The following is a 72089-nucleotide window of genomic DNA, read 5'->3' as shown; positions in this document are numbered from 1 at the left end:
CGATAACAAACCCTCACCACTAATGACAGCTTTTCAATAGACAAATTCATTCTGGAAGAGTTAGTTATTATCGACAATTCGTTACGTGCTAACATAACAATTGACCTTACCGTTAACACACGACTTTCTGTATGCCACATGTCCAGTGTGAGATATAGCCACATCTCCGCAAGGATAAAAATGGCAAAGTGACGTTGCGGGGTCATAAACTGCCATTGTGCACTCAGTTTGTGATGCACACATAGCGTCACAATCGATAGAAAATAGAGCAGTAGTTGAATTCGAAACACTACAACTAGGTCCTGCACTGCAGTTTGAACAAACCGATGTGAAAAGCCTGCCACAGTCTGCAAGTAGAGATATATAACATAAGCGATATTATTTAAATATCAAATCTCCAACTATAGTGACCTTTGTCTTATTTATTGGACGTTTATGCCGATTTGATTCTGTTGAATCATATTAAATTTCAATATTGAAACTAATTCAAAATACCTTTATATTAAGTTTAACCAGTAATAAATAAATAATGTATTAATAAATATATGGCAGTAAGAAATTACGCAAGGTTGTTTTAAAGATTATATTGTATAAACATAACATTAAGAGGAACGATATCGACAGTAGTTTATACTTCATCAAGGTTAAGTACACATAATATACCTTGTTTGCAACTCCGAATGATCACACTTTCGCTAGTTGTTACTGGAGATGAAACATTCAAGCTTGTGCAATTGTAATACGCACAACTTTTTAAGGCGCTAGAACTATCATATTTTACAGCTCTGCACCCGAATAAATCAGCACAACGAGAAATACAGATATCCAATGTCTGGAGACCTTCACCAAAACCATATGGCTCACAATTCATGTTGTTGGAACTTGTTTGGAGCTCGAACAACAAGCAGTCTACAATTTCAAAAACAAAGAAAAGAAAATTGTTATATTTTTGAATGCTTATTTTAGTATTGTATTACTTAAATTTACTTAAATGTTTGTATTTTACCCCAATTCATAACAGGTAGAAAATGTATGTTGTTTTCCGCAACTGCAGACAGTTTCCTTGTCACGGTATTATTCATTATTCAGCACATTATGTCTATATTACGGAAAATGCCATTGCTTATGTATTTACCGTCTGCACAGGACTTTCTGTGGGTAACAAAACGCGCTGTTTCCAAGGTTAATATTGAGCATTGGTACACAGAACACATAATATTTCCACCGGTTATGTCAAAAACATTAAGATCACATTGTGTATGCTGATCGCAGTATTGTTCACATTCGTGTGGGTATTGAACAATTGTGCTGTTGATTGCGGTACAACTAGGCCCAGCTTTGCAATTTGTACATTCCACACTAAATGTTGCGTTGCAGACTAAAAAAAAACAACATAAGTTATGTTACAACTATGAGAATATGACATAATAAACGACTACATAGGTTAATGTGTGCTATATTGAAAAATATGTTTTGCTATGTATTTAAATAGTCTATTAGTGTATCGCATTATATGAAATACGAACCGAACGAGACATACTTTGGATGGAAGAACGAAATACAATCATAGAATGACAACTGCAGTTTTGTTGGTTTTCAATTGCAAACATTTGTTAGTTACCAGCATAATTTTAGTATTACAACCCTTAGACTTCTTAATCTAATTTCGTTTGTTTGTCTTCTATGGGCTAAATTCATTTCTTTATGACACACTTATTAAAATCTGGTTATATTTTAAGCCACCTGCACGTTGATGAGCGCAAACGAGACTTGCAACCTTTTCACCGCTCACGACATTCGATGCAGTATTGGAGTCGGTGCAATTGTAGTATTGACAACGACTGAAGTACACATTGCTATAATGTTTAACTGCCTTGCATCCCATTGTGTCAAAACATTGTCCTAGGCAGTATTGGAAGGATTGACTTCCATCTTCAGAATGAAAAGGTGCGCAGTTCATGTTGAAAGTTAACATTTCAACAGACAACTCTTGGCAGTCTGAAAAACAGATATAGATACTAGCCAGGTTTTGACGATCAGAGGTGTGATTTCTGAGAATTTAAGAATTCGAAATCAGAAACTCAAAGTATACGTTAACAGGACAAAGGCAGATGAAAGGGGGTATGAATTACGTTTATAAACAGCTAAGCTGAAAAATTGAAACCAATCTACCAGTAACACATTTAACATCTGCCTTACCAAGAATTAAATACCCTGAAATTTAAAGCGAAACTTAATAGTTTTATAATTTTCTTTCCGGTGATGTTTAAAGATTTATCAGTGAAATGAAACTGCTTTGTTGTTGTTTTGATATTTTAGTCCTTTCGTTATTCTAAATCAGACGTCATTGCGCAGAGGGCTCGAACAAAAATTAAACGAAGTCATTTCGGAAATGGCGCTACGTTCGCATACAATTTGGCGCACTTTAAAAACTACAATTTAATTTCATGATCATTTTATATCTTTTTAGGCAAATATGAAAAAATGTTACTTTCAGTGTGAAATCGCAATATAATCCAGTCTTTTAACATTTAGAGTAAATATGACACTCTCGAGACTGGTGAAATATTGCTTTTTGGTGCTTAGTCGTCGAAATAAATTACAATCTTATATTGAAACAAGCAATTATCCTCTTAACACTTTATAATATATGTTTTAAATAATCCCAGAATATAGTTTGACTCGCCAAAGACATTTAAACCCAACGACGAACATAAATAATGACCATTGTTGCACACGATAACCTAGTAGTAGTATATCTACCTCCTGAGCATGATTTTCTGACAGCCGTATAGTTGTCGTTTATAACATCAATGTCAGTGCGGTTGTAACAGGAACATAGCATACTGGTTGACGTAAACACTGATGTATAATTGTTTGGAAACTGTGAGCAATGCGTGTCACACTCTTGAGACGTCGATACTATGGTTTCATGAATAACAGGGCACGCTGGACCCACTCCGCAGTTCGAACATGTAGTTGTGAACAAACGATCACAATCTAAAGTCAATATGAAAGGCAGATACTATATGTACTAAGTACGGGTTAATGTTTTTAACACGAATTAGTGTATTCATAAAATGTCAATTGTGTATCAATACGGATAAAACTATATGAACAGTTCAATTATAATACAAGTATTCAAAGATATTGCATTTCGACGCCGAATCTGCATTTCTATATAAGCATTATTTCCATGTACAATACACGAACCACATTGTCTCTGAAGACATGTAAGGGAGAAATCGCACATAATCTGTGAGGAACGTAAAGGGATAACACAACGCTTTTACCAAATATAAATGCTACTTACACATCATTATTTTATAAGATTGGTTATAATGTACCTTTCTGGCACAATCTTCTCACAAAGGTAACACCGTATTGAGTGAATGAAGCGGTAGTATAATCTACGCAAGGGTAAAAGCTACATCGACCTGTTACGCTGTTAGAATTGTACTTTACTGATCGGCAACCCAGTGTATCAATACACCACCCAATGCAGTTTTCAATAGAAAATTCACCGTCCAAACTAAGGGTTGCTGAACATGCCAAACTGTTTGTTTCGATGACTTCCAAAGAAAAATGCAAGCAATCTAAAGCAGAAACAAATGTATAGAAAAATCCTAATAGATCAAAAATAGCATTTTGTTTTTATAAAAATATGAATCATCATTCAGGCTTTTAAAATTTTTGCTCATCATATTGTAAAACAATACTCTCAGACTTCTTTACCATGGCACCAGAGTGTCTTTAGTAAGCTTTTCTCAATATCATAAAATTTAAAATTTAAACTTAATATTCTGATTACATCACCTATTTAGTTTACAGGATATTAAATATTTACGTTACCATCAGCGCATGATTGCCTATGCGTTGTGTACGTATCTGATGATATCTGCACATCAGAACATTCATACAGACGACAACTTGCATTGAAATCATCAGTTGCATTAAATACAACCATGTTACACCAGGTTTCCTGTTCACAAATTGCATCGCATTGGTAAGGCGATTGCTTAATATAGTTATTCACAGCACGACAAGTTGGACCAGCATTGCAGTTAGTGCAGACGGCACTCGAGTTTTTCGTGCACTCTGAAAGTTTAGTTAAATGAGTATTAGGTTTCGTAAACGTATTTAGTATTCGTAAAAACATTATATTTCATTAATAAGTTACTTGTTTGATTCCATATAAGTCGAAGGTTCTCATGCAATCACTGTTATACATTGATACTCATGGGGTAAAGAGAGTTTGTCACAAATCATATAATATTACCTGAATTACAATTTCTTTTTACATATGTCATATCTACAGGATCAATCCCTGGTCCTGTAATTGTATCCGTGCAATTGTGGTAGTGACAGCCTTCAATAGAGTCTGAGTACAATACAGCTCTGCACCCAACCATATTGAGGCAACGGTCTATGCAAAAGTCAAGATCAACGCCCCCTTCGTCCGTGCCCATGCTGTTACAAGCAGGGGCCAAGGTATTTGATTTCTCCAATGAGAACACGGGGCAATCTGGAGGTAAACGATAAATTGTGTATTGAAATATGTTAAGGCTAATAACAAAAAAAGGTGTATTGAATTACTTCAAGGCTTTCGCAAAAATGCCCCTTTCCCCCAAAACAAAGTCATGGCGAAATGCCAATGTCTTAAACAAAACCCCAATATGTTACATAAAGTTGTAACATCAACAGAGAAAATCCCAGTTTAGTCGATGATCTTATTAAATGGAACACAGATAAAGCGGAAACACGTACAAGCAAACATCATTTCGAACATTAGAATCAGTGTACTGCATCATTATCAGTCATATTGGTAAGGATAATACGAGAAAAAATCAAGAGAAAGTAATAAAGATAATAATTTGATTCAAATTTATATTCAGATGCATTAGTTTGAAATAAACGATTTAATGTACTTGTCTAAAATACAAACTATTGTTGTTCATCGACACATCTCTTAATTTGCATATTATAAGTATTGTTTTATCATCTTAATTCTTCCCATGACCTACCGCTGTGACAGGCTTTTCTAAATGTAGTTGTTCCAAGATTGTATGTTACTTGAGAGCAGCCATAGAAATCACAAGTCTGCAAGTCCGGATTAAACACAGCAGCTTGACTTTCAGCGTACATCACCGTTGATGCATTGAGACACATTTCTGAGTGAAGGTCATTGGCGTTCGTCCTGCAAGTTATTTGGGAAATGTGGTCATCTTCTAAATGAAATACTTAATAATTGATAATCCATTTTGTCGTTACATTTTATCGTATCGAATGAGAGTAATTCGTATTTTACGGTGGCAATATACAATTATACGAGGTATCCTGTGACCGTTTGCTTTTGATATAGCCTTCCAATGTGGAATATTCTTTTCGATCATATTGCTGTCAATCATTTTATTGATAAAGCAAACTGACTGTATCCATACATAATTCCATTTACCATTTATCTCGATAATGCGTTCAGGTACTTACCTATAGCATATACAAACAATGAATTTAAACATTTTCATCGAAGCAATAATTCAAAAAGCGAAAATTTAGAAATTAACAAAATACAGACGTAAAGGTTTCAGTTTGCGACATCAAATATGTAATTGACGTTAAATGTTACAAAAATGGACGATGGTCTTACATTTTTTACATTTCCACACAGAGAAAGATTTCTTCTTTTTAAATATATATAAATTTTAGATTAAACTAACTTAGATTTTACAAACACCGACTAGTTAAGCAATGTTACTACTCGCCGTTTTTCCCAAATGCTGATCTAAACGGTCACGTAATTTACGCGTATGACGATGGTAGTGTACTTGTTCATCATTTCCGGACGCGCTTATTGATATTTGGTGAAAACGAAAGTACACATCCTGCCCTTGAAAACGGTATTTGAACGGAATTTGAATTTTCACGCATGAGGGTGCTCTCGTAAAAACAAGAAAACAGATGTTGTTTTGACTGGTAAATGTTTTGTTTTTCTTGTTTGTTCACTCGATTTTGAAAATTTCTAAATTTATTCTGTCTAGAAACATGAGTCTGAAATAAATTGAAGCTAACAGTTAATTCGGAATTAATGTCTTTTAGGTACATGAGGAATCTTAATTTGACGTTCAATTGAGTAGTATTTCGGACGTTAACAGCCTATCCGAATACTTTACACTGTTGTGTTGGAGATAATATTAATCAATTCATAGATAATAGTGTTTGTAAGTTTAAACGCAATTTCATTCAAATTATTATTTTAATATTTGTCTATTCTAATAATTAGTTGTTTTTTTTGTTTTGTTTTTTAACTCAAACAATAAAAAATATATTTTTTTAACAAGTCCAAATGTAATCTGATTGTAAGTGTTATGACGTTTTGAAAGACGTTAGTTTAACAATATCTGACGTCATGTGTACTAAGTTAAAATCACTTGAACCCCCTAACAGAAGTAAATACATTTAACATTATGTTATTCGAGTAAAAAGCGTAACACTCATGATCTAATTGTATAAAGGAATATATTTCAAATATTTTAGAATTTTATTGAGTAACATTTTTGTATACAAACTTCATGCTTGCTCGACTACAATTTGACACTGGTATTGTACATGTGGATTAGTTGCAGCTTAAGGCATGTTTTATTTATGATTTTTTATATCCTCGCTATTTCGAGAAAAGGAGAATAAAAATTATATAATAAGAACAAACGAGTTAATTAGTATTTATCGAGCTTGTTATAATATGATATTTGGAATTAACTTTTTTTTAATTTAAGCACGTGACGATGGATTATATTTTCGCAATTCCTTTGAGGTTAGGTTTTTAAGTTATTTGCATAAAATATAAATTTTGCTATACTTTTTTTTGACTTTCTTGACGTAGTTTTCATAAAGTTATCATTTTTTGTAGATTCGGTCAGTGAAAATAATATGGGCTCAAGTATTTTCGTCTTATATCAATATTTTAAGGGCACACTAGAAGAAAATGGAACACTTTCAAATATATTATATGATGGTAACCTTACACTGCGTTCAGCAGCCATGGGACTAAAATCGTTACACTTTTGGTCCAGGATCTAATATTAATTAGAATACAACCTACATTTTCAGCCAATAAGATTTCAGACAGGCAATCAGTTAATTACTAGGCTTTATCATTAAAAATTTCAACTTTCGAGGTTGTTTAAAGGTCCTCTTTCTGCAAATTTTCCGATACACACTCCCTGCGTCAGAGTTTGCATTGACAATCTGTAAGCCAATGAGGTAATATTCTAAGACAATTAGATAACCTGAAGTAACACTTGAATGATTAAGAATGGGTGGATTGAGCGATGTAACTTCATGTCATCTAACTATTCCTTACTTGCATGTTTATCATTAGAAAGATTATTACTATGAATACACATTATCTTAATATTACATATATGGAGCTTGACATGTTGTTGACATCCCACAGTTTATGCAAGTCTGTGTTGTATCACGGATGCACTCTGAAATAATCAATGTTAAATGTTTAATTTCCTCCCATGAAAATTACTTATTTAGATCACAAAGTATAAAGTATCAATGGCATTTAGAGAGACATAGAACCTCCAGGTTAATGGACATATTGTGCTTGACAAAAGTGTTTTAAGGCGTTCTATACATCTAACTATGACCGATGATTAATTAAGTTTCATCACACGTCTTCGTCAGCGTTATTACAAGTTATGATATGTTATTTGAATGTACTTGTGCATGTGCATAATTTAAACTTAATGTGTTATGGGGAAATATTAATACCATCAATACATAGACGTCGGTACAATACGGTCCCAGTGCTGTCAGCATACTCCTCACATTGATGCAAGTAACACAGTCCATCTGTATAGTGGTATGTAGCCGTACGACACCCTGTAACCTCTAGACACTGTTCCAGACAAGCGTGTTCATTTGAAGCTTGCGTATATAACACTTCCCCACAGCCCGAGCAATATCCAGTCTTGTCATACAACTTTAAAATTGCATATTTTGGACAGTCTGTAAGATGAAGGTAAGATTCTTAGAAAAATATAAAATGATATACTACCGAAAAAACAACAACATTCTTTAAAATATATAATATTTGGTAAGCTAAAACCATCCAAAACATATAAGACAGGACAAAATATATTTTTGGCATCCTGAGCATAACTTTCAGAGAGATTGTACATAGTTTTTCGGAAATATAAAAACGGACATCATTTTAAGACCGTTGGCCCTGGCCGTTTATGAACCTACATACCACATCTTCTTCGAAGTGGGCATGAATTTTTATTCCCCCCTGAAATTCAAAAATCCAGTCACAACGTGATACTAACAATAAAAATAGATGAAAAGTGTTCTCTTAGTTAAAACTGGGATTTAAGTTGTTTTGTGAAACCAGGCCGAGTAAAAAAGGATCATGTTTCTTTGAACAGACTATATGAACATGACTTAAATCAGTGTAAAAAAGAGTATTCGATTCCAAGTAGTAAATGTTGCTTATTCAGCTAAAATGTATGGCGCAATATCCCCTTTTTTAATGAGTACCTCTATTGCATGAGTTCCTGTACGAAACGTGCCCTAGATCAAAATCTAATTGGGAACATTGGTTTGTATAGCAACGACTCCCACTCCTTGAATAGCATCCTGTCCAGCAGTTTGGGTCTCCCTGACAATTCTGTTGGCAGGCTTCAGGCGTGCCTATCCCATCGGTAAAGGTAGGGTTCGTAGGACAATCTGGCCCCATCTTGCAATTCACACATGTCTGGAATTCCGGGTTGATGCAAGCTAGAGTAGTATTTAAATCAAAAAAGTAAGTCAATTGACTGGATTGTTCTTTATATATTATACTTAATTCTTTTTATTCCCTAAACAATATATAGTAAACGGTGGAAAACACTTTTCAATGATACCCTTAACTGTTAACCGTTAGCAAACTAGTATTCGCTGACGTCATAGTACGAAGCGATGCGGAGTTTACCTTCTACTGTTTCGTCTATGTCGGTAAGGCGTTTTGTTTATAATTTGGTATCGGACGGCAATGGCAAGGTAACTTTACAATACCGTTCGGTAAAATAAAATTAATTTTGCCGTTCCTAATCCCTTAAGGGAACAGGGCATCTTGTCACTCCTCACCAAACACTGTCGAAAAAGGCCTCGGTAGACATTGTAACCTTGGGATGACAAGATGCACTGTTCATCTCAAGGGGGTCCGATTTTATTGACCGCATAATGTTGTAATTGCGCTAGGATATTTTTCTCTCAACAGTTTATGCGCTGGGCTTAGTATTTAAGAAGATATAAAAAAATCATCGCTGCCTCACATTTTCATATTGTTTATTTTGAATCATTCGAATAGTATTCGATACGTGGTATTTTTTTTTTCATAGATTCAAGATCTGAAAATAATATAATATAAGCGCAGTTTGGAAAAATAAAATCAATCTAAAATAAAGCACTTCATTTACTACTCACTCGTAATATTGTTCATGCTAAATAAGAATTTTTAATACCCACGAGAGGAGTACTGTAATAAGTATTTGCACTACCAATATCGACTTTAGTGCTATACGTATATACAATAGATCTAACTCTAATTCCTGAAGCTTAAACTGCTCATTGATTGATTTTCTGTACTATTAGCAGATCACGGAATGCGACTGGAAGATTAAAGTCACCTCTTAACCATGTGGTTAATTTTTTGTATTTATTACAAATCAATGATTCAGCTAAGTATAATTTGACCCTAATGAACCAGGAAACGCGTTAACCAGGGTATAAAAATTACCCCTATTCTTCGTTAGTATTTGTTTGTCTGATTATGAACGTTTCTGTGTTAATACATTTTATTGGCTGTAATAAAATATCACATATCATCGAATATGCTATCTCGTATAAGGATAAGGATCCCTTTATAACGGTCTTTTTATTATCTGGGTATAATTCTAGATTGATTGCAACATCATAAATGAGTCACACTAACAAGAGTCAAGAAAGTAAGAAAAATAATTATTGGAGTTTGTATTTTCAGTCTGGCCTTTGATTGGTGCGAAGTTTTTGTTTTCCTTCCTTTTTGGGTCTTGGGCATGACGATATGCTGTTATGAATATCACCATCAGTTGAAGAGCTTTCCGTTTGGACATGGTTGATATGTTCGATATTTTGCAGTCATAGATGCTCCTTTGTTTAGAAATAAAACTTTTAAAGATAGAGTTGTGACTGCTCTGAGGGATGGTAGTGTTTGAGGATTCCGGATGGCTGTAGACGGGTTCGATCAGACTGAGACCGACTGTTGTATCCCATAATTATAACAGTGTAATTATTTGCTGGTTTGGTTCAGGGGACATGATCATTTATCTGTATATACTTCATGTGGTACTTCTCTTCACAGGAAACACAACCGGATCTAGTGATATCCCTTTCACATATGTCACATGGAAACGTTACCATGCGGTGAGCAGTTCCTAGATTTACTTTGGTATAGGAAACTTTACGCAGTAGGCGTATTTTCCAATAACATAGGTCCTTTTGATTACAATCAATGCGTAAAATTGGCTGCAACTAGTGAGTAGATACCAGATTGTAATTGTGTTTTAGCATACGGGCATAGCTTGTCATCATCAGCTAGTTTGTACGAGCACTTGTTATTTACATGGTTGATGTCTTCAATTCCAGTTGTCACACATGTTGCAATGAGGGCAGTTATTACATCGAAATCGGTGCTACTTAATTACCATGTCACAGAGAAAACAATTTTTGAAATGGTAAATAACAACATTTAAACTTCTTAAATCTATACGTTACAAATCGACGTGGCGTGTTTGCGAAGATTACGGTTAAGAAAGGCGTTTTGAAATTGGTGCCGATGCTTCGGTCAAAGTTTCTAATGCAAAAGATGTGGATTGGAAAATTCAACCCAAGCTGTATATTCCCGCTCGAGATGGATTGAAACTGCTGGTGGTAATGTGATCGATACATGAAGGGATGGGTGTTAATTGTATTAAGCCACATATAAGAGCTTACTGTATTATTGAACAGGGTAACTACATAGTTGAACGAGTTAGTTTAAAAAAGGATACTAAATAGTTAAACAAGAATACTTGAAAAAGGGTTGTTTTAAGTTTATCAAGGAAACTAACAAATTTATCGAGAGTTAATATCAGTTGAACAACGACGATTCTTAAAAGTTTTAAAAGACAATGACATTTGCTATTTGAATAAGTATAACCATGACGAACAAGGATATTTACTATTTAAACAAGGACGCCTATTAGATGAACTAGGATCCGTATTAGCATGTTCAATTGTTTTTGAAGATTGATGGCTAAGATTGCAATGGAGTTGTACGTTATGTTCTTGCTCAAAAAGGATACTTAATAGTTAAACATGATATTTACCAATTGGACAAAATACTTACTATTTGAACAAGGATAGCCATGGAGTCGAATCGCATCAATCTGAACCCATACATTAGTTCCAAAAGCTGCACAGTTTACTCTAATAATGATCTCCTTGGAGTAAACAGACGCATTCTAAAATATATCATGGTTTAAATGTTAAAAATATCCATTGGTAACCTTTTGCATACTGAATAAATAACATAAACTCGTTTTGTCTGGGAGGTATTAATAGTAGCATCCAAGTATATTTTGAAATAATGTTACATATACACAAATTTATAACCATTGCATTCAAACATTACAATACGTTACGTAATATTTAACGTTTTTCTTTTTCTTTTTATGCTGTATTTTACCTGTAAATTGGGACGAAAGACTCTGGCGGTCTCTATGATGGTTGCAGTGCTAGAGCCATACAAAACAATCCAGCCACTGGTGACTATATCAAAGGCCTCTATACCAATAACCCCACCAGCGTGTTGATTTTCGTAGACATCTATACCAGTTACGTAGACTGGTTTGGCAAATGTGACCTGAGTGTTTTATACTATATATGTTGCAATTTGTAATTTATCAACCATAATGGTACAGTCCGCTGTACACGATTATAATTCTTATATGTGGCATAAATCTACATGAACCATAAATGAGACTGGGAAATAGATTATACAAATTGTGTAGTAAGTATTGAAGTATGGTGTGGAGACTGGAAATTTATAAAGCTTCGTGACATAGATAAACTGAGCTCCTTTCCAATTAATATATGAATGTATGCTCAGCTATTGCAAACATGCCCAACAGAACACACACACGCACGCACGCACGCACGCACGCACGCACGCACACACGCACACACACACACACACACACATGTATATATATAATATATATAATATATATTTGAGGAGTTGCGGGGCGTGACTCGTCACTCGAGGTTTTATTGGCAACAGAACACGGTTATGTCCCTTCCACCCGCCTAGCGATTACTATTACGTTTTTATTTTTAGGTCTAGAGATTAATATCAGTTGAGAGTATTACGCGAAAACGAGTTTTACGGTACAGACGGAAACGGAGATGAATTAACATGAAAAAACAAGACGCAACTGATGTTGCAGAACGAAGGCGATTCACAGATTCAAATATTTGTCATACTATGTGAAAATTTATGCCAATAACAATGTTTATGTGAAAAACTAAAGAAATAAGCTCTTTAGTCACAAGCCTTATTTCTAGTTTTGTCGTGCTGTGTTATACTGGTGTCTTAAACATTTTTTATTTGTAAATTATTGTTTTACTCACGATGCAAAGTGAGTAAATAAGTTAATTGATAAGTAGTAATTCGTGCATAAATGTTGACTTAATTTGGGCTCACTTTGACATAAGCAAAGACTTATCCAGTTTATACATTTCATAAAGTCCTATTTTTCAAATTTAATGTTTTTGTTCTTTGATTTAACAATATTATTATTTATTGAAGTTTAATTATTATTCTAATTTATAGTCTGCATAAATATTCTTATTTATACGTATACGTATTTACAATAGAAGCATCCTACTTGAATATACTGTGTGTTACTGCAAAGGCTCTTATCCTGAGTCCAGGCCCCAAAGATGTCACCATAGTTTGGATACACGTCGTTTGGGCCAATAACTTGTGTTGCGTACCATCTGAAAAGGTAGATAATATTTCTAGAAGTACATGAAATGTGTGTTTTTTTCTGACTATAGTAAGGGCAGAATTTATGCAGCCTGATGCATACAAACTATACATAGTACAGAACTCACACGGACTATCCTAAGTGCAGATCTTATGTAGCTCAATGCATACGGACTGTAGTAAGGGTAGAACTTACGTAGCTCAACGCATATGGAATTTCGTAAGGTCAGAAATTATGTAGCTCAATGCATATAGGCTCCAGTAAGGTCAGAACTTATGGAGGTTATTACATACAGACTCTAGTAAGAGCAGAACTTAGTAGTACAATGCTTACGGACTAAAGAAAGGGTAGAAATTATGTAGCTCAGTGCATATGGACTCTAGTAAGGTCAGAAATTATGTAGCCTAATGCGTACGGACTAAAGTGAGGGCAGAACTTATGTAGCCCAATGCATACGGACTATAGTGAGAGCAGAACTTATGTAGCTCAATGCATAGGAACTTTAAACAATAAGGGAAGGACTAATGTAGCTCAATGCATGCGGAATACAGTAAGGGCAGAAGTTATGTAACTGAATGCTTACGGACTACGGAAATGGCAGAACGTATATAGCTGAATGCATAGGATTTCTAGTAAGGTCAGAAATTATGTAGATCAATGAATAGCGACTATGCCAAGGTCAGAATTTATGTAGCCTTAACGCATGTCGAAACCCATAGTATTTTTTCTATATTTGGAGAAATCATCTACGAACTACTTACTGAATTGTGATCACGTGTGCTGTTGGATTCTTATTTTTTAATTCGCTTTCAAAACATTTACAGCAAACGACACTTTTTGGTTGTTGCATTTGAAAGAAACCGACACAGTGTTAGAGTTAAATAATACTACGCATTGCATTTAGTTGAAGCATACACTTATTAGTGTTACTACACTTTGTATAAAGTGTGAACATATGTTGTATCCTGTTATGCACTCAGACCAAAACTGCACGAACAATAAATGAGTTTTGTGTAAATGTGTTGGTAAATAATTATATCGTTAATAAAGTAACGCATACATTCTTCTCGAGGTGTCATTGTTATGAAAACAAGTAGTTTAGTAGCAGTTTTGATAAAGTCAACTTAAGAAAGAGTCGCTGAAGCTTTAGTGTTCATGAAACAGTTTTAAAAAAGGATTTTGTGAACACTTTGGGCTCTTAACAAACTAACACAGCCTTAATATAATACAATATGTTACCATATCAGTTAAACTTTGGACTAGCTCAAGCAAATAACTAAACTATTATATAGGTCATTCGTAAGATGGCCATTTGCTATTACATGTACGTTTAAGTCATTAACTAACACATGATCTAACGGCCACATATGTGTATTGATGTTAACGTATGTTTAAGATTTAAAATTAATATGTATCTCCATGTAAATAATATGTTTATCAGTTTATCAAACGGGACGAAAAAGACTAGGCGAACATTGTGGTCACAAACGGGCGAACAAATTTATAATTGAGATGGTGCTTTTGAAAAGTATTAAAGTAAGAGGTGATCTGCTTTTGCTATAAGATAAAAACAAGAACATGTCGTTCAGTTTGAAGTCTACATTAAAGCTCGTTTGTTTTCGTTGGCATTGTATCAAATTTACATCGGCAACAAATAAATTACCATTCTTGATATCGAAATCAAACATTTGTTGCCAGTAGCAATGTTCATTTTTGCAACAAAACCCATAACTCTAGCTGCATTGTGTCTTGCACTTGCTCCACCTTTTCGACGAGGGCTAGCGCATGTTTTTGTTTGTTTTAAATGATGGTGATATCTTTAAGACCGTTATCCAGTGCAGCAATGTTGCGTCTGCTAGTATTTGGAACATTTCTTTCTGACAACTAACCAGGAGAGCTCCAATGATATTGGACAACATATATATTTACTATCTTGTATATTTCCTATTTTCTTCTGTTTTATCTCATTTTCGTTCATTTCCGCTCATTTTGAGACTGTATGAACAAAAAGTGTTTGAACAATGGCCTATACATATAACAAACTAGATTACCCTCCGTTAGGATTTCCATCTTGAGATGAGAAGTCAACGACACCATCAACCCATTGCGAGATTATGGGGCAGGTCTGATCTACAAGTATAGAACATTTACACGTTTAACAAAAATGATCATATTGGTTTGGAACATTAGCGCAATATTATCCACGCTCCCTAAAACCAGCTTAATTGTTGTTTTTTTTAAATTATTTGTTAGCCACCCATTAACCTATATACAGTGGTTTATACCTTTGCCATCTAGTTTATTCTAACAATAGTCCGTATACTATTTAACGTATCCTTATCGTGGAAACAGAGCTTTACTATTAATTGGTTCCAGATTACGTTTTAAGGATTAAACAAACCTAAAGCCGAGTTTCCGGTTCCTGTCGAACATGAGTAGCCTTGCAGCTGTATTGCATCTATTTCTACCATGTCACCGAAGCCTTTTGCTGTGCAGTCAATTTGCACTCTGATTTCATTGGTCAATACATTTGCAACCTTTTGGTAATATATAAATATATATCCGTAAAAATGTGAATATGTAATACAAAAGACATGAGATCATAACCCTCTTATTTCATAACGCCATTATTTCAAGGTAACTACTTTGTATTTAAGAAAGACACTGTGTTTGCATCCCAAAGACTAATATCTATTCCGGGTGTATGTCAATGATACCGAGACAATAGTTTTTATTAAATCTACCGTACAAGTGTATTCGAGCAGCTCTCGTTTGCAAAAAAAAACCCATAGCAAATTCAGTTAAATAAAGCACGCTCAAGTTGCAATTGTTCACTTACGACGAGGTCATATTATACCGCCCTTACTATTGTCCTTTCCGATAACTCGATTATCTTTCCCTGAATACTCTTCAAGTGGGCATGCGCAAAAAGCGGAAATTTACTTCCGGGGACTACACAAACCAGGAAGTAAACAGCAACAAGTGAAAATGGAAAGTAAAGATTCAAAACTAATAAAGAAAACGGGCAGGAAAACCCCTAAGTACTGTTGTATTTGTAAAGGAATTTACAGAGGAAAGGTTATTGATGGGAGAAAAGTGTCATTGCACCGTTTTCCTCAGAACAAACGTTTAAAACGTGTGTGGGTGCAGCGATGTAAAACGGTCATGAGATCGTTCCAGTGGAATGAACACAGACGATTGTGTAGTGAGCATTTTGTTGGCTTCAGAGGACCTTCATTCCAGCATACACTTCCATCTATGTTTCCAACTGAGACTGGTGCTACCAAAACCTTCCAGCCAACGGTATTTTTTATTTCTTATATTAGTTTAAGTTCTTCCTTACATGAACCTCAAAATGAATTATGTTATATCAACGGTGCTTAAAAACAATGTCACAGCACTTATTTGTAAATTTTGTAATTTAAGAAATGATTAAAGAATTGTTTTCAAATACAGCCTGGAAAAATGTGTACCATATAGCCTGGCAGATTTTGTACTAAAACATTTATCTTATACAGTTTCATTTGCAATTTCAGCTCCTTGATGAAGACGTAGGTGATGATGATGATGGTGATACGGTCAATGACGATTTAGACCTAGAACTGTCAAATGATGATAGTATACAGCCACAACTGTCATTTGTATCCCCTTCCGGGCATGCCATTGATACCTCTGTCCACCTGCATGATTACTGCATGGGACCAGTACTACAGCCACAGAATCAGTCCTTTAGGTATTGTTCAATATATATATATATTGCTTCTTGTGCTATGAAATCGATCTGATAAGTTAATTACTTCTGATCATTTTTCTTCATTCTTTAACAAAAATAGGAAAATTTAAGTGTTTGTAAATGTTTAAGGCCAAAAAAACAAACATTTGGTTAGGGTTACCAGACTGTACATGTAAGATGTGGTAAATGGGTACATGATCAATTTGTATATGTTTCAGATGTTGTGACACACAGACTGAGAACAACTGTGCAGTGATGGAAGTACAAACTGAAGAAAGTTTCCTGGGAAAAACAGCAGACTTCAGTTCACAAACAGAACATTCTACTAGAGACTTTGGTGTACAATGTCAGCTACCTATGCTCACATATGATGACGTAAAATACAATGACGATTTGGTCAGTTTTTACACCGGAATCCCTAATCGAGTTGTGTTTGAAGCTTTGTTTGATGAAATCAAGGATGAAGCTGAAGTGCGGACATCAAGGCGGAAACTTAACTATAAAGATTCAGATGGAGGACGGCCAAGAACTCTAAGTGTTCTGGATGAATTTTTCATGGTGCTGATGCGCCTACGTCTAGGTCTGTTATTTGAAGATCTAGGTACTAGGTTTTGCATATCCACTTCACAATGTAGTGACATTGTTGAAAGATGGATCAACTATTTACATGTACAATTATCCTTTCTTGTTCAATGGCCATCTCGTGAGGTAGTGAAAAATAACATGCCTGAACAATTTAAAGAGAAATATTCTAACACTAGAATTATTATCGACTGCACTGAAATTTACAGTGAAACATCCAGTTCTCTTTCTTTGAAAAGTTTAATGTACAGTGATTACAAGTCTCACATGACTCATAAGATTTTGGTGGGTATAAGCCCAAATGGTGTTGTAACTTTTGTTTCTGACTGTTGGGTGGGCTGTACCAGTGACAAGAAACTCACAGAAAAATGTGGACTCTTGGACTTGCTTGAAGAAGGAGACGCCATAATGGTTGATAAGGGTTTCACTATTACAGACCTTACTACTCCAAGAGGCATTCATCTCATTATTCCACCATTTAAACAGAAAGGAAAACAATTCTCTAAACGTGAGGTTCTCCTTACAAAAGATATTGCAAGTTTACGAATACATGTTGAAAGGCAAATGGAGAGAATCAAGAACTTTCGAATATTGCATGGCAATATTCCTATAACACAGTCAAGGAGAATTTCTAAAGTGTTCAAAATATGCACATATTTGACAAATCTATGGCCACCACTTGTTCAATAATAACTCATGTGTCAATGAAAGCGTTTGTATATATCAAGCATTAGATTTAGGGATAAAAACTTGTATACTTCTAACTAGAACAATGAAATTACAATTTTGTTTTAAAATCATTTTTTCGAGCAAGTTATATGATAACATATGAGATTACACATTTGATTCAGGTTTGACAAAAATGGATAAGGAAATATGCTCATGTGAATGGATTTCAAGATTTGATTTGAAACATGTATGCATTAACTGATCAATTTATTGATATAATTTTTTGTTTGTGAAACATCTGCTTTGTATTTTGTGGTTTTATTATTTGTAACATTTCTAAGAATAAAAGTCAAAGATCACTTATTAAGTTTGGCTCTGAAATGAGTTTTTTTTTATTTGCCATGTGTAATTGATCTACCACGTACTTCAAATCATTAGTATTGAATTGCTTAAAGGATTTTTCAGTATGAACCATTTTCATATCAGTTTCATAATTGAACTAAGTGGAAATAAGAATAGGCAAGAGTGCCATAGATCAAACTGAAATGCCCGACAAATGTTAACTTTAAGATACATTAGATTAAAAAAACTAGCCCCATGCTAAATATGTCCCAATGTTTAAAGGGACTGTACACCAGATTGGCACCAATAAAGTTTTTTTCTGTAACAAATCTCAGGACAAATTATTTAATAAAATGTTTTACTCTTCTGATATGATAATGGTAAAGAAATACCAAAATGTAAAAGAAAATTGAGCTATGGATTGAACTAGTGTCACCAAAATAGCTGTCCAGTGTTGTATCCACTTTGCTACGAAGGCTTATCCGAAACCATATGAATGCTTAAGCTAATATACCTTACTTGGTTATATCCCATGATATCATCAACTAGCAAATCACGCATAAGAATGAATTCTACTAGGTATACATACCCAGTAAAAAAAAATTAATGGAGAAATATGGAAAAAATAATGCGAAAATAAATTAATTGTATACTACGGTATGTGGTACTTCAGTTAGTTAGTTTCAATGCATTGTACACATTGATACCAAGTTTATGTCAGTTTTTGACAAGTTTCTTTTTTTTTTCGATATTTCATCACACGGTGTATAGCCCCTTTAAGTTTTGCACCCTGCAAACATAAGAAAGTAACACTCATTTGTTGTTTTTAATTAGCAAGTCAGAAAAGGAGAACAACTCGACAGTCTTGAGTTATGGGCCGTGCAGTAGCTACATGCAAACCAATATTCAATTGAACATCTTCAATTGTTTTAGAGTAAAACTCAGCTACTTCTTTAAACAATGGCAATATAAACGCTATCACTATCCTGCACACAAAATGCAATAATAACACACTTGAAAGGTTAAACATATGTCCATTTATTAAGCTCAGAAATACATCCCTGAAAACTAGATAAATGGAAAGGAAAAGTAGAAAAGGTCAAACATAAAACAAGGAAATAATTAAAGTAGATTTACAGCATCGCATAATCACAATATGTTGACAAAAGTACACATACTTTCAAAATACTGCCCAAAATTTAGATTTACAACTTTTTTATTCATGGTTTCAAATTATAGTAACAATACAGTCATTTTGGAGTTTCATTTTGAATATAGTTATGAAAATAACTGAAAGCAAACAAGATATTCACATAAATTGCCATTATTGATCATTCAAATGTACATGTATAAACAACACATAACTAGACGATGTACAAATCAATTGAACAGACTCATTCCCCTTTTAACACGTTGTGCGTACAGTTCAGGAATGTATGATTCAAGGCAAAATCTGTCAAGTTGACACAACATTTTCAGCCAAAATGATTCACAAAATGCAATTCTCTGTATAGAAAGACCTACACATGTCCAAACTACAAAATCACACCATTTCCTCCCGGTGATTCCCATCTGCCCTTGGACCTGGTAGTAATATTTGTGTGTTTCCTTGAGTAACACCTTGCCATTCTCTAACTGACAAAAAAAATCATTGTCTTCACAGCATTCCTCAGGCGTTTGCATCCTCCATTTCTTAGAGGCAGGACACTTAATCTCAACCAGACCAACACTTTCTGTACAATGTGAACAGAACACAAGCCCATCTGGACTGGCACCAAGGTAGGGTCTGTCGGCACATACAACTAGACCACTGTCTTTAACTGCTAGTCCTTTGTGGTCAGTTTGCATTGCTTTCGCATACATTCTCTTTGCAGCCTTCTCATGTTTAATTCCATATTCTGTGTACTTGCTTGTGAAATTGGAATACAACATCTGCCGCAGGAGTCCGTCAGGTTCAGTTGATTCTTTCCTACGACAGATGCTGCCAAAGTTTGAAGCTGTTAGGCGTTCTTTTCTGGCCTCTTGCCATTTCCCACTTTTTTGGCCCCTTGTTAAGATTTCAGTTAATTGAATTTCTTCAGCGCTTTGCTTCAAAGAGTCAAAATGATCCAAAAACACTGTCTTACTAGAACTGTCCCTCAAGTTTACACTATCATGGTAGTTGAATGGCACAGAATGTAACACAGGGAGATCTGGTTCATTTTCAGTTGTTTCAATTTCAAAGTTTTTTAACCAGCCTACATTCAACTTCGAACCAACCAGTTTCTGCCTAAATCTGTCAATGTTAACAGTGCATCCATTGATAGAGTTCAGTTCATGGTTTTTGTTTACAGAAACTTTACGTACTGACACGTTGTACAGTTTCTTCTTTGAGAACATAAGATCTTCAGATTTCCTAGGCGACAGCTTACGTTTCCGTGGTGCAGACAGCATGCTGAAGTTGTTCCAGGCACAGGGTTTGGATGTTGGAGCAAGGGTTTTTTTACGCGTCAGGTCTTCAAGTCCATACAGCAGGGCACCAATATGGTTGCAGCATTCACCTTCACTAGATGAAAATAAAAAAATTCATTTACATGTGTGCCTTTTTACTTGTTATACTTACATGTATATTCCAAAACATTAAAGTTTGAAAATGGAGGTGAATACACAGTATTTTACACTTAGTATTTCCTGGTAGGCCATGAACATACAAAACACAAACAGTGCCATAAGTAAACACCAACACGGTGAAGGGAGTTCATTGAATCAATACATAAGCTCGCCTGTTCTTTCATTCAGAAAAAAATAGCAAAACTCAGCTAACCATGAAAGCCAAAATTATGACAGTTATAACATGTGCTTTTTTGTCTCTTGTAACAAGTGTACCAAGTTTGATAAGAAGATATGAAATAGTTTGAAGAATGCCCCAAGTTTAAGTATTTGATAATACTGACAAAATAGCCTAGCGTGTGTGGGTTTGACACCTTTCATCAATGCAGATCAGAGACTTTGATTTATCACAAATTAATTCAACTTACCCAGCTGGACAGTTGCAGAACGCGGAGTGTATGCAGCCAGTCACTTTCGACAGAAGGATCCAGGGTTGGTACTCTGGTGACTTTCTTTTGTCTGCAGTTGGAAATGATGGCAGCACGGAAGCTTGAACATAACAGTGGCTGCACTCTTCGCTTATGAGATGGACCTGAAGAATAAATTATAAATAATATTTTAATTTAAATGACAATAAATAAACAACATACATCATAGAACATATGAAAATTGTACAAAATACATTATTTTTTTTAAAATTAAGATAAGTATATAGTCAGTGTGGTTCGACACATACATGTGCTTGCATCCACCACACCCCCCTTAATTGTGGCTAGCCCCGCCTACATAAAAATGTTGAGTACATTTTTCACACCAAATTATTTTTATGTCCAAGTCAAAATAGTCCCCTTGAGCTAATTATATAACTAGATGAAGTAAACATGGCAGAAAAAACAGCCTCAGACTTATTATAAACTCACTATTTGACATACCTCAACTTTCTGTACATGTCCGTCCACATAATAAGTCCTCGCCTTCAATTGACGTTTCGAGTCTCTTTTCAGTACAATGTAGTTGTATATATCCTTTTCCTCTACAGCAGGAAACAGATCAATAGTGGACTTCCATGCCTTCAGTGTTGATGGCGGTGGAAGACCCTCGCCACATGGGATGATAAAGCGTTCGGTTGCTCTTCTCTCTCTTTCTTCCCGATCTCTCTCCTCCAGCACGCGTTTGTCAGTTATAGAAAGTCTATATGCGCCTTTTATCCTCTCAATCAATTCGCATTTAAGACCTGATACATTCAATTTCCGGTTCGCAAGGTATCTTTTCAAATCGACGACCTTAAATGGTGTCAACTCATTGTTATTCATACACGCCCCAGTGATCTCATTGTCTACGTCGGCCATCTTGCAAAATGTATTCCCCGGAAGTAGGAAATGGAGTAGCCTCCCTTAGAAATCAGGGGAAGTAACCAAGTTATCGGAAAGGACAATACCATTGACATTCACTTTTTTGGATGATAGATTCAGCGCAGTCTAACCGTTTAAAGCAGTTTTGTCACGTGATACTTTAACATCCTTCTGGTGTCTTTTGGGTGTCCGGATTGGGCCGAAGTTAACATCGCTACTATTCAATGCTTCAAAACCAGAATCAACAGTAATGTTTGTTTTATTTTTTTGATATATAAATATTAACAAAAATGCTAGAATGCATACACACCGTCAAATCTGGTGTAAAGATTCTGGACACCCCATGTAGCTCAGGCGCATCCCTTGACCAAAGTGCGATCCACTTGCATCCATCAAAGGCGCTGATTTTAACCACTCCACCAGTATTGTATGTCTCGTAAACAGCAATCCCAGTCACGTGTACGGATGTGCTGTACACAATCTAAAATATAAAATGTCAATTGAGTTTTATATCTCTATATTTCTATATTCGGTCTTTATTTTTTATATTAAGTTTCGTTTTTTATTTCATTTTTAATCTATATTCAAATGTTTTCATTTTTAAAATCTATCATTCATTAGTTTTTATATTTAATATCTGTCACAGCTGCTATACTACCAATCTATTCGATTGTATAAACAGTTATATAATTCACAGCTGCAATAAGCTCACTGCACCAGACACCTACGAAGTGATCTCCCTCTACTAGCTTTTTAACGCAGTCAAGTGATATGCTTGACGACAGTGGTTATTATACCGCGCAGAAAGGTAACCGCTTAGTGGAGTTTGATCACCTGAATGTACTGGTTCTCATCTTTGACTGACTGTGCCCAGGCCTCGCTTAAGTCACCGTAGGATGGATGCACATTTGGAGCTCCTATCACCTTGGTGGCCGCCCAGTCTCTGTGGTATATATCAATTTGTAGATGTTAAAACTATTCATCAAACTATTCCATATCTGCAAATGTTCCACAACAATCCAGCATGTTAATATAATGTTGTCTTGGTGTTTAAAGACACTATACAAATATCCATTACAGCACGTAAGCATTATTAGGCTCTGACACGTTTGAAAAATATACAACATTGTTCTATGATTTAAAATATTTCCACATAGTGTTTGGGTGAATGCTGTTTAATGATAGGTATATTTAGGACTTTGCTGATTGTTGTTGACAGTGGGGTTGATGATAAAAATGTTTAATACGTATGTAATATAAGTATATCAGGCAATTCACTTACACATTTGAAACTTCAGACGAGAAATCTGCAACAGACTGAACCCACTGTGCCAGCAGCTCACACGTTTGTTCTAAAATATATTTGCATGCGATATCTACTGACAATGCCAATATTAATATAAATTAAAGTCTTAACATGTATATTGTTTTGTTACTTGTAAGCTTTAGTATTTATGCTGTATTAAACATTCAACCATAAATCATAAATAAATTATTCTGCATTTAACAATAAACGGTTATTTAGTAATGAACATTAAATCATTACGGTCAAGTTTATGCGAATGAAATGTACAGTCTATATATCCAAGATAATAAAAATAAACAAGTAGCTAAATTCTACTTTGGTTTTCGTGTGAACTAATATAATTAAATATTTACATTCCGTGTGTATATTGAAGTTCAAATTGTAAGAGCCGCAAGAGGTTATGACCTCATTATTAATATCAGTATTTTTTATTCGATTAATGCAAAGTCATTTAACAAAGTGTATATATACGATATTACAACTATTTATCATAATGCAACTTTTATTTTATACAGATGTATATTGTCGAAAGTCAAAAGTCGAAAACATTTTCTAACAATAAATAAAAATAATATTTAATTGCTTTTGAATCGTGATGAATAAGTATTTAAAATGTAAATATAAGGATTGATCACACGTCGGGTCTGCATTGTGTGTGTTGTCATGCTGTAGCGTTCTAGCGCTTCTAGTGAAATGCAAAAGCCTGCGATCAATGCTTAATTGAACGGTTTCAGGTCACATTTACTCCCTTATGGTTTCTGAAATGCACTTTTTCTTTGATGTACAATAAGAAAGACTAGAAGATATTTATAGAACTCCATGAAGTATTACCTAGATGATTAGATCTCAGTCTATTGTTAAGTGTACAACGCCAGAGAAGTGATGGAGCTACAAAGAGAACGAGCTTATGTATCGGCCTGATTTTTAAAAATTATTTTGCAGCAATTAGCATCTTGCTGAAAGAATGTCGTCATCCACAAAAGTAATTTGAATAATATATACTGATGAATACATCAATCTCGGTTTGGGTCAATGCATCTTACACTGTGAGCGACGTGAAGTACAACAGAAAGAAACACTTAACTATACTGTAAACGAAGTGAAGAAGACTAAAAAATAACACGTAATTACACAGTCAGTTAAGTGAGAAAAACCCCCAAAGTCACAGTCAATTAAACTGTGAACTTAGTAAAGTACAATCGAAAAAATAACAAGATAATTTTAATGTGAACATAGTGAATACACAATTACAATGTAAACAAAGTAATAAACGTTATGAAGAAGTAGGCGTGTTGTTGATAAATAAAGTAACGAAAAAAGTAGATGCAATGGAAATTCAACTATATTAACCCAATATCGATGAATAATTTGTGTATGCGCTCGTTGTTTTAAATCCCCAAAATAAAGTAACGTACAGGTAGTAATACATTGTAGACAAAGACCAACACTCTCTAAATTCAGAATCCAACCCCAAAAACAATACCAACAAGTACAACGGAAAATACGCAGTACGGAACGCTTTGGAATCTAAATTCGAAGGTTTAAACTGTGGACGAAGTACGGCACTCTTTGGAATCTAACCTGTGCACATTAAACTATGGACCAAGTACGGAACGGATTGAATTCTAAACTATGGAAGTTTAAAATGTGGGCGAATAACGGAACGCTTTGCAATCTTAACTTGTAATCTTGTAGATACGTAGTTGTTGCGCCAAGCGGATTTTTGGATTATAGTTTCATGAATATTTATTGATTATGCTGGTGAGATTATTCACGGGAATTACCGGTTATCGTTTTGATGATGTCTCTAGGCCTGAGCAAAAAGGAGGCGGAATAGCCCTGTTATATAGAGACAACTTAAAAGTGTCACGAAATTCTTGCAAACCTTTCAAATCCTTTGAGTATGTGGTAATAACAACTTTGTTTTCCTGATAATTATTATCTATAGACCGCCAATTTAATCTACCTTTAGAAGGATCTTCAAATGGTAAAGATATTGTTACAAACTTTACCAAGGTTACCTCAAAAGTAATTGAAAAGCATGCTCCGCTAAAAGAGAGAACTGTTATTTGCAGACCAAATGTAACATAGTTTTCTGGATACCTGAAATCACTCAAGAAAAAAATGTCAATAGAAAACATTTACCAGTCTGACGAATCAAATTTGATTGGAAATATATACAAAAAGGTAAGAAACAGCTACACTAAAGCAGTGACAAAACAGTTGAGCAGAGGTCGAGGTGAAAAAGTTATTTGGGGTGACTGCCAGTCTGCTCGGTCGCACGATGGACAATCCAATTCAACCGCATACTGATGATATATCTCTTATTAAAAAATTGCCAGGTTGATTAACGACTTAGATAATATAACCATTAAATAGGCACATATAGGGTCTGTATCATTAAACGAGCCTCTACGTGAAACAATTTTGACTGAGTTTACACCACTCTCAGAAAGTGATGTAATGAAACTTATTCGAGGATAAAAATAAAAAACGTGTGTGCTTGATGTTATTCCAACACAAAAGTTGAAAGACAATCATCATCGTTTTGTACCAAAGTTACAGAAATTGTAAACAGATCATCGGCCGGTGTCGTTTTTATCAAAGATCATTGCCTTACAACAAATTACTCATCATATTGAAGTAAACTCCTTCCGACATATCAACGCGTTTACAAGGGTCATGGTGTAGAGTCTGCAATGATGAAAATGTATTGTGATTTATTGGGTGCATTTGACAACAATAAAAATACTATCGTCGTTATGATTGACCTCAGTGCAGCTTTTGATACGGTGGATATACCAAATGTACTTCAAATTTTTCAGAAAGACTTTGGTACTTAAGGTATTCCTTTGAACTGGTAAAATTCCTATCTAACTGAAAGGACAATCAAAATTATTGTTGAGAACGCATTTCCAACACAGAACAACTACGAACAGTTCGGTGTACCACAGCGGTCATGTGCAGGCCCAGTTATTTTTACCATGTGTATTGCTGCTCTGAACAAAGTTGTATAAGCATAAATAGCTGGACTTGATGGGTATGCTGATGACCATAAAATTGCTTTCAGAATTCAAGCTGAAAATGCACAAAATGAGAAGAAAGTTCTTAGACAGCTAAATGATTTTCTCAATTATATAATCTTGTGGATGGCAAATTTTAAGTTGAAAATGAACAACTCAAAAACTGAAATCATGTTTGACACAAAACATCTGCTAACAAAACTTAACATTTCAAGTGTGAGTGTTGGTGGATCATCAGTAAAATGTGTTAACAATGTCAAAGATTTGGAATGTACTCTTAATTTTGACATGCATATCAGAAAGAAATGTAAGATTAGCATGCTCAGCTAAGAAATCTGAAAGAAATTAGTATAGACCTTTCACAAAAAAACAGAGATAATAGTAAACAGGCTTATTCATTCTCAAATCGACATTTGCAATGAATTATTTAAGGAAATACCCTCCTATCAGATTAACAGAAAGTTCAGAAACAAGCAGCAAGATTTGTGACTAACACATCGGTCATCCAACTGCCGAAGTCCTCAGATCTCTTCACTGGCTACCTGTGAGGGCAAAAGTTATGTTTAAAATTCTTGCCATTGTGTTTCGCATTGTACAGGGCAGAGCTCCATCTTATTTGAGGTCTTTGTTAAACAGTGTTCAGGAAAAATGCAGACAACGATCTTCTGATGACATGCAATTTATTGTTCGCAGAACCAAAATCAGAATTGATGACAGATCACTTGCTGTGGTTGGGCCTAAATAGTTCCTCCCAGAGACATAACACACATCAAAAGTGAACCTTCGTTTAGAAAAGAACTGAAAACTTATTTGTTTGAACTGTTTTATAATTGAAGAGTGTACCTGATGTTATGTGTAAATGACTACATATATAGCCTTGTGTAAAATAGCGCATAAACTGTGTGAAACGCAATCGAATACTGAACAATACTTTTTGGGTTATACAAATGTATGTATTTATATTTGTATAAAACTTCGAACTTTTATACTGTGGACACGAAGTACGGAACGCTTGAATCTAAACTTTAAAAGATAAATTGTGGACATTTTTGGAGCGCTTTGAAATCTGAACTTTTAAATGTTAACTGTCGACGAAGTACGAAACCCTCTGAATCTAAACGTTCAACGTTAAACAATTGTCGAAGCAGGAACGCTTTTAACTTTCAACGTTTAAATGTGCCAAAACTTTGAACGCTCTTAATTCTAAACTTTAAATGTTATACTGTGTATAAAACGCTCTTAACTCTAGACGCTACACTGTGGTTGATCACGCGAATTGTGGATGATGTACAGCTTAATATGGAACACCTCACTTTGAATGTTCTTACCACATGAGTATCCTCGGAGTTGGACAGCATCTAGTTGCACCGAGTCTGTCACACCACCGGCTTGGCAGTCAACACGCACGCGTAGCTCATTTGTGTACACATATGGAGTCTGAAGAGGAAACATTATAATACAATGAAAACAACAATGCAGAAACAGACAGCATACGCAAAACTGTACAAGACAACAAACATAAATGTCATAAAAGTTCTCATAGTTAATAAAAATAATGAATTGCGGTTTTGACGTCTTCATCGGGGATATGGACGCAATTGGACTGGTCAAAGTACAGGTGGAGTCCTTTGGACTCAACACAATTTGACAAATGTTGAGGTGTTATTATTTAAGAAATTTAAAAAAAATTAAAAAAGGTCTGTTTTGAATCTTAGCTATTTTTTCTGTTTTGGTCTTGCTACAACAATGACAAAAATAGGACAGTAGTTTCAATTGGATCTGAAAACATTTAAAGGATAGTAAGTTCAGTATTGATTGTCATAAAATTGCTCAGTCTTTGAAGGATATTCAGTTGCTTAGCTGCTACGTTTGCACATTTCAGCAACTCTTTCGCAAATGTCGATATTTGTTTAAATATCGTTTGGTTGATAGACATAATCACGTGATGTTATCAATGTATTCTCAAAAAGTCAAAATATCCATTCACTGTTTATAAAATTAAGTGGCCTAGTGTTTAAAAAGTCGGTTTCTCATATATTATTTTTAGTTTACCGGCGTTGTTTCGCACCCCACTCCAACCAAAATAAAAAAAAAATAAATAATAATACTTAAATTGTATTTTTGTACAACATCGGTATCAAAGAGTAAAATAATGATAAATTAGTGTTTTCAGATGGATTACCGGGAAAACTAATTTGTTTTGATTGGAACAAAATGTTTTACTCAGTGCAAAAGCAAAGTACGTCTACCATGTCTTATAAGGCATTAGAATAGTGATCATCAATAAGTGAAATAATAAGAAACAAATCCTGATTGTAAGGCGCCGTACATAGGCGTGTCAGGAATGTCCACAAATTACTATGCAAATAATTATATATCCCAAACAAAACTATAATACGGTTATGACATGTGTACCTATAAAAATAATGTTTGATTTGATCGAAACGTATTTGCTCAAGAACAATAAATATTTAGATATTACTATTTGTTTTGTAATCTCACGAAACAATTTCATAATACCATAATAGAAATACAAGTACAAGCCCAATTGACAAATATTTAATGAAGCTAAATTATTTATTATTATTTGTTTTGAAACATGATGGTTATTTACCTAGTTTAATTATTACCTTGCTGAGCTGATATAAGATATGAATTACTCTCGAGTTAGTTTTCCGTGTAGAAACCTCTACTGGTACTCTATTAAAGAGGCCACGGGGAGGAGTCCCTAGCGAGTATCTAACATATGACGTCTTTGGTAAAGTGAGGCAACTGGATATAACTCAATACTTTTCATATCCTATTTAAGAAATATTACATACCACTGAGGGTCATATGACAGTATAAGGACCGGCCAGTCAGCCCCCGATTGTGTATATGGACCGAGGCGTTAGCCGAGGTCCATTCAACTTCGGGGGCTGACTGATCGGTCCTTATAATGCCATATGGCCCGAAGTGGTGTGTTATATTTCTTATATTATACCGAACACTTTTTTACCATTTAATAATTTTAAAGCGCCTTTGACGTGTTTTATTGAACAATTCTAATTATAATTACTTGGGAAAAAATGTCGTTGTGAAAATTGCAAGCAGCAATTTTATGACGTCAGCGGTCCATATTATATGACGTCAGCGGTCCATATTATATTTTTGACGAGGTCCGGACCGGCCAAAAACATGATTTTTATAAAAATACATTGATATACGGACCGATCAACTTTATATACACAAAGAAGGGACACATTTATGTAAGGTATAATATTGTGTTATTTATGTATCATGGGTTACGTTGATTGATTTATTCGGTCCTGACGTCAAAATATAGCCTGAGGTTTTCTGTTAAATTATATGCAAACTAGTTTTCCTGCAAGAAAACCTCGCTGAAATGCTAACCTGCACTTAATGCCGGATTTACTCAGTCGGGGGTTGCATTTCCACACATTTGTTGAAAACACAAAATACTAATCTTGTCTTGGAATCTTGTTTGGTGCAATCCCGACTTAAATATGATCGTGTTAACATGACCAACTTTAAATTTCGAAATCAAAAAGACTGTTTTTTAGTTTGACTAACTTATCTAAGTTCGATGTGGACGACAACTAATAGCGTTTGAGTGTGTTCCTTTGGTAGAAACCAGAATTTAGAGATCGATAGAAATTGTTCCTGGAAGAAATCAAACTCACGATTCCTTGGGTAAAAGGTGTATTCCTTTACCACAGTAAACCTCGCATTAAACGGTTATTGTCTTGTGATTTCGGTTCAAAACCAAAACAGAAAACAAGGTTGTCTGTCATATCTCGTCATATCTTGTTTACTAAATATTTACATTGAGAACCGGGGTGAATATCTGAGCAGTTTCTGCGGTAGGAATAGGTGTAGGGTTGCTCCACAACGTCACCCATGAGGAGCCGTCAAAAGCGTCGATATTTTTTACTGAACCAGGACGGTACGTCTCGTAAACGTCCACGCCAGTTACGTAAACGTGGTTGTTGTACCTCATCTGGAATTAGAGACAATTCATATAAAAAAACTACAGGGACAAGACCAGATCTTAGCAAGTCTAAATCTATAGATATCAATGATATCCACATCATATATATAATACTATTAGTATAATTCCTAATGAGCATATTACATTAGGCACACGCACAATGTATTACATTATTATCGGCCAATACGTTAAAACAATTGTAAAATGTTTTACTTCTTTACATTGATCATTGGATAAAAAAACGTATACAGATTTTTGCAATTTAATTCCCACATTTCATGACCAACACACACACGCACGCACGCACGCACGCACGCACACACACACACGCGCGCGCGCGCGCACACAAACACAGGCACACACGCATGTATAAAAGAGGGGAGACGTTTAATACCTGTATATATTCATCATTGCCAAGGTTTGAGCTGGTCTGTTTCCAAGCCTTTCCCATGCTTTCTGACGAAGACGGATAGGCGTCACTCACTCCAAGAACTTGGGACGCCATCCACCTGTTGAAGCAAAGGTATTTAGTAGCATTACACCATGTTTTTGCCAGGTGGATGGTTTATATTTTTTTATTTTTGCTTTAATAACATGTTGAAAAGTTGTATTACTCTTTATGACGGGTCTATGCAGTTCAATACAAGCTTGCATGTATAGCATAAAGAAAAACCGTTCACGTATTTTCGAGCACTCATTCAAATTGTAATGTCAAAATAGTTGCAATTTATACATTAATGAAAATGAAAGGTCGGTTTAATATAATATCGTAACTCACAGAGGAAAATAATCACAACAAATAACACACACATATTTGGAATAATTTTGATTCTAATCAAGTATGAACTTCTATTTAGGATAAGTAAATGCATTTACAATGTGTTTGGTTCTTCAGAAGAAAAGTCTGTCAATGTCTGTGCCCATTGCGAAATTTCCACGCAGCCTGAAAGTGTGTATAAATATATTAATATCACTGTTAATTGCTCTTTTATATATGCAGAATTATACATAAATTAACCTTTATATTGTGTAAAAACAGCTATGAACTTAAACTGTTTACCTTCTCTCAACAAAGATCTAAATGTTTTTGCTTCAAAATATTACCCAAATTCAATTCGTTGTTCTGATTACGTAGTAATAGGTGTTAAAATTAATAAACCGTTTTAACTATCCGGTTGACCATGAAAACCTATTTATTCATGTTATACGGTTCATATTTGATGAGAACCATAAGGTCAAAGACAAATGCGGAGACCAAAGGTGTGAGCAATCGTCTTTTTCTAGGCCCTATCCACAAACTGTTCGTGAGATTACAAAACTATGCATTAAGTAAAACCTATTTTTATTCAGGTGTGTTGTTATATTTATTAATAAGAAACGTTTATTCCATCAATTGATATCACAAAATATCGCTTAAGAAAGCGTTCCATTCATCCAAAAAGTGGATAGAAAAAACATTGAAAGCATACAACAACAAAAAATCAATTAAATAATTCTGTAACACGTCCAGTTTTCTCATTCTTTGTCAGGATAGCTCATTCTTTGTCAGGATAGCGTCCAATTAACCAATGTCGAACAAGGAAAATCAAGTCTCTAATTTCAATAACTTTCGATTTATATCTCCAATGTTTCAAGCTTAAACAGTATGAACTGTGGTTTTCAAAAACAGTAGCAGTGCAATTGACAATCGTTAAAGTAATTTAGAGTGTTTCATAAATGAATGACAAAACCATTTTAGAAAAGTTGCTTTACTTTACATAGTACATGTGTGTTTTTGTTCAACAGTTGTCAAAAACAATCGGATATTTGATGCCGTTCGGAAAATGTGCTGCTTATATACCCAACACTCGGTTAGGCATTTAAGAATAAGGAATTCTGACCAATAGAAATGTCCGTATAAATTTGTCAGCCAATGGACTTAGTGAGGGACTTCCTAGTCTCGAAAGACGAAAGTTCGGTCGAGAAAATAGCAAGTAATAGTATGCAAAAACATCGGGTCAAACATACAATTATTAACAAGGGCAGTGACTGTTGTCGTTATGAAATCAAGTTAAATTCTCTTTCACCTAGAAGCATTCGCAATTATCACAACACTTATAACTTACGTGACCTTAGGATTCCAAATCTTGAACTCGCGGATATTACAAAATAGTGCAGTAACTGGGCAGTTGCCTAAAGCAAGTATTGGAATGCATTAATCAAATTCATGTTTGCATTCAACAAATTGCACGACATGAAAATATCTTATGCCAATAAAAACTGGAAATATCATTCATGTTTTGGAAATGCAATTAAGTATCACGACGCCCTCTGCAGTTTTCAAGATGAACAAAACAGCGACGATGACAGTTCACTGGCATCTTGAGGAACTACTTAAATCGGTAAAATCTGTAAGCAAGATTTACTTAAAGCTGCACTCTCACAGATTGACCATTTAACAACTTTTTTATTTTTTTGTCTTGGAAAGAGCAATTGTTTTGCGTAAATATCTGCAAACAAATGATATAAGATTGCTGACAAAAAATCAGATTGAAGATTTTCACATTTCCGTTCGAAAATTACAGTTTAATGGCTTAGACCGTTATTGCGGTTTAAGAAAAATTCATAAAACATCATTTTTTAACTCAAATACAAAAATCTACGATCTAATTTTTGTCAGCAATTTTATATAACTAGTTTCCATGGATTTTCGAAAGAAAATGGCTCGTTGAAAATAATAAATAAAAAAGTTGTCAAAACGTTCAAATCTGTGAGATTGCAGCTTTAAGAAGAGATGGAACACACAAACCTCAGGTATCAAATTATGTACAGAACATGTATCAACGATTGGTATAAAAGTTAACCATACAATGATGATTCAATTCCACATGTCAACAGAGGCAAAACTAACAATATGTTAGCACAGCATAATCAAGAGCTAGTTCGACTAGAAACAAATGATCTTCACTGAGAAAGTCATATTACAGACTTACAGACAGTTTATGTCGCTCGACTAAAATCGATTAAGCAACTGGTTCTGTACATACGGTGTTCTTTTAAAATCAAGTTAATTCAATTTAAAGATGCACTCTTACTCCCAGATAAGATGAACCACAATTAAAAATATTGTTTAAATATTCAAAAAAGTATGAATAAATGTCAAAAACAATAGTTCTTATGAAGGATACCGAGTTTAATTGGATAGAAATTTGCATAAAGCACAGTATTTATACCTTATGATACTATAGCAGACTACAGTCAATAGTTTAGCATTCACCAATCATTTAATATGATTGCGCTTTCTGCTATTGCATACAAGGTTACAATCGTGTTATAAGTAATTAATAATTTCTATAAATGCATTATTTAGTAAGAAGTTAAAGGTTAATCAGTCAATATTTATATTTGTTATATATGTGTGTGTACTGATTTTGAATAAGAGTGTCACTTTAACGAATGTCGTAACGATGCTTAACATTCCTCGAGTTTGTATTTATTCATTTCAGAACAATTACATATTCTTGGGTGACCGTCCTCTCACTAAAACAAACTGTAGAACAAATGTAAATTTTACCACACCATCGTGAAGTACAAAGGCCACCATCAAAACAATATAGAAGAGTACGAATGTAGCTTTCATCACAATATATGGGAGTACAAAAAACACTCTTAACACAACATACTGGGGTACGAATGTAACTCTCATCACAATATATGGGAGTACGAAAAGCACTCTTAACACAACATACTGGAGTACGAATGTAGCTCTCATCACAATATATGGGAGTACGAAAAGCACTCTTAACACAACATACTGGAGTACGAATGTAGCTCTCGTCACAATATAAGGGAGTACGAAAAGCGCTCTTAACACAACATACTGGGGTACGAATGTAACTCTCATCACAATATATGGGAGTACGAAAAGCACTCTTAACACAACATACTGGAGTACGAATGTAGCTTTCATCACAATATATGGGAGTACGAAAAGCACTCTAAACACAACATACTGGCGTACGAATGTAGCTCTCATCACAATATATGGGAGTACGAAAAGCACTCTAAACACAACATACTGGCGTACGAATGTAGCTCTCATCACAATATATGGGAGTACGAAAAGCACTCTAAACACAACATACTGGAGTACGAATGTAGCTCTCATCACAATATATGGGAGTACGAAAAGCACTCTTAACACAACATACTGGAGTACGAATGTAGCTCTCATCACAATATATGGGAGTACGAAAAGCACTCTAAACACAACATACTGGCGTACGAATGTAGCTCTCATCACAATATATGGGAGTACGAAAAGCACTCTTAACACAACATACTGGCGTACGAATGAAGCTCTCATCACAATATATGGGAGTACGAAAAGCACTCTAAACACAACATACTGGAGTACGAATGTAACTCTCATCACAATATATGGGAGTACGAAAAGCACTCTTAACACAACATACTGGAGTACGAATGTAACTCTCATCACAATATATGGGAGTACGAAAAGCACTCTTAACACAACATACTGGAGTACGAATGTAACTCTCATCACAATATATGGGAGTACGAACAGCACTCTTAACAAAACATACTGGAGTACGAATGTAACTCTCATCACAATATATGGGAGTACGAACAGCACTCTTAACACAACATACTGGAGTACGAATGTAACTCTCATCACAATATATGGGAGTACGAAAAGCACTCTTAACACAACATACTGGAGTACGAATGTAACTCTCATCACAATATATGGGAGTACGAAAAGCACTCTAAACACAACATACTGGAGTACGAATGTAGCTCTCATCACAATATATGGGAGTACGAAAAACACTCTAAACACAACATACTGGAGTACGAATGTAACTCTCATCACAATATATGGGAGTACGAACAGCACTCTTAACACAACATACTGGAGTACGAATGTTGCTCTCATCACAATATATGGGAGTACGAAAAGCACTCTAAACACAACATACTGGAGTACAAATGTAGCTCTCATCACAATATATGGGAGTACGAAAAGCACTCTTAACACAACATACTGGAGTACGAATGTAACTCTCATCACAATATATGGGAGTACGAAAAGCACTCTAAACACAACATACTGGCGTACGAATGTAGCTCTCATCACAATATATGGGAGTACGAAAAGCACTCTTAACACAACATACTGGCGTACGAATGTAGCTCTCATCACAATATATGGGAGTACGAAAAGCACTCTAAACACAACATACTGGCGTACGAATGTAACTCTCATCACAATATATGGGAGTACGAAAAGCACTCTTAACACAACATACTGGAGTACGAATGTAACTCTCATCACAATATATGGGAGTACGAAAAGCACTCTTAACACAACATACTGGAGTACGAATGTAACTCTCATCACAATATATGGGAGTACGAAAAGCACTCTTAACACAACATACTGGAGTACGAATGTAACTCTCATCACAATATATGGGAGTACGAAAAGCACTCTTAACACAACATATTGGAGTACGAATGTAACTCTCATCACAATATATGGGAGTACGAAAAGCACTCTAAACACAACATACTGGAGTACGAATGTAGCTCTCATCACAATATATGGGAGTACGAAAAACACTCTAAACACAACATACTGGAGTACGAATGTAGCTCTCATCACAATATAAGGGAGTACGAAAAGCACTCTTAACACAACATACTGGAGTACGAATGTAGCTCTCATCACAATATATGGGAGTACGAAAAGCACTCTAAACACAACATACTGGCGTACGAATGTAACTCTCATCACAATATATGGGAGAACGAAAAGCACTCTAAACACAACATACTGGAGTACGAATGTAGCTCTCATCACAATATATGGGAGTACGAAAAGCACTCTAAACACAACATACTGGAGTACGAATGTAACTCTCATCACAATATATGGGAGTACGAAAAGCACTCTAAACACAACATACTGGAGTACGAATGTAGCTCTCATCACAATATATGGGAGTACGAAATGCACTCTTAACACAACATACTGGCGTACGAATGTAACTCTCATCACAATATATAGGAGTACGAAAGGCACTCTAAACACAACATACTGGCGTACGAATGTAACTCTCATCACAATATATGGGAGTACTAAAAGCACTCTTAACACAACATACTGGAGTACAAATGTAGCTCTCATCACAATATATGGGAGTACGAAAAGCACTCTAAACACAACATACTGGCGTACGAATGTAACTCTCATCACAATATATGGGAGTACGAAAAGCACTCTTAACACAACATACTGGAGTACGAATGTAACTCTCATCACAATATATGGGAGTACGAAAAGCACTCTAAACACAACATACTGGAGTACGAATGTAGCTCTCATCACAATATATGGGAGTACGAAAAACACTCTAAACACAACATACTGGAGTACGAATGTAGCTCTCATCACAATATAAGGGAGTACGAAAAGCACTCTTAACACAACATACTGGAGTACGAATGTTGCTCTCATCACAATATATGGGAGTACGAAAAGCACTCTAAACACAACATACTGGAGTACAAATGTAGCTCTCATCACAATATATGGGAGTACGAAAAGCACTCTTAGCACAACATACTGGAGTACGAATGTAGCTCTCATCACAATATATGGGAGTACGAAAAGCACTCTAAACACAACATACTGGCGTACGAATGTAGCTCTCATCACAATATATGGGAGTACGAAAAGCACTCTTAACACAACATACTGGCGTACGAATGTAGCTCTCATCACAATATATGGGAGTACGAAAAGCACTCTAAACACAACATACTGGCGTACGAATGTAACTCTCATCACAATATATGGGAGTACGAAAAGCACTCTTAACACAACATACTGGAGTACGAATGTAACTCTCATCACAATATATGGGAGTACGAAAAGCACTCTTAACACAACATACTGGAGTACGAATGTAACTCTCATCACAATATATGGGAGTACGAAAAGCACTCTTAACACAACATACTGGAGTACGAATGTAACTCTCATCACAATATAGGGGAGTACGAAAAGCACTCTTAACACAACATACTGGCGTACGAATGTAACTCTCATCACAATATATGGGAGTACGAAAAGCACTCTAAACACAACATACTGGCGTACGAATGTAACTCTCATCACAATATATGGGAGAACGAAAAGCACTCTAAACACAACATACTGGAGTACGAATGTAGCTCTCATCACAATATATGGGAGTACGAAAAGCACTCTAAACACAACATACTGGAGTACGAATGTAACTCTCATCACAATATATGGGAGTACGAAAAGCACTCTAAACACAACATACTGGAGTACGAATGTAGCTCTCATCACAATATATGGGAGTACGAAATGCACTCTTAACACAACATACTGGCGTACGAATGTAACTCTCATCACAATATATAGGAGTACGAAAGGCACTCTAAACACAACATACTGGCGTACGAATGTAACTCTCATCACAATATATGGGAGTACTAAAAGCACTCTTAACACAACATACTGGAGTACAAATGTAGCTCTCATCACAATATATGGGAGTACGAAAAGCACTCTAAACACAACATACTGGCGTACGAATGTAACTCTCATCACAATATATGGGAGTACGAAAAGCACTCTAAACACAACATACTGGCGTACGAATGTAACTCTCATCACAATATATGGGAGTACTAAAAGCACTCTTAACACAACATACTGGAGTACAAATGTAGCTCTCATCACAATATATGGGAGTACGAAAAGCACTCTAAACACAACATACTGGCGTACGAATGTAACTCTCATCACAATATATGGGAGTACGAAAAGCACTCTTAACACAACATACTGGAGTACGAATGTTAATCTCACCACATCAAAGGATGATGTATTCCGTCATTTCCCATTGTTTATAAATTTATATGCTCGTGGAAGCTCGAGCATTTTTGGTATCCGACAAAGACATTCTTAGAAATTGAAAACATTTTACAATTTTCTTAAATTAATTCCAAAATAAGCATCAAAACATACCACATGATGCAGAGTAACCGCGAAGCTGAATGGCGTCAATTTCTATCGAAGAATTACTTGGTCTGCAATCCCCATGTACTTTGATTTCCCTGGTCAGGAAACCACTCACCTGGACCATGGACATATGAACATACAATAAATGTTATTTAAAGTACTGATTGTTATTTGCTATTTAGATTTTGGAAGAGTTATGGAACATTTGATGTTCCTTGAATAATAGTAATAAATGTGGTGGGAGTTATTTTTCAGGATTTTCATATTTTCACCAACACAGTGAAACATCCGTTTTACTTCTATAACTTAAATGGAATTTTGTTTTCATTAAAAAATAATACAATAAATAATAAATCAAGCTTGGAATATGCATATGTGTGCTTTTTGTTTAGTTTAAAAAGTGTTGAAAACAAAACTTCCTGCCAAAAACGCATTTTGCTAAAACATGTCCGTCTTTCACTATATTTTCATAATTAGCACGTGTAAAAAATTTATTGCTTCATTGATATTCGAAATTTCATATCATTTGCTAGTTTATTTTTTGAGATATTGACGACTTCTATATATAAGCAGATAATTGTTGGCAGACTTATCTCCATCGATAATGCCCAATTAACATATCCAATCAATTATTTTCACTTGTTCGGTCTGTTAAAACGAATGTCTTTCAAAATAGTAATAGTCTTATCATCGCTGATATATTTTCAAAGAAATTATCTTTTAAAGTAGTGTTCGTCAAAAGGTATCGGAATTTGTTAGAATACAATTGTTTAGTTACATAATATATGTATATGCTCAGTTTCCAATGTCTCTGCAATGGACTAATTCTTGCAAACGCTCAGCTTATAAATCAAATCAAATTGGGTTGAATATAATAGCATTTAGCCTGTATAAAAATGCGACTGATTTGGGGCACACACGTTGAACGCCGTATTATTAGGTAAGAGCCAAAACAACTTACGTATCTTTTAAAATCTAATCTTATCGCAAACTACATCCCTAAACAACACTTTGCCATTTAAATCACTGGACAAAACGGAGCATGGTTAAACTAGATTTTTACTTCGAGTTTTACAACGACGATGAATTTCCGGATATTTAATTTGCGATAATGACCTTATTGAACCGCAACAAGCAGGAACGGTAATTGTCAATTCCAGATAGTTTCACCGTAAAACATACTTGTACAGGCTAACCAAGACTGTGAAATTCAATAAGGCACTCTTTCGCTATCTGTATTTTTACTGTAAACGTTTTATTGAATTTCCATTTGGTGGATTCTAATATAAGCAATCAAACAGAACATATCAAACTTACCTCAAGAGTTGGATTATGGACTCGAACTTCTTCAATAAAGACTGGTGTGGACGTTGACCATAACGTGACCCAATTCTGGCCATCAAAGGCTAGGATCCTTGTTGTGAATCCAGAATTCCATGTTTCATAAACATCGACACCGGTGACCAACACTGGTTCGGCAAACATAACCTGCATCGAAAGCGTACGTGCATATTGTAATTTGTAATTAAGTAATGGTTTCACAAATATAAAAGTATAATATTCAAATAAGTATTTCCTGGTCTTCAGGTTTATGCTTCTTAAAATCTGTTGAAGGGCTAATTTACAAGAGATGGAATTGGTCTAGAGAGATAGATGTCCTCACACTTTCAACAAGCAATCGGGAACTATCTAGTAAGATTTTATTACGATTCACTGGAGAGTTACTGGTTCAAGCTTCTTATGTGGTGCTATATGATGTGGTTCAGTTTTCAACAACCAAAACGGATGCTTAACCACAAAGCTACCGAGGCCGCGGCTACCAACAATAACCAGAGCCAGTCTGACAAAATTGCATAAAAACCTGCTCAGGAGGATGTGTCAAGAGAATTTTAAGTCTGCCGGTATCTTTTTGCTTGGCCCTACCGTTTCCCTATATTTCTGGTTTCAACTTTATGTAACCAGCGTTATCGAGGCGCCAGTACCTATTTTGTTTTAATTTAGTTGCCTGTAGCCAGGCTTAAAATAGCCAATAGCAATAGACCATGACGTCATCCTTTTCCTCGCTACTTCTACAGTTTGTTTTAGTCAGAGTGACGGTCACCCAAGAACCCGAAAAGGTAGCCTTCAAAATTTCTCAAAGTTGTTTTTTAGTATTTTTGGCTTTACTGTATCATTCTTTAAAAAATAAATGGTTTATTATTTATCGTAGTATATAATCTTCGTTTATTAGTGTTCGAGTGTCCATTAATTTTTCTTTATTCAGAGATTTCGTCAGATTTAACACGGTGCCCATTCCTGGAACTGGTAGCATCGTATTATGAGCGTCAAAAAATCTCACGAATATTTACTTTGTTTAAAATGGCCGCGTTACATCTACAGGAAATGACGATTAGTGTATACTCGTAAATTAAGTACCGTTCTCTTTTTTGTTTTTTGAGCTGTTACATTTAAGAATTGTTTTCGTATTAGCAATATGTTAATTTTGCTAAAACCCAAAATATTGTGTTCTTATTTTGCTCAATAAAGTGAATCCTGTAACTCCTGACTTCGCTGAAGTAGCCTCCCTTGACTTCATTACACAAACCACGTAACACATTCGAATTCATACGCGCATTTGACAGATGGCGTTAAATTTAAATCAAATTGAAACCGAAAAATAAAAAGGAATAATTAAATAGGCAGGTAGATAATAAATGGAATGTTACGATAAAACGCTTTTCTGGTGACCTGTATCACATCTCGTTCGGTGAGTAAATACGTGTTTACACACCGAACGAGACGTGATACAGGTCACCAGAAAAGCGTCCTATCATAATATCCCCTAGATATTAAAACTCAAGTTAAACTATAAGATACTATAAGATTTCTTTCTAGTTTCAATTATACTGCTCACATTACGTAATCGTTGTAATTGCTGAATCTTGATTCTTTAAATACAATGCTATTTATGAAGTATACCTGGATGTATTCGTCATCATCTCGGCTGTTTTTATGCGGAGCCCAAGTTAATTCAGAATTTCCGTAAATCGGGTAAACATCAGGAGGACCAATAACCTGAATAGAGCCCCATCTAGAGAAAAAATGGTATGATTTATAAATGCAAATTATGCAAAAACAACTGCACAGTCATTTGAAGCTAAAATGTTATCATGCTCAAAGGCTCGCATTATTAAAATGAAGTCCGGCTAGCGCACTCGTTTCTCGCCAAGGCGTCACGGATGGGTTCGATTCCCGGCCTAGGCGCATTGTAGGGTGTTGGACAATAAGCCGTACAAGTGGGTTTTCTCAGGCTACTCGTCTTCCCCTCAACAACACTCTTGCATAAGATCGGTTTCAACAAAAGTAACTAATATAATGTTGTATTAACCTCGTTCACAGTATAATAGTTACTTTTCTTTTGTTAACATGTATTAAAGTTTGGCCCAATATAATTGTGGAACATAGGGAAAAAATCTCATATCGATAAAAATAGAATATTGTATAAATAAGGAAAACATAAAAATATTTAGAGAGTTATAGTTTTGCTATCCAAAAAATAAGTAAAATCAATATAACTGGCACACATTGTTAAAATCATGAAACAGTGGCAAATTTCTTTGAAATTGAAATCAATGAAAACATTTGTATGTTGCGGTGGTTATTATTCTCAAAATTGTTCAGTCAATGAAAGCATTCAAATGTTTTTGTTTCAATATCCTGAAAAGTTAATTGGCAAATATCGATATCGATAAGTACAAAAAACATATACAGTGGGGCCACCGCGTCTTCACTGGAAAATCCAGTGATCGAGTCCACCCACTGTCCAATCTCCGAACAACTTTGTCCTGCAATAAACAAAAAAAAGGTTGTTGAAAAACGCCATGTACTGGCGGGCTATTTGTTAAGAATTTAGAGTAGCTGTTATATTAAGGGCATGTACGGACGTCGGTAACGAGGCTTTTCGGATAATTCTACGTTTCCCTGTTACATATGATATACATTTTGCTGGCATACTTTCAAAATTAAATTCCTTCATAAAATGAGATGTTGAAAACAGAATTGTTGAAATGTTCACAAAACGCGAGTACGTCATTGCTTATTGCCGTGACACGCATTAATTTTAAATCACAGTTGACGTCAAAAAGTTCCAGGTTTTATACAGTAAGTTGTTTTCGATTGTTGCGTCAGTGCGCATGGATCATATTCTTTGTGGAATCTCGATTCTTCCGGAGCTAGTTATATGATCGGAAACTCTTGTACGGTATGCATGAATACATACGTCATCCAGGTATGTGTATTGTTTACAAGTTTAAAGCATTAAGCCGAAAGCAGGTGCTTAAGTAAACATTGTGATAACGCCATTCATGTTTGAGTGTGCTGAAATCTTCCTTTTTCCAATTTAATTTAATTTGCACTTCAGTTCAAGAGTTACTCCACATACCATTTCCTAGAATGTGTAAGTAAAGCAGTTGGAATTTTGTCTATTCACGACAGCACTGTCCCATCCTTAGTGTCGGTCACAATACAGGGTAATTCCTAAATAACTTTTTTTATAGAAAAGATAGGAAAACATTTCTTAGCCTATAAAAAGCTATGCTATTTTCTGCTTCAACAAGTGTAAAATATTTTAGATTTGCTTGTATTTTAACGATGCAATCCGTGGCCAAAATTTCAACTCGACGGGATTTTGTAGAACGCTGTGTGCGCCGTGATTCTTTGTTTTGTACATATTTCTTAGTTATATATGTCCTATCTTTTCTCTCAAAAAAATTATTTAGAAATTACTGTCAATTTCTTGCTTGTTTACATCGGTTTTGAACCGTGGTGACATATGTGAGAACCCCGTTGAAGTCACGTGATTCCTCACCCTGCAATAGCATTATGAGTGTTGTAAGATTGTGAGGCACAGCGCACAAACATAAAGTAACCTTGGTTAGACCTCCTCCGGTGTATATAGCACTGTTACACGGGACCCCGGTTTTACGTCCCATCCGGTAGAGGTTGTTTAAAGCGATGGTTTAAAAGAAGAAAATGCCACCGTGAATTTTACAGTTATGGTTCTGTCCCACAGATCCGCTCTAAGTAACGAAATAACAGTTGTGCCCATATTTTAAGCGTGATAATAATAGATAACAAAACAAAAACATAGTCCACACGTTCACCCACAGGTAAGATTTCACATTCTCTCTAGTCTACTATATTTACATGCCTGTGTAGTAAAAGATAAAGTATGGGTATATTTAAGATATTATAGTTCGGTGGGAATGAACATTTTTTTTTTCTAAATAAAAGTTATTGCACACTCCAGGAGCCATTTAAAGGTTAACAATATAAACACAAAAGTATATTATTTCAAATATTAATATAAAATTGAAAATAATTTCTTATAAGTACTGTGAGTGTAACTTCAGTTATATTTAGAGCATATTTTTATATTTTATATTCAAACTAATAGTTACTTACCTCTACATAAGTGCAGATATATTAGGTCCAGCATCAGTACATACAAATGAATTAAATTCCACATTTTTGCAAAGCATAGCACGATAATTATTAATTTTAGAATATCATTTAAAATGTAAATAGTTCACACAGATCTTTCTATAACAAATAAGTTAATTCTATTTCATATATATATATTAATTATTGTCGTATTTAATGAAGGCAATGTATATTCATTATCTAAACCATCTTTAATTGTTTATGAGTCCAAACTACATTGTATTTAAATTTCTTCAATTTCAACACAGCTTCTTCTATTCAATAATGTTTTAACCCAAGATAATTAAACAAGAAGGTTTGACGTTCTTGTCCAAGAGCGCTTTCTGCACAGGATTGGCTAATCAGAATGCTTAAATTAGAAATACGTACACTACGTATTTGTTTAAGTGTGAATCTTTTGAATTTAGACAAGATACTGAGAACGGTCTGTCAATACAAATCAGAGGCGTATCAAGGATTTGATCTGCGAGTGGGCACAACTTGTGACCGGAAAAAAATAAATGTGTCATAGGGTTTGAGAGTTCTTCCCTGAGAACATTTTAGCTAACATAAGGGTGTAGAGCATTTGTATGTAATGTATGCCTAAGTAAATATTACAGTTAAATGAAAAAACCAGACCTAATCTTGTTATGCTTAATATGCCTTTCAATAAATTTAACCAGCACTGTCATTATATAAATAGTTTTAGTATTGTCCAGGAAGTGAACTTTCTGAGTTTATATACTCACTCAAAAAAGAAACGATACCGTATTTATATTTCAATTATTTCTATAAAAATAAAGTATCCTTAAAAGTTAACTAAAATTAAGTGGTTATAGTTCGTACATGTAAATCATAGGGATTAGCTAAATTCATTGAAGCATTTAAGTAAACGACCTAGAATTAGATGTTCACGTGCTGTACGGGGTACGAGGAACATGGTACATATTGAGTTAACGTGAATAATGATTTGTGTAAGGGTTGAAGAACAGTTGAAGAAAAACACATTAATTATCCGGAATCGTTCGTAACAAGTATGCCACGTTTGTCTACTGATGAACGTAATCGGGCTATTGGTATGCTACAGGCAGGTGCACGTCATAGTGACATCGCTGCACGTTTTGGTGTGTCGCGTGTGACAATATTTCGTCTGGCAGGTCGTTATCGAACACTTGGCACAGTTAATAATCGCCAAAGATCTGGCAGGCCGCGAGTAACGACCCCTGCGCAAGACCGCTATATGAGGACGTCACATCAACGTAACAGATTTTTGCCGGCAACGACCACCGCAGCTATAACACCTGGACGTACCAATGCCAGGATATGTGATCAAACGGTCAGAACGTCATTTTGTTCCAACAGGACAACGCTAGGTGTAACACCGCTCGAGTTTCAACCACCTACCGTCAGGAGAGAAATATCCAAGTTCTTCCATGGCCTGCATTCTCACCTGGCCTGTCTCCAATCGATCATGAGTTATCTTGAAACGCAGTGTTCGACGGCGTAATCTTCAAAACGCCAATGAGCGTACACGTTTTGTGCACGAAGAGTAGACAGCGATACCACAGGAGACGATTAAGACCCTGATTCGCTCAATGCAACGTCGCTGTATCGCAGTTAGAGACGCACATGGGGGACATACCAGATACTGATTACTTGTGAATTGAGTTTTCGCATTATCGTTGTTACAGCAGCAAATAATCTGCCAGTATTGATAGTTTTCTACTTATGTAATGAAATTTTATTTAAATGGTTGTTAAACATTAAATAACAAAATCAGAAAAGTGTCAAAGAGAGAAGAAATAAAGTAAAAAAGTTTCCAGGTATCGTTTCTGTTTTGACTGAGTATATATGGGTGCTATGAGTACTTTATGGTTTCGATATATTTCGGAATATTTAAAGATGCACTCTTATTCCCACATACGATTTATCACAATTTATAATAATGTTTTAATATTCCCAAACGATGAATAAATGTCTAAAACAATTGATCTAATTAAGGATACCAAGTTGAATTTGAAAGAAATGTGCATAACGGTATTTCTACCTTATTGACTATAGCAGATCACAGTAAATATTTTAACATTTACCAATCATTTAATATTTGTGCGTTTTCAGCTAGGAAAATATACTTATACAATCTTGTTATCAATAATTAATATTTTCCATAAAAGCATTATTTAGTAAGTATTCCAAAATGTATCATTTAAAATACATCTTATACATTTGTTTGTATTGATTTTGAATAAGTCACTTTAACCTTGATAAGGGTACTTCAGATCGTTTTCAAATCGTCAGCAATCGACCATACTTCATTAGAAATATGTTCTTAAGGTGCCATTCTGTCCGTTTAGTTACTAAAAGGCGTTTAAATCATGTATGTATTCAACAGATCTTATGTTGACGCTACACGAAAAATCAATTTGATATGGCCTTTATTCATTATAAGAAAATAAGTCCTGAAAATGATATCATCGACCTCTAATTGCATGGTTAATGGAGAATGTGCCCGGGTATTATTCCTGTTATCATTCAAGTATAAATCAAAATAAAAAAATGATATAAATGTGTAATAATTGTATAAAACTGCATTGTTTAAAAATAAAATGAGTAAACACTTATTTTTCCGTCCATCATTTTTGTTAAAACTACATAAGATATTTTAGGTACGTCTCAAAAAGCACCTGTTCAATGTTTGGTGTCCTAATCTGCTTCCCTTGGCGTTTAAACGCGCTGCACTTACTTCCCTTGGTATTGAGTGTGAAGCGGAAGCCAGGGAATCACATGTCAACTTCTGCGTACTCGAAATTCAGTAATACAAAATAATAAGCTGATGTTCTTCCCCAACAATAGTTAGTTTATATTCAAAATAAAAAAAATAAACTTACATGATTTCTGCTGCTATCAAATACTCACCTTATTATATACATATATATCCGACCAGAAAGATGCAAGTAAAAGGAAACACAACAAAGAGAAACAAAAAAATGCATTAACATCAATGATCATTCCTGTGTTCTTAGTTTTATCAAGTCTTCATGCCGAAATAGGGAAATATAATATCCCATGTACTTAGGCAGTTTAGACCGGTATTCCATATGCACGCTTCCCGGTTCCATCCTCCGCATCCTGCGTCCGTAGTTTTAAACGGAAACCATACTCCACTATGTCCGCTAAAAATACCGAAAATTATATTTTTATGTAGAAATCTGATAAGAAAAGGCAACCCCTATTTTAATTGTCGGAATTATTTCAACATTTATGGATACAAATATATGATATGTCATTTTAAAAGTATGCTTTATTGAATGATGTCATGTACGAGTTGAAGAACGTACACATGTAACAGAAAAAGATTTAAGATTTTCACTATCCGTAAGTAGTTGTATATTGTATTGTCACTCCAGATACTCCGTATCTGACGCGCAAGCTAACGCGGACACATGTAATACATTCAACAGTTCTAACCGGATATATTTAAACGTCCGCGGAAAACGTATAGCGGACGCGGACGTCGTGCACATGCTATACGCTCATTACTTACTTACTGTTTTTAGTGAAGTTGTCATTGTGCAAAGTATTCATAAATTTATATAAGTAAACGTTTTGAAATGTATCTCGGCGTATTTTTATATAAGTTGCATGTTGCACATTCATAAATTTATTCCTTGAAATATTAATTATTACAATATTTACATCAGTTCTTCTGTTCATGCAACCCTCTATTATTTGTCCTTTTGAACAAGGCTATCTTCGCTGCACACTGATTCTGTAAACGTTGAGTCGCAAACAACTTGTGAAGCACTCCGATCCCTTTTTTATATAGCACTAAACCGCGACCTTAAAGTGGAGTTCGTAGTGAAGAGGTCGTAAGTTTCATTAATGTATACTTAAAGCGTCAGGTCCAAGATAATATGTTTTTGGGAGAGTTTCGTCACAACTATAATGTAAGGAATATGATAAATTGCAATGCCTTTTTCCATTAGTTTCACTTTCGTTAGAATGTCGTCGCTAGTATGTACAACATTTATACATTGACACCTGTTAAGCATGATTATTTATAAAAATAAATTTTTACTATCCCTATAACACAGACGTCCATTTGGTTTAAAACCTGTTTCCATTTTGCGTTCGTTTATACACAAATTAAACACGGGTCAACTCAACTGGTCACGTAGTAACCTCATTCAGATATTAAGAGTTAATGAGATTAAGAGTTGATGATTGGAACAAAATACCACCAATAGCTGTGTTTTGTGTCGTCAATATATTTACAGTTGTTTGTAGGCTAAATGCTTTTGTGTACATGTTCGCAAGGCCTTGATAGCTTCAACTGTTTATGTTCCGTGGTTCTTTTGTGTTTCTTTTCTTTGTTCGACAGTCATGTCTTTGAGTAGAATGTCGTCTTTGAGATTATTACAGAGATTTTATTTGTTTTATGATAATATTTTTCTTCTTTTTTTCGGTCTTTAAGGAATATGTTTTGTTCTCTTCGGCAAACACTTGATATTTTTTTTATAACTTTCCTAGTCTGTATTGTGTTCCAATTTGCAAATTTATAACAGCTACTTTGCTTACGAATCATTTTACAAGATGCTACTAGAAAATGATTCCGAACGGTTGTGCAATTGCTCATTGTGTTGTCTTTTCTTTTGTCTTACACTTCTTTGCATTTCGCATTTTGCGTCAATCAAGTTGCCAAAGTTAGCTTTTAATGCTCCAAATATGTTCAATGTCGTTTTATTTCCCTTTCCAGTGCGGTGAATATTAGATTGTGCTTAGTTTATGAAGGAACTTGTCCACCATTTCTAATATTGGCATTGTTTTTTTTTACAATTTTTGCAGATCCACCCTTCGACTTGATGTTGAGAAATTCAAATGTTGTCACAAGAAATCTATTTGACAGCCTGTGCAGTTAAGACATGTTTTTCAACTTTGAAAGGGAAAATAGGGTCGTTTTTGGCGAAAAAGGGAAAATACATGAGTTATGACTAATGTTAAACTTGTTTTTAAACCTTTTATTCAACAAACCTTCCGACATATTCACGAATGACACTGTATTGTACATTTGGAAAATGTTAAGAGGTCAATGCTTAGAGAATGCAAAGATATTTTTATAGGGGATTTTTAACATGGGAGGGGAAAACTATTTTTGCAGGAGCCCAAACAGGGCCAAAAAATACACTGGAGTATGTGTTTTGTAAAGCAAGCAGTTAAATACTTTCCATTTTAAATATAAGAAAATGTACATTGATACACGTGCAAATGAAATTGCTACTCCAATTTCAATGGGAGCTATTCCACCGGCTAGCACCAATGTCTTCTACTGAAGAAATACTGTCAGAACCATTTCTGTCGCTGATTTCAAAAATCAAAGACTTAATGAATAATAGTGTCGTTATTATAAGTAAACAACAAGTAATCGACAAATTCTATTTTTGTATCAATATCCGGAATGTCGATTATATAGTCACGTGTTTGTCCAACTTTTCATGACAAAACATATCATACAATACAACTCAGTTGTACAAATGCTTGTCGGATGCAAATGCAAGCTTTTCGGTCATCAAGATGCCATAGTAAATTACTTAGTAAATCGTATATTTAATGACATCCAAAAGGGCAAACCGCTTTCTAGAACACGCTTCTTCTTATGATGGGCTTGCTAGAAAAGTAAAGTATGTTTACATTTTGTTGCAATCAATCATTATGGAAGTCAGTGGTTTTTGGCGGTTTAGTTACTACTGCAAAACAAGAAGGGCATGATGGCCCTGCATGAATCGTTCACTTGAGATATGTGAATAAAAAACACTGCTTAAAAACATTTGTCGGGTAATACGCCCAATTGACATTTAGAAGGTCATTAGTCGGCACCCCGAAAGATCCCTAACTATATTACATATTGCCAAAGATATAGCTTAACTAAAGGGACCAGTTCATACATGTGATTGATAGCGAAGTTTAATAAAGGAACTGTATTTCAAAACATTTACCAGATTTCCCCTGTTTGTTATAAGTATTGTTATTATTATTACCAAGAAACAAAACTATCCGCAATGTTATCCCTTTAATAACATTTTATAAGGGCACACAAATACAGTTTTACTACAAGATGTGTTCATACAAGTACTAAATAAGATTATGTGTATTGATACATATACAACTAAAACATTGTCTCCATACCTGTTTTATTCAGTTTCCAAAATGAAAGTTACTGATACTCAAAGGTGTTGTGAAGATTCAGTTGCACTGCTTAACATTGACGTCCTCAGCCAAGTGCCCATCTGTCACTGGTTGTTTCGACCCTTAACTCGGTACACCTTCTAGATGGCGGGGCAGGTAGTGGTGATCAGTCACTACCTCGTCTATGTTGGCTTCCAAGTCGGTTCACTGCGTCGTAGCCAGAGCCAACTGGACACCTTCTCTGCAGCTCTCCCAAGAGCGTGGACGGTGGTCTTTCTGACTCGTCCCTTGATGCCCATAGCTCCCAGCATTTTCCACACGGCTGTGATGAAAATCCTCTACATCCAACTTCCACTGGGAAGATCCATGTCTTTCAACTACTCTCTCTACATGTGTCTGCCAAGTATTGGTATTTCCCCTTCTTCAGCTCGTATGCCTCCTCCCTCACATCTCTTTTCCCAGGGTACTGTTAGCTCCACCAATACAACCAGCTTTGGAGACCTGGGCCTGGGGTCTTATCAACTTTTTTACCTCGCTTATCCAGGTGAACTACTCCACTTAGTACTTGAAAAAGCAACAACGGATGCTCAGTGCTCTCTGCCTAGAGCAGTTATCCGACATTTGCTGACGACATATCCTTAATTACGTCATCTCCCTTGAGTCTTAAACGTATGCTGGACATAGTGTACCACTAGTGCACCGAATGGAAGATAACTATAAATGTCATAAAATCTCTTGTGTTAGTATTTACCAAGAAGGGAAATGTATCGCCCGCTGGCATGCTATACGGAGGTTAGTTCCTTGAACAGGCAAACAGCGCAAACCATCTGGGAATAAGACAAGACTCAAAGTTAAGGTGCAAAATTCGCATTGAGGAACGCTGCCAAAAAGCAAAAAAGCGTTTTTCTCTATGCCCGCACAAGGTTTACATCTTTACGTTCTCAACCTTTGAGTTTCTATAAACCTTGACAAGAAAATAATCACGCTAATAGTCTTATATGGCAATGAACAATATCACCAAATACGACATTATAACTATCAAAAAACTGCAACATTTTATTTTTAAAAAGATACAAGGTTTCCATATCAGAACAAGATCGGATATGTGCGAGTCAATGCTGGGTGTATGCAACTTATTATCTAACGTCATTATTAGAAAGCTGCTATTCCTGCATAAGCTTTTATCACTAGATAGTAAAAGTACCAACATAAATATATTTATTAAATGCGATTTAGATTTTGTAACACACTTGTTAATCCAAGGTCGATTCATAGCAGCTAAGAATGGAAAAAAACGAGTAAACAACTTGTCATCGCAAGAGAAAAAGAACTGTGGTCAAATAGAACGTTGTCGGATGAGGACTTCCATTATTTCCGAGTACTACACCCCACATTATCGCCCGCTATTATATACAAGGTATTCGAAAAAATATGCTGAAAATGAAATATAACTATTTGCATCTAAACTATGGACTCGTTCGTTTAAAACAGACACTATCATCGAATGTTATGCCTGCTCGAAAATGTGTTTACAAGGCGAGGAAGTTAATCTCGTCAACGAATGCACGAGAACAGAAAGATTTAAGATGGAAATTTCTTTGTGAAGTCACTGAGCTGGACATCAATATAAACGAAAACTTATTGCACGCTAACGCCGAAACATTCTACCTAACTGTACTTGTTGCTCCAAAGAGCTATTTGAAAGACATGCAGTCAGCCTTCCTGAACATATCATTACGGTTTACAATGAAATGTTTGAGCTACAAAGACGTATTATCACATAAAGAACATTATGTTACAATCCGCAAGTTTAAAATTATTAATATCATTAAATTACGTTTTTGAATTGTATGTGTAAATATTAGTGAAAAAGGAACACATATACATGCTGTAAATAACAACAGGGTATGTGCTGATTGTATATAACAGTGTATGTATGTTGTGTTTTGTAGTTTTGTTGTACTCCTACTGTGTTTCATAATCATCAACATTTGGTGGAAATAAATATTATTGAATTGAATTAAATTGAATTGCTGAGGAGGTCCAATGTGTTCAACAGACCTGTAGAGAAATAACAAGTTACTGTGTTTATTTTGATAAGTGGTCAGCCAAGTGGGGAGGTTGTTTTATGACATAAGAACTGTTAACTTATATTAGCTATGCTGATAAGATCTTACCCTAGATTATACTTTAATTTCACTATATTGTTTTTACACTCTGTTTAGAACTATTTCTTTTCAATTAAATCATAAAAACCAGTGGAAATGTTACTCATAATCTATTGAAGTTTAAGCTGGTATAATTGTTGTTGCTATATTTAAATTTTCACTATATAAGTATATAGAAGTATATTGGCAACATACATTCGTGTATTCGTACATTCTACCTAGATTTGCATAGCGCCATTCCAAAACAAAAGCACGCCATTCCAAAACAAAAGCACAATTTGCAACGCCAAAAATCTAAAGCTTTTGCTAAAATTACATTTCAAATAAAGCGGAAGCCTTTGGCCAATACTATTTCCACTAAGTACCTATCGACAGATGGCGTCCATTTAATAGGCGATCGCAATGAGTTATTCAACCAGAATTTGGCAACTAGTATCAGGAACACGCTTTGATTAAACACACATTGCCTGAACTATAATAGTCATATACGCACTGCTGCTTATTGAACAGTACTGATCATAAGTTACCATCTCGTATCATGAAGGCGGGCTCCCCTTGTGCAGCCGCCCCATTTTTTTTCTTTTGCGAGTTCAGCTCAGATTATCTTTGCTTCACATTTGCGCTCGGCAGCACTTTTTCCAAATTTTAAGCAAATTTATAATTGACAATAATAAGTGGGTCCGACATTGCTTTACCAAGACGGAATCCGCTTACATTTGCTGAATAATAAAAACTTGTATTTTATATTTGATACTGATTTGCATACTTGCTGAGCTGAACTAAACTTTATTGTTTAATTGTTGCATTAAGTGACTCCAGTACAATAATCGGTTGCTTATATGTAACCCCGAGGCTTTGGGGTAGGTCGCCATGGAAGACGCCAAAGTTTGGCTGGTGACCAGTTGGCCTTTAATCAGGTCAACATTTTGGGACCAATTTTTGTGAAACCCAGCATCAAGTAAGGTCTAAGAAAGTCAATGTGTATACGGAAACAGAAGTTAAAGAAACGTTGCCTTATACGGGTTAATGTATAGAATGGTGTAAAGATTAAATTGTTTTCGTCAACTTTGTTGATAAAACATATTTAATACAATAAGCGTGCAGAATGCCATTTCTGTTAAAGTACAATTACTTGCTTTTTACTGGTAATAATAAAGAACGTATTATGTTGATGTTTTCGACAACAGTGCCCTTAACCTGTCTGTTCTAGGAGTATAAGAAGTAGTCTTATTTAGATATAGGTATACAGAAATATATAGAAAGCCTAATGTACTTTTGGAAATAAACTAAACATAATATAGTGGTAGTGTTGTTACCGACGTCTTCGTTGCCCGACGACATATTATATATTTGAGTAACATTTAACAAACCATTCAACATAATTATTAAATCGAAACTTATTTCAAGCAATGTTTATCTTATAAATAAAATATTTTACCTATTTGCATGGCAATGTTGATACAAACTATTAACATACAATCAACAATTAGGCCGCTAGCGGAAAACTTGCGGGTCGCAGCCGGCGCACCAATCCTTCTATATTCCTTTAAAAACACTGGCACCGGATTTTCAAACTCATATCTTTATTGATTTTTATACTTTGTTGGCTAAAACATATTGAAAATGTTTTTTTCATAGATATGCACATTGTTTTTTAACGTTAGACAAAAAGTTCTTGGGGAGAACTCTCAACACTTATTCTAATTTGTGCAAAGCAAACTCCTGGATACGCCTCTGATGTGTATTGACTGACCGTTCTCAGGATCTTTTTTCTTAAAGACAAAAACTTAAACAAATACGTATATTAAACAAATATTCAACCTCACGAACTCGGAATAATTTAGCGAAACCTATCAAAGGAACGGTATTGATCCAGAACTTAACGAGTCATGGGGCGTTTCTTCTGTTACAATGTATTGAATAGCAAACACTGCGTCAAAGTTCAAGAATGTTTCATACAATATAGTTTGGACTCATGAATAATTTAATACCATCTTTTATTGATTGTATAGAAAACGAATTTTGTTTTTCTTTTATTTAATACGACACACATTAATATAAACATGATAGCGTATCCTTATTTGCTGTAGAACTACATGACTACATCGTATTAATCATATCATTCATCGTGGTACCGTGCTGTGCATTACAACAATGTGGAATTTAATTTGCTGTTATGTACTGGTGCTGTTTTTAATGCATTTGCACTTATGTAAAGGTAAAACAATGCATTTCTTTATATTGTTTACCTTTAAATAGAAAGAAAATGAATTTCGATCTGACGTAACTAAATGACACTTCAAACGTGTCCATTATTAGATTTTCCTAATTGTAAATTTAAATTTAAAGAAAAAAAAACAAATTTGAATCATGGTGCCTTGATGATAGTAGACTGACAGAATAGGAATTTTATGTTAAGTTTTGTATGTATTTATGTATTTCTTTAGACCTTGCGGTCAAGGACTATCCGTGAAAGTGCAAAGCACTTGTTTCCAACGGGATCCTTTGTTTTTGCTTAAGGGACAGCACACGGAAGAGACAGTGGTGGGATACAAGGGTGCGATACCCTAGCTCGAAGAGACCCCTTGGTTCTTTTACGTGTTCGGTGTAAAGAATGATACACGGGGTACAGTTACCTGGGTTAAACCAGTACTGAGTACCATTTATTTAAGCACTACCCTTCAAATACCCAAATGCTCATTGGAATGTGTTACTAGTATATGTAATAGTTATATGACATGAAGTAAAATCTAAATTATTAAGAATAGGGGAATTGAGCGTAACGAATTAGACATTTCTGAATAACTAAGGTATTACTTCAGGTCATCTTACTAACTTAAAATACAATTTTATCGGCTGACACATTGGAAACACAAACTTTGACAAAACGAGTGTGTATTGGATGAGTGGCAATGGGCGGACCTTTAAACACCCGCGTAAATTGAAATTCTTTATCATTCAGCCTAGAACCTTATGAATGCCAATTTGCAATTTCATTGGCTGATAATGATGATAATGTGTTAGGGTATGTACAAAATTAGCCCCTAGCCATTGTGTATTTAAAGGCGAACAGTACATATCTTTATTCCAATTTTTTTTTTATGCATTATCATATTCAACTCATTTGACTTTAATAAAAAATACACAAAAAACGTATGAATAAGGTTTACAGATAAAAAATATAACATCTGTCTTATTTTTATAAATGCCTACGTGTTCACAAATTACCTAGTAAAAATCGCTAAAATATCGCTCATATTTTTGATATGTAGCTTTAATCAGTACCCAAATTAAACATGAAAATGGATTAAAATTAGAAAAACAAACAACAACAACAACAACACAATAACATATTTTTGCATCGACATTTATTATGCGCATTTAACTGGAAGAAGCAATGATGTAAATGTTGTAAATTAGAGAGGATGCGACACTATATTTTGTTTTCTACGTCATCTAGGTTCGTGTTGATTATTAAGATTTGTGATCAATCTCTATAATGTACAATGAATTCCTATTTTCACGCTTGAAATATGAAAACAACCGTTTTGTATTAATTATCGTTAATAGTTTTATGAGTTTAGATAGCAACTTACATTTTCAGCCAATGAGGTTGTGGCTTAAGTCATAGATTACCTGAAGTAATATCTTAACTATTAAGAATCGCTCGTTCTCTACCTAGGCTTAACCTTCCCATTCTTAAGATATGATTTCATGTCACCTAACTATTACATAACACAAGCGTACGTAGCGGTCAACTTGAGACCGCATGAGAAAGCAAAAACTGACCTTTTTCGTCCATATCAAAACGTCCATGTGCATTTGATGAGAATTTTTTTTTTTCAAATTTTAAACGCAATACAACGATTTCATTGTTCAAAAAGGGCAAATTGTAAGTTAATACTTGTGGCGGATCTTAGGTTCAGACACTTGATTGTCAATTTTACGGTCGCAGGTTCTTAACCTATCTTTTCAAAAATCCAGTTCTCTTCCGGAAGGTGCATAAACGGGGATTCTCGTGATATATACACTGGCGCTTTCTATGAGACGTAATTAATCACGTGAAATACACATACAGTATGCTGTTATTGGGGCCAAGGGTAGACCAGTGGTGCCATACTGTTAGTAACAAAAAACTGGGGAATTGGCATATATGGAGTAACTATTAAACTTTGTATTTTTTTATCAACGTGAAAAAATAGCATACTCAAATATGCATGGCATAATCACCAACATAACTTCGCCTCTGACGCTTTATTAGTGATAAAACATACCTGGATGTCGTATTCTTCCATTCCGGTCATATGCCCAGTAATGGAAGACCCTACGAGTAAATTATACATGGAAGATCATTCTCGATCAACAATGCGAAAACTGACGCGACAATCGAAACATCATTATTAAGGTCTTTTCTAATTAGCATAATGAAATTTAATAAAACTTGAATAAAACCTTCCAGACTTTATAAAATACAATGTTCTTTGGAACTCGCGTTTTGAAATGTGTTTTTAACATCAATTTCTTAAAAATGAAAGCATGCAAGCAAAAAATAAATCATGTGTGTCCGTTTAGGGTAGTACAATCCGGCAAGCCACATAACCGGTTTCAGTACTTTCCGTTGGGTCGAATTTTCAAATCCGCACGGAAACACATAAAGATACCCAGAATCCTCAACAAGTTGTCCACACGCACGAGTACACGTGCCAGTGTACAGCCTCATTATTCCAATTGCAGGACAAAGCTGTACAGAAACTGCACAGTGGGTGGACTCCATTACTGGATTTTCCAGTGAAGACCGACAGGCCCCAAAGTATGTAGGTTATGTACTACTTGAAAATATATTATTTGTGCCAATATTTTTTAAGATAATTTAACTCATACATACGGCTGCATTTGTTGAAAAACAATGCCGATGTTCTGCATGGCTTACATTAGGACGCTTGCATTAACCTAACGACTTCGAGAAAGTTTACCACGGCTAAATACGGATAAAGAAAATATGGCATTCTTAAAATATATTTGTTTTTATTGGGCAAGAACTGATATTTATTACTTTGGTTTGTTGTTTTTATGCTGATACTGCTGGCCCCAATTTCTCGAAACGTCTTAAGTCCCTTATAACAGGATTAAGCTAAACTCACTATTTTTGTCTTTCAATAATTTGCATGATATTTACCTCTTTAGGAGTTTTTATGCTTTAGAAAGGAAAAAATCATTATGATAGTCACAAATAACCATTTTTCATTTATCAAAATACAATTAAGAATGTACATTGCCTTATTGAAATAAGCTACTTAAGCCTGTTAAGCTTAAGAAGTTTCGAGAAATTGGGGCCTGATGATTAAGATAATGGTCATATATTTTACACAATAAACGGTATTATTGAGAAAGTAATAAAGGTTTAGAATATCAGGTATAATAAATAGTGGTTATAATGTTTATAAAACAATCATTTTATAGGTCCATTTTTTGCTTTAAGTGTGCCAGATTTTATAAACCTGGCCCCAATTTCTCAAAATATCTGAAGGGTTATTCACTTAATGTTATACACTACTGATTAATTTCCGTATACATTTTAATGCAAACAGACCACACTTTGAAAAAATGCCATTTCAAGCATTTCATATATATGATAAGACATTACGTTCAAAATTCCATTCAAAGCCAAATGATTAAACAATAAAATACAAAAAATAGTGTGCTGAGCTTGATCCAGTTAAAAGAGACTGGGGCCATAAAGTGATCGTAGTAGAACCGCGCGTGTATTAGACAGGTCTCACAGGCCTTTTAATAGGCACCGCACAGTGGTAGTTTAAAAGCATGCATTCGTGGTATACAGAGTTTATAGAACAATTCCTCATATATTAATACTTATATGAAACAGTTTGCACTAGTTCATGATAATGATACTGTTGATGATAATGATAATGCTTTAACATTCTCTCGTTGCCAATAATAATACCATTTATTTCTAGATGGGGCTCTGTTCAGGTTATTGGTCCTCCCGATGTTTACCCGGACCACGGGGATTCCGAATATACCTGGGCTCCGCATGAGGACAACATTGATGATGACGAATATATCCAGGTATAATTATTTGATATAATTTTAGTTCAATTCAAACGATGTTCCAGCGAGAATCTGGCATCGGGACACATTGGTAAATATTTAGTATAATTTAACCATATGTCTGGTCAACATTTAAGTTAGTAGGGGATGAAGGTTGCAGTATGGTCATCGTCGGATATCCAAGATCCATTTCGTAATTCTAATAAAGGAAGAATAATGGAATGGGTCAGTCGTGGACCATCCGTATGCGACATGGTATATTATCGATCACTATAATTGGTTTTGGTTCAATTGTCACATGTTTAAAGATTGTTAACTAGAGTTATGCCTGTATGTTTGTTTATAGTAACCCATTTAAGCAGCGATATTAAAGATGATATGAATCGCTCTGCAAAGTGCCTGTTTCCTAGCAGAAACCGGGGTACCCTTTAGTTTTGTATGCGAACGTTCAATGGTTGCACAAGGATCGACGACATCATGGGCGATCGGGCTAGGACAGATTTAACAAAACATTCAAATGAAGACAAGGACATACTTGGCTGATTTAAATACTATACTTATGGTATTTATGAACCATTCAATTATTAATCTATGAGCACGCCTTCGCTGAAGGTAATGTTTGCTGAACCAGTGTTGGTCACCGGTGTCGACGTTTATGAAACATGGCATTCCGGCTTCACAACAAGGATCCTTGCGTTTGATGGACAGAACTGGGTCATCTTATGGTCAACGTCGGCACCATATTATGCAGAACAAGCTCGCATTCATAGTCCAACTCTGGAGGTAAGTTTGGTGTTTTCTGTTTGATTGCTAATACAGGCCAACTCCGTTGGCTCGAACTACCTAGAACCAGCGAATATACCTCGAGTCTCGGAAAACTCGAGCAAAGCGGAAATGCTTACATTTAATATATATATTTATATCGACCATTTACATCCAGTTCGAGCTAGAGAGGAATTCGAGCCAAGCGAGTTTGAGCCAACGGTGTTCGACTGTATCAGAATTCACTTTATGGAAAAACAATCGAAGATAAACAGTACAAATGCAGCAAGCATTTTAAAGAGGCCCTCCTTGATTTGTATAGGCTTGGTTAGCATGTACAGAAATGTTTATCGGTGAAACAATCTGGAAGGCAACATATTTCTATTTTCAAAACTGTTTTATAAATATTTTAACTGCATCGAACAAATTAATTCCTAGGGTAAAAACAGTCTAAACGATGACTAAAAATATTGAACTAGCAATTGATATAACATTTCGGATAACTGTGAAGCAATAATTACTTTACATGTGTTTATTATGAAAACATAGTGCCGTACGGACATTTTTGAGTAAAATGAGTTTTTGGAAGAAAGTTTTGTTTTGAACATTTTAAAACAAACTAAAACATACACATGCATACCTCAAGCGTGATTTCTTATGTTGTTTTTGTATTCTTTTTGAATAAAAAATATATTCCATAATAACGGATATTTCAATCTGTTGGTGAATATATAAAAATCTTGATTTTTTTGTAATCCACCCCTCCCGTTTTTTAATTCTATTTTCATGAACATCAGAGGTTCAACACCTCTTCCAAAATCTGAAAAGCAAATAAAAATCAGAACTAAAAAAGAACAATAAGTATATGGTCATGTTCCAGGTAAGTGGTTTCCTGACCAGGGAGATCAGAGTACACGGCAATTGCACACCAAGTGGCTCGTGGATAGAAATTGACGCCATTCAGCTTCGCGGTTACCCTGCATCTTGTGGTATGCTTCATTGCTTATTTTGGGAATCTTTAAGACATTTGTTAATTGCTTTCAATTGGTTAAAATGTATTTGTCGGATACCATATAATTTTCTAGTCATTCCATTTGATTTTACTGGTGTATAAATTTATCAATGAGTGGACAATGACGAAATGCATCAGCCTTGGGACTTCGATGAAGTCTTTATAAACAATCGTTGCGCTTAATTCACTATAATAGCGACATACATTTTCTTCCTAATACGTAATATAAATATAAAATACGACGAAATCCGCTCCCAAACGTCTAAGACTCATCGAAACTATATGTTTCTTGTCTTTATAAGGTTGTTTGAAAAGTAAAGGTATAAACAAAATACTTACATAAACATATTTTGTTTAAGTACAATTATACTATGATAACATGTTTTCTGTTTTGTTCAGGCGTTATTTTTATGGTCACTGTGTTGGTTTGTGAGTGTTATCGTACTCCACATTGTTGTTACGGGACTGACATTTAAACTACACTATGTTGTAGTTAGAGTGACATTGGTATTCCACTTTGTTGTGTCGAGATTGACATATGTGTTCAGCTGTGTTGTGGTAAGAGTGACATTCGCACTCCACTATAATATAAGAGTGGTCTTTGTCTTCTTAGATGATGTGATAAGAAAGACATTCGTACTGTGCTATATTGTTGTGAGAGTGACATTCGTCCAACATTGAGAGGCTATGAGAGTGACATTCGTACTGTACTATATTGTTGTGAGAGTAACATTCGTCGCGCATTGAGATGTGATGAGAGTGACATTCGTACTGTACTATGTTGTTGTGAGAGTAACATTCGTCCAACATTGAGAGGTTATGAGAGTGACATTCGTACTGTACTATGTTGTTGTGAGAGTAACATTCGTCCAACATGGAGATGTGATGAGAGTGACATTCGTACTGTACTATGTTGTGGTGAGAGAAACATTCGTCCAACATGGAGATGTGATGAGAGTGACATTCGTACTGTACTATGGTGTTGTGAGAGTAACATTCGTCCAACATTGAGATGTGATGAGTGTGGCATTCGTACTGTACTATGTTGTGGTGAGAGTAACATTCGTCCAACATTGAGATGTGACGAGAGTGACATTCGTACTGTACTATGTTGTGGTGAGAGTAACATTCGTCCAACATGGAGATGTGATGAGAGTGGCATTCGTACTGTACTATGTTGTTGTGAGAGTAACATTCGTCCAACATTGAGAGGGTATGAGAGTGGCATTCGTACTGTACTATGTTGTGGTGAGAGTAACATTCGTCCAACATGGAAATGTGATGAGAGTGACATTCGTACTGTACTATGCTGTGGTGAGAGAAAAATTCGTCCAACATTGAGATGTGATGAGAGTGACATTCGTACTGTACTATGTTGTGGTGAGAGTAACATTCCTCGCACATTAAGATGTGATGAGTGTGACATTCGTCAGCATTGAGATGTAATGAGAGTGACATTCGTACACCAATTTGTGGCGAGAGAGACACTCGTCATCCTTTATGTTGTAATTAGAGTGACATTCGTACTCCATCATGGGGAGATAGTGTTATACTTGTTCCACTATGTTTTGTGTGGTTAGACTGACATTCTTTCTCATATATATGCTAAGGTTAGACTGGCATTCTTACTTTACTTTGTTGTGGTAAGACTGACATTTGTATTCATATATATTGTGATAAAACTAACTATCTTACTCCACTGTGTTGTGATGATAAGGACTTTCGTATGTCATTTAAGGAATGAATTGCGGGATTAATGCCATTATCGGGATATGAACGCAAATGGGCTGTTCAAATTGTGTAGAGTCCGTATGACTACACGCGTACTTTGACCAGCCCAATTGCGTTCATATCCCCGATTATGACATCGATCCCACAATTCATTACTTATATTTATACCAATAGTTCAGTATTTCATTCAAGAATTGTTAAAAAATACTTCATTTCATTTAAGAAAACCTAACAGTAATCCGTTCTTACCCATTCTGTTAATAGAACGACCCAACTGTAACCGGAAACATTTTATCAAATGACGTCACAATAACGCCGGAAAAGATCAACCACTTTAAATCACTTTTAAACGTAAAATTGAAATTCTTATGGCAGCAATGTATATAACATTTTATAAATTATCACTTTCTAAAATGTTGATTTATACTTAACGCGACCTGCTGACACAATACAAACAATAACAAGATCAACAATGTTCATGTATCGTTATGCGATGAATTACGATCCGAACATATCCGAAGATGTTACGTTCATCGCATGATAACTGCAATTGCCGAAAGGCAGTTCATGTAAGGAATGGTGTAAAAATAAAATGAGGTGTAAATATTTAGTGGTGAGAGTGACGTTCGAAATCAATTACCTTGTATGTGGTAAACGTTACAATAATACTCCACTATGTTGCGACGAGAGTTACATTTTTACTTCATTATGATTATGTAAGAATGGCATTTGACTCAACTATTTTGATGAGAGTGGCAAACTTAAAACATTTGAAATATAAATGGAAAGGTATTCAAATGAGATTTTTCCCCTTTTGTTCCACATCGGTTAATTAAACGCCATCCTGACAAAGCATGAGAAAAATGGGTGTGTTGCAGTACTAGTTTTTCATATGCTTATACAGATTTATCTTGTATGCTGTCTATGTTGTATTGTTCTATCCACTTTTTGGTTGAATGGAAGGCTTTTCTGGGGGGGGGGGGGGGGGGGGGGCAATAACCTGTATAAAATAACCATACTCTTTAGAGGATACCACCTTGAAAAACACGTTGCTCCCTTGGCAACCTTGATTGTCCTTGGCCTTAAGTTTCTCGTCAAATGTGTACATTAAGCTTGAATAAAGGTTGTTTCATTTACCATGGTATACCGGATAGATCAAACAGTTTGTTAATTTTAGCATCTATTACCACATTATCAGAACAAAGTATTAAATTTGGGTAATATTTTGAAGCATAATCTTTCCGTCCTGTTGTTATATTTGTAGGCATTTAAGAGAAGGCAAACAGTTTGTGTTTATAGCTGCTTTTCACAATGAATATATCCATTAGCATACAATTAACAATTATAAAGATACAAAAGCGCAATGTTGATTAATATATGGTATACATACTTTCAGGCTGCGTAGAGATTTCGCAATGGGCGCAGACATTGACAAGCGTTTCTTCTGAAGAACCTGACAATTTGTAAATGCATTCTATTTTACTTATCTTAGTCACAGAAGTACATACTTGATTAGATTCAAAACTGTTGCAATTATTATGTGTTTAATTTGTTGTCATCCTTTTCCATTGTAAGAAAAGATATTACATAAAACCGATCTTTAATTTTTATGAATATATAAAAAGCAACTATTTTGATATTACAATTTGGATGTCAGACCTAAAATACGTGAACGTATCTTTTTCAAACATTACACGCATGCTTGTATTTAGCTGCACGAATACAATTTCGGATTGAAAATAACGCATTCAAATTTAATAAAAAAAAACCCGATTGTTTTATCATTTCTCGTACAGAGAAGTAAACTGATTAATAAAGAAACCGTCCAACAGGCAAAAAGATGTTGTAATGCTACTAAATTCCTTTGCTTCATCAGGTGGATGGCGTACCAAGTGCTTGGAGTGAGTGACGCCTATCCATCCTCGTCAGATAGCATGGGAAAGGCGTGGAAACAGGCCAGTTCAAACCTTGACAATGATGAATATATACAGGTACAAAATACTAGTTGGCTTTTGTGCGTGTGCGCGTGAGCGGTCGCGTTTGTGTGTGTGTGTGTGTTGTGTGCGCGTGTGCGCGTGTGCGTGACTAATATCTCATCCAACCGTTATACAGGTAAACATAAGAGTTAAGGTCGTGAGATGTGGGAATAAAACTGCTAAAATCTGATTACATTTTGGTTATTTTTAACCACTGATCAATATTAGAAGAAATGCATTTTACAATCATTTTCACTGATTGGACGATAGCCTTATCATTTATGCAATGCAGTGTGCGTGTGCTGAATGTAAATGGCTCATAATAAATTGTATTGTACATTTAATGTCAATATCGTAAATATCATGAATGTTTTGTAAATTTGGACTAAGATCTGGTCTTGTCCGTATAGTATGAATATGAATTATCTCTAATTCTAGATCAGGTACAACAACCACGTTTACGTTACTGGCGTTGACGTTTACGAGACGTACCGTCCTGGTTCCGTTAAGAATATCGACGCTTTTAACGGCTCGTCGTGGGTGACGCTGTGGAGCATCCCTACACCTAATCCTACCGGAGGGTCTCCTCGGATATTCAGCCCGGCTCTCAATGTAAATACTCTGTTCACGCAATAAGACTTGAAACATCAAGGGGCCAGGGGGATAAATCGATTTTTATTAGTTCACAAGAGACTAACAGTTTAATGCGAGGTTTACTGTGGAATAGGAATCTGCTTCTTATTAAATGAGTCGTAATTTTGCTTTCCGCTAGGATCAATTTCTATCAGTTACTCAAAATGGCCGTCAATTTTGGTTTCTTCCCATGCATCAGACTCAAACATTATTGGTTTTCGTTCCGATCGAGCTTAAATAAGTTAATATAAACATTAACACAGACCGTTTTCATTTCAAAATTAAAAGTTGGTCATAAGACGGGATTGCACCAAACCATATTCCAAGCCAAGATTATGCATTTTGTATTTTCAACCCATGCGTGAAAATACTACCCACAATTGAGTTTAGCTGGCCCTAAGTTTAGGTTAGCATTTCAACGAGGTTAACTTGTAGGAAACCTAGTTGGCATATAGGTTAACAGTAAACGTAAGGCTATATTTTGACGTCAGGACCGAACAAATCAATCAGCGTAACTCATGATGCATAAATAACACAAAATGATAAGACAATTGAGACAAGTCTTGAGTTAGAGGTCGTGTGTTGGAGACTCACCAGAGAACCATTCTCATAGCCTCTGAAATAAGATACTAGGGTTGGTATTCAATATTCAACTTTAGTCAATCTTATGGTCATTCATCTTTAACTTCATTCACTTTGTTCGTCAATTCTTAATAACAAGTTATCCGATTAGCTACATCGTTCTTAGATCAAATTTGGAACAATATTAAATACCAGCCCTAAATTGGTTTCTACACGGAAAACAAACTCAAATGTGCGTATAACAGCTAAGCAAATTATAAATTAAATTAGGCTTAGCAACAGAATAAACAAGACAAGAATAAAAAATATCTTCATAAAATGTTTGGCTACTTGGCTTGTCGCTGTATTGTTTAATTATACTTTTATAAAACGTTTCGTGGGATTACAAAACAAAGATCAATACTAGCTTCTTAACATTAATTGTTCTTGAGCAAATATGTTTCGGTCAAATCAATCATTGCTTAGAATAGGTAAACATGCCATGACCGTCTTATACTTTTGCATGGGGTATATAACATTGTTTGCATACTATTTCGTGGAATGTATTCCTGAATAGCGCCTTACATTCACTTATTGTTGGTACCCATTCAAATGTTTATTGAGGCACGCTAAAGACGTACTATGCCTTCAAACTAGACAAACATTCCGGTACAATTAAAGCTGCACTCTCACAGATAAAACGTTTTGAATTTTTCTTCTTGGATCGAGCCAATTTTTGCGAAAATGCTTGTAAACTAGAGATATAAGACTGCTGACAATAAATCGGATCGAAAGTTTTATTATTTATATTAAAAATATGGTGTTTTATGCATTTTACTGTAAGAGAGAGTAACGCTTTTAACAATAAATCATACATTTCCGAACGTAAATATGAAAAGATATCCTCATCTTATTTAATACTTACCGTCCAGCACGATAACGCAAACCCTAACATAATTAAATCAAGAAATCCATTCTAATTTAATGACATTTGTTTTTGTATCTTGTGACGTTGTGTTAATCTTGTCTGTTTCAGCCTTGATAATTGTTCCAGAAATCAAGGTTAAAGTGTAAACTGGTATGCTTGTCCCTGTAGTTTTCATTGTATAATAATGTTTCCGCTTCAGACTCCATATGTGTACACGAATGAGCTACGCGTGCATGTTGACTGCCAAGCCGGCGGTGTGACGGACTCGGTGCAACTAGATGCTGTCCAACTGCGAGGATACACATGTGGTAAGAGCATTTAAACTGTTCAAGAGTAGTCTGTACAACATCCACATTTTGCGTATTCGTCCACAGAGTGGCGTTGGAATACATAACGTGTCCTACTTCGTCTACAGTATAATATTCAAAGTAAATATTAGAGTTCATCGCGTTCAATACCTTGTCTACAGTATAATATTCAAAGCTAATATTAGAGTTTAGATCGTTCAATACCTTATTCACAGTATAACTTTCAAAGTTGATATTAGTGTTCAGATCATTCAATACCTTTTTTCAAAGTATAACATTTAAAGTTAATATTAGAGTTCAGATCGTTCAATATTTTTTTCACAGTATAACATTCAAAGTTGATATTACAGTTCAGATCGTTCAATACCATGTCAACAGTATAGCGTTCAAAGTTAATATTAGAGTAAGAGTTACGTCTTCAGTAAAATGCGGTTGTACTTATCTTTCAGAACAAACTTGTGAGATGTCGACACAGTGGGTTCAGTCTGTTGCAGATTTCTCGTCTGAAGTTTCAAATGTGTAAGTATATTGCCTGCTATGTGTATTACACATATTAAACACTTTTATAAGGTGGTTAGTAAACATTATAAACAATCAAACTCAACTTCTATGAGGATCTTTGGTTACTGAGTGTATACCTATAGTAGTCAAATCCAAAATGTTGGGGAAGTTGGGCCTAGTCACGGTACTGATACCTATCCAGGTATACACATTTGGCGCCATTTGGCACAGGGTGAGAAACATGTGAATGCAGACCGGGGCTCGAATCCAGGACCCCTTGCTTACAGGGCGAGTGCTCTGCCGACAGAGCTGCCTTCCCCTCTTACACACCTTTTCACACCCTGTTTTATCATCGGTATCCTAATATAAGATAAATAGCATATGCAACTTCAATATTTTAATGATAAGCTTTTATAATATTAATATGCTAGGTTGAGGAACATTTGCTGATAACGAATAAATTCATGACGAGGTATTCCATATTTACTTCAGAGATTGGGCAGCTATAAAGGTGGTAGGGGCTCCGAATGTGTATCCGACCTACGGTGACTTACGCGAGGCCTGGGCACAGTCAGTCAAAGATGAGAACCAGTACATTCAGGTGAACAATCTCCGCGCAGTGGTTACTGATATTTGCCGTACAGTATTCATTGTCGTCACGCACATAACGTGATGATGATCGAAATCCCGGGACTGCGTTGAAAAGCTTATTCAGATATATTTTATCTGTTGGATATGAACTAACATATTTTTAAACTATTCAACAAGCCAAGAAGGTAAAGATATGAAATATAATCTAAATCATAAAAAAGCATTATAGCTAAGATTCAGCTATTTTTCTATCGTGATTGAAGAGATCTGTCATGCTTGCCAAGGGAGATTACTACATTGAAGATTGTCAGAAGAAGCAGCTTATTTGTGCTGTGCCTCATGGCCGAATAGGTTGGGCGTATTGAAGCTCTGACATATGTAACATATAAAAACTGAATGTAAAGAATAATGAGCGTTCGATATTTTGTTAAAAAAGGACCGTTACTAAAAATAGATGTAAACCTGAAATACTATTTTTTTGCTTAAGGTTGTGTACAGTACATCCGTACACGTGACTGGGATTGCTGTTTACGAGACGTACAATACTGGGGGAGTAGTAGAAGTCAGCGCCTTTGATGGATGCAAGTGGATAACCCTCTGGTCAAGGGAAACACCAGAGCTACATGGAGTGTCCAGAATCTTTACTCCAGCTTTGACGGTATGTACGGATACAAGCACTTTGTCAATAGTTATGTAGTATTTTTTAAACACACTACTGCTTTTATGTTGAATGAGCTTTTTCAGGTTTTAAAGCATTCGAGTAGTAGTGGAGTTAACTCCGACCCAATCCGGACATTCAAAGACCACCAGAAAGGATGTTAAAGGATCACACAAATGCAAAAAAAAACCTGAACGACTAGTCCGAGCAGTAACTAAAATCTAAGGCTTTTTGGTGTGCAACTTTTATAACTGACAACTAACGACAGGCAGATAATATAACCGGAATAATTGAAACAAAAAACATATTCTGTAGTTTTCATCACGTTTTTAAAGAGAATTCATACTCAGATGATAACGAAAAAGAATCCTAACATAACACCATTATTTTAACAAAATGTGATGTCTCTAAAACTGTAACGACATATCCGATAATTTTATTCGCAAACGATACAAACTCTCCTACTTTTACGGTAGTTTTAAACGAAAACGTTTTGTTTTAATATCGTTGACATACACCAAGAAAAGGGTTTTAGCCTTTGTGAAATCATTATGTGTTCTCTACTACCAAGACATTTGTGTTAACCTTGAAATAATAGCATCATGAAGTAAGGCTTATAAATCATGTTTTAGCTATTATGTATATGTGGCTTGATATATGTATTATCTTAAGGTTGGGAACGTATTGACCAATGAAATTCGAGTGCACATTGACTGTACGGCACAAGGCTTCGGTGACAGGGTAGAAATCGATGCAATACAACTACAAGGCTACGCATGCTCCGCAGGATATGGAAATTCGGCATTAGGTATATTTATTCATTGCAAAATTAAGCAAGAACCGAGACATGCTCTATATCCACATTAATGTTTTGTTTAATAGCTTTTAAGTTTTTTATTGAATATCGAATAACGCTTAATTCCGTTTTTCAGACTAGAATTAACCAGACGGCAATGGTATAAACCATTGATGCACAGGTTATTGTTTGGCATACAAGAAATGGTATGAAATACCACTCAAGTCGGTGGTAGAGGGCGTGGATAGTGTTACACATAACTGTCGATGAAAAGTTTAAATTAAACCGAGACTGTTGTTTGCCTATTTGGGATGGAGTGTGTCCTTGTATATGTTGTATAATGAGTTTATTTAAACTATTAAATAGAACATGTTCATTTTGCTTAACTTATTAATTTAGTATTTTATATTTTTAGATCAGGCGTGCCCTATTATCTCGCAATGGGTGGATGGCGTCGTTTCCTACTCATCTCAATTCCCCAATGGAGACGGAGGGTAATCTAGTTAAAATGACACTTTTATACAAAATCAATACATACACATGTATAACAAACATAATTTTTGAGTGGTAAAACTTTAACTACTAAATAAATAATGCATTTATGGAAAATATTAATTACTGATAACACAATTGTAACCTTGTAATTAATAGCTGTAAACGCATTTTTTTTGAATGATTGGTGAGTGCTTAAAGATTTATCCATCGTCTCATAAGGTAGAAATACCTTTATTCTGCACCTTTCTTTCAAATTAAACTCGGTATCCTTCATAAGAACCATTCTTTTCGATATGTATTCATCCTTTTTGGTAAATGAAAGCAATTGTATTAATTGTGGTAAATTTTAAGTGCATCTTTAATTATAAGTATAGGCCAGAGAAGGGCAAACGAAAACTATTTGTGGTCATTATCGACGGATACAGGTATAAGCAGTGGCGTCCAGGCGCACTGTTGGGATCTAATGTGCGGCGGACTTTGGTTCCATTAAAAAGAACTTACCGTTCCAAGACGGTCGTCCCATCGCTTATTGATAATGCTAGTTTGATGCGTGTGGTAGTGTTGTTTGTATGTTTGTGTCTCTCTTTCAGTGTTGCTGGGCCGCTACTTTGTGCCTCTAAACAGGGTTTAAATTTGAGGGTTTTTTTGCCCCTGTAGTTTACAATGTATTGTAGCTTTGTGATTGATCTTATACGGCGGGTCATGGCCCTTTATTAGTCGGCCAATTATTGTTATGGATCAATTAACGGTTTTATTGGGTGTGGGTGCGGGTCAGTTTGGTAGAACAAATCACCATAAATTACACCAGAATGCATCAATTCAGGCTATAATTTGCCAACCTTGAGGACCCCCATATCCCTCACATCATGTTCAAAGCCTTAATCTTAAGGTTCCTTGGAAAAGCTATATGCTTCAAGAGCATCTCTCTCCAATCTTGGGTCATAACCTGGACTCGTTCGTAAGATCGGATATGACTTATTTATCAAGGAAGCACCGATACAAATCAGCTTGTATAACAACAAATCCAAAATATAAACATGATATGTCATCATATATTCACGGAGTATTCACAATAAAATGTTTGTTTTCATAATAAACAATAAATATTATGGATGGCGAAGCTTTTATATCATCATCAAGGGTCACAAGTATTGACCCCACCAAGTGATATAAATACATGTGCATCCGTTTATAGATACATATGCAATTTTACCTGCAGAGACAAGCGCAGTAATCAACGAATAACGAAACCTTCTTAGAGGCACAGGGTTAGGCCTGGGAAACACTGAACAAGGATAACGCAATTCAACAAAACAACACAGACAAATCGCACCATGCATCAACATAAACACTCCATCAACATAGAAAAAAACAAAATATATAAACCAAATCGGAGCCAATATCAACATGAAGACAATGATTCATATAAAGAAATCATATAACCTGATAAACAGATTTTAACAATCTGATACAAAAACCACCATGTGTTTGTCCAATATTCATTGTTTTTTCAGATGGTTCGCAACTCAAATCATTGGTCCAAACAACGTGTATCCAAACTACGGTGACATCGCTGGAGCCTGGGCTCAGGCTAAAGTCCAGTGCCAAAACACACAGTATATTCAAGTAAGATACGTTGTGTGTGAAAGGTTTACGTATAAGTAAGAATGACGATTTAGAGGAAGAAATAAACTTTAATAGAATGACTTTATTTCGAATCTAAATAGAAAATGACCCTCATTTGAATATCCCAGAAACAAATAGAACTCTATGAACCGTAAGCATTGGTTTCTATCAATTTGATCGGTTAACATTGTTATAGTACTATAGATGTCATCTCACACCCAAGAAATTGCCAGGAAATACTCTAATGGTCTTTCAATATTGACTTCAGCAGCATAGTTTAGTAGCTGATTAAGTCTTTGGTTTTATCAAAGAGAGCAGACATTTGTAGTCATCCGCCAATAGGTTTAATTATGCAATACTTACTTTTAAACTAGCAGATCAGTTAAATGCCCAACCTTTTGTGTTATACAATTTGCTGCAATACTGGTTCCTACCCAGGACCTGGACTCAATGTCAGCTTTTAGTTTTCGTTGCATTTGAGTTTGAAGAGACTAATATAAGCATATTAATTGAAAGTAGCTGCATTATTTAAAGTTTTTTTTAATTTGCAGGTGCCCTATTGAAATCACCCTGCCCATCCGTTTGTATGTATGTCGGTCCGTCCCATTTTTTAATAGCTTATAAACCGTTCAATATATACAATTCATACTTTTCAAACTTCCTGCCAGTTACAAAACGCGTTTTTGAGTAGGATTCATGTCCCTTTATAAAAATCGAAAAAAGACGTTTTGAGTTTTTTTTATAACTTGAAACCTTTCAAGATATTAAGTTCAAACTTTCCATACTTTCCCAGGCCCCAATTTATCGAAACTTCTTAAGCTTAACAGGCTTAAGTCGCTTATTTCAATCAGCCAAAGTACATACTGAAAATGAATTTGGATAAATGAAAAATGGTTTATTCTGATAATCATACAGATTATTCCT

At 35.2% G+C, this 72089-nt stretch overlaps 2 protein-coding genes across 2 annotated transcripts; one reads left to right on the top strand and one right to left on the bottom strand.

The window, feature by feature from the left end:
* The first annotated feature begins 16040 nt into the window (after positions 1 to 16040).
* LOC128223475 (uncharacterized) lies at positions 16041 to 18243 on the top strand. The gene is made up of 4 exons (XM_052932755.1): positions 16041 to 16361; positions 16595 to 16791; positions 17010 to 17933; positions 18225 to 18243. Exons 1-4 carry the CDS (start codon positions 16047 to 16049, stop codon positions 18241 to 18243), a joined length of 1455 nt encoding a protein of 484 aa, XP_052788715.1. The 5' UTR covers positions 16041 to 16046.
* Positions 18244 to 23141: 4898 nt separating this feature from the next.
* LOC128223474 (uncharacterized) lies at positions 23142 to 45611 on the bottom strand. Its single transcript, XM_052932753.1, has 11 exons — positions 45572 to 45611; positions 42456 to 42531; positions 41666 to 41777; positions 40025 to 40195; positions 38714 to 38822; positions 31522 to 31588; positions 31040 to 31154; positions 30481 to 30654; positions 27983 to 28091; positions 23608 to 23677; positions 23142 to 23268 (listed from the first exon to the last, which is right to left on the bottom strand). The coding sequence occupies exons 1-11, from the start codon at positions 45609 to 45611 to the stop codon at positions 23142 to 23144; spliced, it is 1170 nt and encodes a 389-aa protein (XP_052788713.1).
* Positions 45612 to 72089: the final 26478 nt, after the last annotated feature.

The sequence above is a fragment of the Mya arenaria genome, chromosome 17 (assembly GCF_026914265.1).
Source record: "Mya arenaria isolate MELC-2E11 chromosome 17, ASM2691426v1".
Taxonomy (NCBI): Eukaryota; Metazoa; Mollusca; class Bivalvia; order Myida; family Myidae; genus Mya; species Mya arenaria.
Note: the sequence above shows the minus strand (reverse complement) of the source record. Positions and strands in the feature narration are given on the sequence as shown.

What these genes read in the sequence shown, in the direction of transcription:
- LOC128223475 (XM_052932755.1), top strand. Translation starts at nt 16,047, where the DNA reads ATGGAAAGTAAAGATTCAAAACTAATAAAGAAAACGGGCAGGAAAACC. An exon ending in CCAAAACCTTCCAGCCAACG is followed by an intron (nt 16,362 to 16,594) that starts GTATTTTTTATT and finishes TTGCAATTTCAG; the next exon opens with CTCCTTGATGAAGACGTAGG. An exon ending in CCACAGAATCAGTCCTTTAG is followed by an intron (nt 16,792 to 17,009) that starts GTATTGTTCAAT and finishes TATATGTTTCAG; the next exon opens with ATGTTGTGACACACAGACTG.
- LOC128223474 (XM_052932753.1), bottom strand. Translation starts at nt 45,611, where the DNA reads ATGCAGGCCATGGAAGAACTTGGATATTTCTCTCCTGACG. An exon ending in ACTCCGAGGATACTCATGTG is followed by an intron (nt 23,678 to 27,982) that starts GTAAGAACATTC and finishes AATATATTTTAG; the next exon opens with AACAAACGTGTGAGCTGCTG. An exon ending in TCGTCTGAAGTTTCAAATGT is followed by an intron (nt 23,269 to 23,607) that starts GTAAGTGAATTG and finishes TATATACCACAG; the next exon opens with AGACTGGGCGGCCACCAAGG.